This window comes from Bactrocera tryoni, chromosome 5 (genome assembly GCF_016617805.1).
Source record: "Bactrocera tryoni isolate S06 chromosome 5, CSIRO_BtryS06_freeze2, whole genome shotgun sequence".
NCBI lineage: Eukaryota > Metazoa > Arthropoda > Insecta > Diptera > Tephritidae > Bactrocera > Bactrocera tryoni.
Window position 1 is genome coordinate 14308185 of NC_052503.1, and position 72089 is coordinate 14380273.

Here is a 72089-nt window from a genome sequence, read left to right on the forward strand (position 1 = left end):
CTATGTCAACCAAACTCTATAGAGTCATTTTCTTCAGGTATTTCCATATACAGTTCAAAAATGGAAGAAATCGGATAATAACCACGCCCACCTCCCTTACAAAGGTTATGTTGAAAATCACTAAAAGTGCGTTAACCGACCAACAAAAAACGGTCGGAAACACGGTTTAGAAACACTAAATTTTACGGAAGAAATGGCAAAAGGAGGCTGCACCCAGGTTTTTTTTAAAAATTGAAAATGGGCGTGGCGTCGCCCACTTATGGACCAAATATCTCAGGAACTACTCTACCGATTTCAATGAAATTCGGTATATAATATTTTCTTAACACCCTGATGACATGTACGAAATATGGATGAAATCGGTTCACTACCACACCTTCTTCCAATATAACGCTCTTTTGAGTTCCATCTGGTGCCTTCTCTGTATAATACTATATACATTAGGAACCAATGATGATAGCGGAATAAAACTTAACACAAATACGGTATTTGAAAAATATGTAAATGACGGATAATGAAATCTCGACTATCACTTTATCATGCGAGAGTATAAAATGTTCAGTGACACCCGAACTTAGCCCTTCCTTACTTGTTAGACTATGTTTTGATGTTAGTCGGCCTTATCTCAAAAATTATCTGGTCATACATAGTTGGTCTTGCTGTCATGTAGAATATTATATTTTCGAAGATACCCTCTATTTGAAAAATAGCATAATAGGATCTGTTTCAGGTACCTACTTAGATTTGGGAAATATTTCTTAAATAATGTTTCGTACATATATTTCTAAACATAGAAGAATCTTCTTCTCAAAGTTAACTTGACAAGTCGCATAAGTGATTGGTGAGAGAATTTAATTTAAACTTTAAAAATAATTAAAAATTCCATCAGATAAATCAATTTTGAAATCGAAAAAGTAGCTACAAAGTGGAGAAATGCCTTTGTATAGCGACGATACGAAATGTACTAACGGAATAAAGTACTTTTATGGAAAACTTTTCATTTGAGGAAATATTTTCACGAAATCTTGCATGAATTATTGGCTTATGGCAATGATGTAATCTCCGAAGAAATTATTTAGATCGGATAGCTATAACATATTGGGTAGTCAAAAAAGTCTTTTCGTATTTCTAATCAAACTTCAACTTTTTATATTTATACTAATAAATAAATAAACAAATATGTACCATTTTGGTCGACCAGTTTTTGCTATTTTTCCGCAAGAGACATTATTCCATCAATGTAAAACTTTTCTGGTTTCTCGGCGAAAACTGCGACAAGTAGTTTTCACAGGCTCTTCTTGATGTCAACATCACTCCATTAAGGGAGTTCTGCATTGACCAAAATAAATGGTAGTACGATGGTGCAAGTTAGGGCTATATGTTGAATGCATCGAAACTTCCCAGTTTTTGCCGAGTCATCAAAGTTGTGTGTGGTCTAGCATTGTCCTGATGGAAGACGAAGTCCTTTTTGTTGATCAGTTCTTCCCGATTTTTTCGATTGCTTGCTTCAATCTCATCGACCTACTTTTTGTAGCCACCTTTTTTAAATGGTTCAAAACCGTTCGATGATGAATGCTAAGTTCCTTAGCGATATCATGGCTACTTATGTGACGGTCCTGGTCAATCCTATCCATAATTTCATCGACCTTTTCAACGATAGGTCGATCAGAGCGAGATGCATTATTCACATCGACATTTCCAGAACGGAAGCGATTGACCCATAGTTGTGCTACACGAACTGATACTGCATCGTCTCCGTAAACTTCACAAATTTCATTGGTGGCTTGCGTGGCATTCTTTCCTTTTTTATGCGGAAATTTCAAAATATAGCTAATTTCTTCATTATTTTTACTTATTTTTGAACAGCTATACCTTTTTTCAACTTTCCCGATTTTAATTCTTCTGGTTAAATAAAGCTTAAAATTTCATCTTTCCAACATGGTATGACCCAATGGGAATGGTAGCACTAGAAATATACCTGTACGACTGCAAAGACATCTATTGACAAAATACGAAAAGACTTTTTCGACTATCCAATATTACTCGCATGCAAGCTAACTGATAAAAGTTTCTATAAGGAACTTTTTGTATTTATAAAGGGTGTTAAAGCTACTGGGCAACCGAAGTTAATGTTTTTTTTGTTTTATTGTGTTGTGTAAACTGTCTCTTCAAACAATTATTGAGGTGTGAAGTGTGATGAAGTTGAGTTGAAAGGCATTCAAAATTTTATTGCCCACCAACCATTTCTCGTACTTGTTTAAACTACCTCGCTCGAATAAATGAAGTTTACTAGCACTAAATGCCAATTTATTACTTGGAAACACTGTTTTAAATACAAATTCTCATACCAACAAATTGTTGATTATAAATTAAGTGCTTTTTGATGATCAAAAGTGAACTTTCAAAATGAAATGAACAAAATTTCTAATCTGACAAATGGACAACCAAATTATAATGACAAAAATTCTTCGAGCTACACACGAACGAGGCGAAAAACGACGAAATTAAAACGATGACACTCAAAGTGAATAAAGCAAGAAGCGAGCGCTCACCATGACCACACCAAAATACCACACACACTCGCGCACTCATTCCATTCAAACAAAGGCGCCTAGATTGCTATCTAGTTTAAGCGCCACTCAATTACATTTACCGCAATTTGCATTACCACAGAATTCTACCATTTGGTTCACCGCTCAGTTGTTTTTTCCTTTCCTTCGCATAGAATTTACTTTTTGCTTTTTGCCTTTTGTAATTCTCCTATTCCGCGTTGTTAGGAGGAATTCGTGGAATTAATCGTTGTAATGCAATTAAAAATCAATATTCGCTTCGTTAAACCATTACGTGCTTGATTGCATAAAAATTCCGCCACCACACTGCACACTGCAACGCCACGCGCCACCTTCAACACCCACACACACACACTGTCATTTTATTACACTTTACATTCGCGTATTTGGCTTGGCCGTTAAGCGCCTTTGTTGGAATAATTAAATTGAAAAAGAGATAATAAAGAGACAATCACCTTCGTGTTCGTTTGTTGAGTTGAGATGGTGTTGTTTCTGGCGTTGGCGTTGGTGTTGTTGCTGGTGTTGACGTTGGCACTTCGCTTGCCCGCTTGGCGGTTGGTAAATTTAATCAAATTGAATTTTACAGCATTTCACATAGTTAGTGTGAGTTGAGCGGAAAAATCAGTGCCAAAAATAGCTCACGAGAATGCTGACACGTTCACCGGTGTATGCACACACACATACATGCATACATGTCTACGTATATATGCGCCTGATTTAAGCAACAAAGTGCTCAACTTTGGCACTTCATTGCGCCACCATCTGCGCCAGCCCGCGCTTATGCCTCCACCCGCACCGCTTTTGTATTCTTTCATGTTTCATCTATCTGCGCCAGGTAATGCAGGCTTCCTGGGCGCTGGTTATCCTTTGCGTCGGCCAAGCTGTGGGCTACAGTGCACCAGTACACGAGAGGACCATGTGGCAGTTTTAACGCGGCTATGCTTTTGTCACATATTTGCACGTCGCCTCTTAATTAACTTTATGTATACTTGTAGGTGACTGGGTGATCACCACTCGCCTTATGGGTTTGTGTGTGTGGTGTCGGCCTTCTATGCATTTCGTTTGATTTTGATTCAATCAGCCGGAAGCGTAACGTGCAAACAGACCTCAATGTGCCTCGGCCTGACTATGTGTGGGTTTGTGCCTATATTGCGCCAGTTTGCTTTACATTAGGACATTACCTTTTTTATTTTGGGACATGGTTTTTTTGTGCTTCATTAGAGTGAATTGTGAACCAGTGTAAGTTTGGGCGCAGGTGTGTTAAACTTATGTTGATATTTGTTCAAATCAATTCAAAATTAGAGAAAACGTTAACTTCCGAGCCCAGAGCGCTTCACAAGTGTATTTCTTATCTGAGCAATACCTCAGTAAATTGTGGCCTTTTCTAGAGTATACGAGCTCCGACAAGCAAAAAAAGAATGCCGAGCGAAAAAAGGAGAAACAGGCGAGCGCCGAAAAAACAGACGATGGATGCATAGGGTCTTGGCTGTTGCAAGGAATATCACCACGATGACGACACAAAATGCTCATTCTGCAGCAGTGGCGATGAAAATGCCGAGCATATCTTTTTCACCTGCTCGAGAGTAGTGGAGAGAACTACCATCGAACGTACAGCAACCCAAAGGATGACGCCTGGCAAGTTATAAGTCACATGCTACAATCAAAAACAGGTATGGATGAAAATGAAAGGCTGGGCCGCAATAGCGATTCAAGAACTCAGTATAAGAGAATATTCCTGCAGGGAGTTTGTGAAGAGGCACTCTTGCCCAGTAATGCCTAACGGCGGTCCCGCAGGTCCAAATACGATTTAAAGCAGCCATAGTTAAGGGTTTAGTACGTAGGCGTACTGTTCCATAAGTGGAGTAAGGCTAGATAATAATAACTGGGCGTGATCCCGCAAGAGGTGAGTCCTTAGCGGGGAATATATCGTCCATGCTGTCTTTCAGCACCATATTTGGAAGATTCTTCACCCGAAAAAACGAGGTTTTGAGTTTTTAATGCAGCTGTATGCTACATTTGTCCGATCTAAATAATTTCTTTCAAGATTGTACGGATTTTTTAGATAGTAATCCATGCCAAACTTGGAAAAGCTAAGTTGTATACGAGCTTTCTGTAATAGTAGTCCAATCTGAACAATTTCTTCGAAGATTGTACCGTCGCCTCGGGCAATAATCCATGCCACATATTGTGAAGGTATCGCGTCAAAAAACAAAAACTGGTCATGGAAGAACTTGATTTAGGTCGTTCAGTTTGTATGACAGCTATATCCAAGAGTGGTCTGATATAGGCGTTTCCGATCAACCGGACCACCAACTCGCCTTTCAGGTCTAAAAAAAGCAACTTTAAAAATAATAACTTTTTTTGACGTTCTGAGGGTAGGAGACAATAAAAACCAAATGCTTGGGGATCTGATAAAGGCAGCTGATAGGAAAAAGGATAGGAGCAACTGATGAAGTTTGTAATCTCGACCAAGACCGATTAACGGTTGTAGTCCCAAGCAAGAAGAAGAATAAGGGGCGTTTATACTTTTATATAGTTTAATATGTGGTTGCCATCCTACAAATTGAAGTTTTAAACCTCTTCTCAATAGCAGAAGTGAAAGTCGAAACTCCTTCCGTAATAGAATAACCTTTGTTTAATATGACCCCCTTAATTTTGGCTCCTGAATGTTGTGTGTGAGATTGCAGTGTATGTAAATGGTCTAATAGAGTCCTGTCCTCTATTCACCTCCCAATAAGCCGGTACTAATTTTTAACAGGGCATGACCACTAATTAGATATCCAAAGTCTCAATAGCTTCTTTAATTTGTTAAACTTCGTGTAAATTTTTATACGAGTAGACTCAATGTTATTGACGAGGATAGACTCATATTTTTGCGGACAAGCACATGTTTATTCCTTTTGAAAAAGAAAAAGCAAATATTGTCGTCATAAATATCGACATGCAATGGAAATTGGCTATTCATTTCATGTTCGCCAACTTCGAAGAACCCAAGTTGTATGTGTTTACCATAATGCTCAACGAAGTACCGGTACTTAAAAATATATTTGTGATTATATAAAAAGTGTTTTTCAATGAGTCCATACTTTCTTCCGAGCTGTGGAAACAGCAATTACTAGATTTATAGTAATCGGTAATTGGAGCAACTATGGATTGGTTGCGCACCACGCTTTCTATAGTGGATATTGGATATCTACAAAGAAGCCGCATGGTGCGCACCGGAGAAGCAATAGCTGCTATGGAGCAGAATATCGAAGAGGACTCCGCCATCGCGTGCAACACTTTAAGAAAGATTTTGCGGAAGAATATTTATTGGCTTGCGAGGTTACAAAATCCAACTCGTGCAAGAATTGAAGCCGTACGACCATCAAGCGGGACGAAGATTCCGTGAATGGGCCCAAAACGTGATGGCCGCCTTTCTTGATTTTCCCATTTTGGTATACTTACTAGTCGGAGAGATTCATTGGTTATCAAAAATGAAGCCGACCATAGTCGTACCATCAATGGAGAACACTATAAAGCCAAGATTAATGAGTTTTTCGCGCGTGAATTAGAGGATGCTGATGTGGACGACCTTTGGTTCAATTGAGACGGCGCTACATGCCATTCAGCCAACTAAACTGTAAATTACCTCACGTCGTGGCTCTGCGGTGTGGCCTATAAGATCGCGCAATTTAAAACCTTGAACTATTTTTGGGTGGATAAGTGAGATTGTTTGTGTACGCAGATAAGTTCGAGAGGATTGAGGTATTGAAAGATAATATTTGGCGTATTATTGCCGAAATAACGCAAAATAGTTAAAAATTTGGCCTCTAAACTTGAAATTATTCAAGTCAGCCTCGGCGATCACTTGTCCGAAGTCACTTTTAAAACCTAATGATAAATCCTTATTTTTGTAATGAAGCTTCTTGGAGAAAACATTTAATTTTATGCGTTTTTTTTATCGAAAACCACATGGCTAAAAAAACAACTTTCAGATATACATATGTATATGAAGACGTTTGCATCTCATTAAAGAATATTCAAAGCGACATCAGAAGAACTATAAATGCATATACATTATATTATATTCATAAGTTTCCATATTAAACACATTTGCGCTGATAAGTTGGATACATGACTAGGAATTCACATACAAACTCGTGTGTGTCTCGAAGTAAGAAAGAAAAGTGAATTTAAAATTCATACAATTTCTTCTTCTTCTTTTCAACTTGCAGAAAGTAAAACACAAACATGGCGCTCAGGAATTCTTCAACATATTCATTGCATTTCCAACGCTTCATTTGCTTTAACTCATAGAAGAATATCTGTATGTATGTGTATATAGTAATTAAACTTCTACTTTATGCAATTTTTATTTTCTTCTCGGTTTTGGTTTTTAATTAAAATTTATTTTGCGAGTCACATTTTTTATTATTTTTTAGCCTAAATCATCTCATAGTCCATTGCTACATTTTTAACTTTTGCTGCTTATTCATATGCTTTATTTATTTACGAGTTTAAAGTCAAATACCTGGCCTTGAGCTGTAATTTGATTGCCGTAAAAATGGACACGTGTCACAAATTTTGATATAGGACCGCTATTGGAATATTCAAAGTCGAAAATTTTACTTCAGCTTTTGTCTTCAAGATATTCTATGCATGCAGCAATCTGACAGCCATAAATTATTTTCCAATAAAATTGAAATTTGAAAGTCCAAAAATCTATTGAGTGGATACAACTGATATGTTCATATGAATATGTGTGTGCGTGTGAATGTCGCAATCAATTTCCGTTATTTATTCAGTGGGTTTCAATAATTTTTGTCATTTTCAATAAATTCCTGTAGTGCAACGTCGTAAACGTTGACCGAACAATGGCTTTATCGTTTTATAAGCCTTGCTCACAATTCTGAACAATTGAAGAAAAGTTTGATTAACGACAAATGTCTATGCTTTGACAGCATAATTGAAATATTAGTTGCATTAAAACTTTGTCAAATTTTTTTGTGGAATGGGAAAACAGTGAGAAAAATGTATGAGTAAAGTGTTGTTAGCTTTATTATATTTTCTTAAGTTTACATTAATTTTCGTCTTTATCTCTATTTTTAGTTCTATATTTAAAACTCTCTCCCTATCTCTCTCCATCACTTGCTCTCTCATTTCTTCTTCCTATTCTTTTTCCTCTTGTTCTTCTCTTCCTTTTCCTTTTCCTTTTCCTCTTCCTTTTCTTCCTCTTCCTGTATCTCTACTTCTACTTCTACCTCTTCCACCTCCATTTCCACTTCTTCTCTCTCTCTATCTGTATATCTATATCTATATCTATATCTATATCTATATCTATATCTATATCTATATCTATATCTATATCTATATCTATATCTATATCTATATCTATATCTATATCTATATCTATATCTATATCTATATCTATATCTATATCTATGTATATCTATATCTATATCTATATCTATATCTATATCTATATCTATATCTATATCTATATCTATATCTATATCTATATCTATATCTATATCTATATCTATATCTATATCTATATCTATATCTATATCTATATCTATATCTATATCTATATCTATATCTATATCTATATCTATATCTATATCTATATCTATATCTATATCTTATATCTATATCTATATCTATATCTATATCTATATCTATATCTATATCTATATCTATATCTATATCTATATCTATATCTATATCTATATCTATATCTATATCTATATCTATATCTATATCTATATCTATATCTATATCTATATCTATATCTATATCTATATCTACATCTATATCTATATCTATTGGCAACGTTTCTCTCGAAATTTCGTAACGTCGACTCATCAGATGTTGTCATCGTCCATACCTCTGTATCATATACCAGGACGGAAATTATGAGTGACTTATAGAGTTTGGTCTTTGTTCGTCGAGAGATAACTTTGGAGGATGGTGTCATGTGTAGAAGTTCACTCAAAAGAGGAAAGTTCTCTGATCGCTATTCACTTGGGCTCATGACTTCCCGTCTTAGACCAAGTAGCTTTTGGGTAGGCAAAAAACATCCGTTAGAAGGCGAGCTAAAGTGAGAAGGCAAACCATCCCTCATCAGGGTTGCGCGCTGGCTTTGGGACCATTCACGTAAAAAACCCTACCAAAGAAAAGAAGAAAACGGTCTCGGAAAATTATTGACTAGTCACATAAATATTGGATCTCTCTATGGCTTTGATAAGAACGGATTGGTAGCTACAAAAAGGAGTAACTTAGATTCAAAACAATCGATGGCACGACAAGAATTCGTATGTTTGATGGACCCATATTTCCATTCATTCCGGTTTTGTAAAGTTACCTCGAGCTGTTTCACATTCAACTAACAAAGGTAGGACACAGTTAAAACTGAATCGGGCATACTCATATTATTTATCGTATTTAGAAAGTCTCTGCATTCTTATCGCAGGTTAAAGTGATGATATCCGATGAAAAATGAGACCTCTGTGTAAGAAGGAAGAATTAGAGAAGAGCTTGGTATAACTTGGCGGTTTTGGTGGGCTCGGTCAATTGCTTTTGGTCGACCAACGCAAAAAAAAAAAGGAAAAATCGGTCGGTTTCGTACAGAATATAGAAAGATAGAGAAAATGTTTACAACATATTATGATAGGTCCCCGTGTAGGTTGTAAAAGTATAAAATGAATCTGATAGAAACACCTCTCAAAAATCTTCATCTGCTAGGAAGATTCTCCTTGAATTTGTTTGTACCCTCCATTTTCAATGGCGTGAGGTTGATGTGTATGCTTCTTTCTTGTTATTGTTATTATTATTAACACTGTAATGCCGATCTGCTCGACCGTTATTTTAACACTTTGTTATTGCAATTTACGAGCTTTTGGCCGCGTCGGAGATAAGACAACGACACGTTAAATTTTCAGTAACCGTAAGTAGATTATGGGGCCTTTTCTTTTACGTGTACTTCAGCGCCATCAATAAACGCGAACAAAGCGAATTACAACCAACAATTCATATGTCTTTCATAGCAATTGACAATAAAGGCATGCTGGTCGGTGTGTGCGCTTCAATCACTGTGACTCGCGGCGAGCGCACGAAAAATGGCGATTAACATAAAAATTGATTGTTAGCGCTGCGCTATTAATAATAAAAGACCGTTAAGAGAAGAATCGAAGAGCAAATGGCGTCTTGGTTATGGCATTGCCATACACATGCACATATATAGTGCATGCGACCATAAGCGCATTTGTGCAACTTGTGAGCGCCGTTCGCTGCTCGTTGTGGCAATTTTCCGCTGGTAATTCGCCCAAACGCATTAATTACCTTTCGGAAAGCTGCTTGAAAAACAGTAAATGGTCGCGTTCGAAGCGGCGTCAGTTGAGAGGAAGTACTCACAGTTGTTGTTTTTGTTGTTGCATGATGAGCCACTTATGGCGACCACAATATTTCCGCTATAAAAGCGCGCATAAAGCCGCCAAGCAAATTGTGGCAGTCAAGTAAGTGAAGTTGCACGAACAGACGCGCGCTTGTGGCTTGTGTCATAAAAAAGTTGCAAGAAAATTTTGTGCAAAGCCACACACACACATATCACATATTTATATATTTTTTAATAATAAAGTTTTTTGCGCAATTTTATTTTATTTTATTTTTATTTTTTGATTTCCTTGCTGTTTAATTTGTGGCATTGTGGAATTTATTTATGCAACGGCATAATTTATGAAATATATAAAAGAGCAAAGGCAAACGCGAAAACAAAAACAAAAGCGAAGGCAGCGCATAAGAATGCAATGAAAATGGGCATGCCAAATATGCAAAGGACAGCGCCTACAGAGCGGGTGGCGCGGCGCTGGCGGTATGTGCTGACACGTCCGCCGGAATGTTTTAATAACAAAATAAAAATGGCATTGTTAATTTTAATATGGACAACAATATGGTGCAGGCATGAGTGTGTTGCCGCGGCACGCCATAGCAATCAAGCGGTGTATAATAACTACAACAACAAGAGTAATTTGCACGAGCAGCTGGAGATTAATGTTGTAGACGACAATGAGAATGTTGAAGCGATTGTCAACAGCTGGGATGAGGTCCTGGAAGGTATTGTGCCGGCCGATGTGGATGCTGAACGCCGTTCGGAGCAAGGTGAGCAATCGAATGCAATTAATGCAAAGTTAAAAGAGGCGATAGTAGATATTGTCAAAAGCTGAAAGAGTATAGAACACCCTTCATATCTATAGCAAAACTTTTTTCTTGATTTTGAGAGGTATATATGCTACAGTATGTTTAGTATAGCCCGATCTAAAAGATTTGTTCCAAGATTGCAAAACTGTTTTTGCCTTCAATCTTCCCCGAATTTTGTGAAGATAACTCGTCAAATAAATAAGTTGTCTAAATAAGGACTGGATTTTGTTCAGTTAGTTTATATGGCAGCTATAAGTGAGGATGGTCTGAACTAAACAATGTGCTTGAATATTATAACGTTCCTTGAATAACAATCTTTGCCAAATTTCGTAAACATATTTTGTCCAAATAAAAAGTTTTTCCATACAAAGATTAGATTTGTGTGGCAACTATATGTCACTGTAGTGCAATATCGACGATTTTGACAAAGCAGTAGGTTTTTGGGCAGGAAAGTAGGAAAGTTCAAAATCTGAGGAACTAATTCACGTACATATGGGCATTTCCACAAAAAGGTCCACCACGCCTGCAAAATTCAAACAGTTCCTGAAAACTTTTTGTTGATGAATAATAAATCTCTAATGTGTTTATTTTATAAATATAAAGGAATTTTTATTTTCTTCTAATTCTGAGCCGAAATATACAACGAATACAAAAAATTTACAAAAATCTGACTCTTTTGACCAAATATACCAACGTTTTTCCTGTTATATTCCCTAATTCAAAGTAATACTGTGATGTTTTTATAATTTAAAAATCTTCTGCTGATAGTGACATAATGTTCAACAAGCAGACAGACTGAGTGGAGATCGAATAACGGTAGTTTTTAGTGTTTGCTTCTGCTTATATTCATATGTCGCGTCCGTTACCGAAAAACATCATTTTTTGTTCTCATTAGTGAACAAAGTGTTGAAGTGTAAATTGCTTTCAGACTAAAAGCAGATACATCATTTCACTTAAAAAAAGTAATAATTGGCTCTCGGCAAAAGCGATTAATAAAATTTATTGGTGTTTGAAATTCGTCGCGTCCGTTACCGTAAACCTTAAATATGAAATAAAGTCGTAGAAATTGCACAAAATTAAAATTTTATTGATGGCAAAAACGGCAAAAGAAACAAGAAAAGCAATAACAATGAAGTATGGAGAGAAAATGAAAAAAAACGTCGAGAAATGGCAGGAATACAAGAAGAAAGAAGCAAAACGAAAGCAAGAGTACCGAAAAAGATTATCGCAAAAAATGAAAAGTGATAGCAATTTATTAGAAAAGAAGAAAGAAAAGGACAGTGTTAGGCAGCAAGTTTTGCGGCAAAATAAAGAGCATAAATACTGTTGACAATTTGAATTGCGAAATTTACAGCTGTAAACAAGCGATGGGAAAAGCAATTAAAAAAGTTGATGCTGCGCTACCTAAAAACCTGAATAGAAAAATAGCTATCCTCAAATCTTTATGCAATAAATATATTAAGCCAACAGAAACGATGAATGAAAATACAACCAAGTCATCAAAAAGCCAGATGCGCGAAAAATTAATTGAACAATTCTTTTTGCAAGATGGAATCAGCGTTCAAGCTCCTGGGAGAAAGGATACAATGATAATCAATGGGAAAGTAGTCTCAAAACGTTTTATGCTTATGACCTTAACAGAAGCATATCAACTTTTCAAAGCCGAATATACCGAAGAAAAAGTCTGCAAAACTATTTTTATTCGTTCTAAGCCAACTTACATTCAGTTAATCAATAATTTACGACACAATATGTGTGTCTGTAAGTACCATGCAAACTTTATTTTTCTACTAGAAGGCTGTGCAAAGATTATACCGCAGATTCCTGCCAAAGCTGAATTATTTCTTACATCAGTTTGCTGCGACGTTATGAATGAAAATTGCATGGCTAATAATTGTGACAGCTGTGTACGCGATATTAAAGACGATCTAGTGCCAATACAGTTTATTAATAAATTTAATACGCAAATCAAATGGAAACAGTGGAGAAAAGTAGATGATCGCATAACTTTAAACTACACTATTGGTCCATTAATCGACTTAATTCATGATATAGAGATTCAGCTACCAGCTTTTAAAATGCATTGTTTTGTTAAACGACACCAACAAAATTACTTTGAAACGAAAAAAAAAATGTAGCAGCTAATGAAATTGTTATGCAAGTTGATTTTGCTGAAAATTATCGCTTGACATTCCAAAACGAAGTTCAAGATGCCCACTTTAGTTATAGCCAAGTAACAGTGTTTACGTGCGTAGCTTGGGTTCTTGGTGAAACCAAGTCTTTTGCTGTTATCAGTGATAGATTGACCCACAGTAAATTCGACGTTTATTGCTTTATTTCCAAAATTATCAATATATTACAAAACCAGTACAAAGGAGTTACCAGTATTTATATTTTCTCTGATGGAAGCACTTCCCAATTCAAAAATAAATTTATTCTTTCTAGTATTCCAAGACTTGCAGCTGAATTTAATTGCGGAATCTTAGAGTGGAATTTTTTTGCCACTTCACATGGCAAAGGTGCTGTAGACGGAATAGGTGCCGTAGTTAAACGAAAAGTCTGGCAAATCGTTAAAGCAAGAAATATTGTTCTCGGTGATGCTTTATGCTTCTATGAATGTGCTAAGAACAATATTCATGGAGTTAACATTTTGTATATCTCTGGAACACAAATTGATAGTTTTTGTAATCAACTGTCAGAGTTATGGCAAAATATTCCAAATATCAAAGGAGTTAAGAGTTTGCATTGGTTTTCATATTTCGACAGTAAATTTATTGAAGTTGCTCGGACCGCCTATTCATTAAAGAAATTAATTAAAATAGACCATTCTAAAAACTAATAACTTTCTTCTTAATTTTTGAAGTCATTTTTACTATAATGTTACTTGAATTTTTAATTTACGTTATTGTTTTGATTAATTTTCAATAAAAGTGAAGTGTTATAATGAAAAAATTGTATTTCTTTGTTAATGGAAGATTTTGTCGCGTCCGTTATGTCGCGTCCGTATTTCTTCTATACTCAATTAAAAAAAACTAAGAGAAAATTAACATATTTCATAAACCTACGAATAACAGTCATCTGTTCGCATTTATTAATATATATATTTTTATATACATATAAATCCTTAATTTGCTGAATTTTGTATATTTCTGAATGCGCCTCAAAAAAACTTCTATTTTTTGTCGCGTCCGTATCACTTTATAATTGCTTATAACTACGTACTTATTTGTAGTAGAACCTTCCCGTATATATTAAAATCTAGTACTGCGCCAGCCCTTCAAAACAATGTCAATATATATAAATTTTTCCTTTGTCTTCTTTGGTTTGGACGCACTTAAAAGCGTACGAATGTTGCGTCCGTTACCGTGAAAATGCCCATATGTATGTACATATACATATACATAGATACAAACAGACTCACAGTCAAGACTTCAGAGTGCAAAATAAAGTAGAAACCAAAAATAGGTTTATGAAAGCTTGTAATTATTAAGAGTCTTTTATTAAGATTGTGAAAGATAATTGGTTAGCTTATTTTGTACTTTTACAAGAAACTAAGTTTTCCGTAAAGACTACTGTGTCATATATTTCAATTAAGCACTGTGAAAACCAAATAAGATGCTAAGCTCTCTTCTGCCAGCATCCTTAGCTATTTAAAGTGTACTATCTGGTCTGATCCCGAAACAAATTCGGGATCCCGAAATCTTCTTTTCTAAATCCCGAAATGCGAAGACTAAAGGGAAGCTAATTTATTGTTTGTTATTGATGTACGTATTAAATTGATCATTTGGGGTGATCCGAAATTTTGTTTCCGAATATTCCCATTATAAGGGAATTTTTTATAATCGACTTTTCAAGCTATCCACATAGAGGTTATTAATATTTCGTGACTGTATGTACTGATCCCGAAATATTTGACTTTCAAATTTTGTTTTCGAATTTCTATATATTTTTACATTGTGAATATTTAAGATAAAATAATTGTTCTAATGTTATAAACTTATGAAAAAACAAATTGATAATTTTTTTGCTAATCTTTATTCAAGTACTTCGTATGGGCATACGTTTCCAAAAAGCATTGCATGTGTACGTATTTTGGGATTATTCTGATATTTCGGGATTCCCAGTACTAATCCTATATAATTTTTTTCAAAAGATTCAAAGCGTTCTTTCTAATTTTTCGTCGAGCCACAAGTTTTTTTTGGTTTCAACCCTTCGGGGTTTTCCGATATTTCGGGATTGCCTGCACTAGTCACGAAATATTTGAATTTTTTCAAAAGGTTCAAAGCGTACTTTCTGAATTTTCGGGATTTTTCAGATATTGCGGGATTGCCTGCACTAATCGCGAAATATTTGAAATTTTTCAAAATGTTCACGGGATTATTTCTGAATTTTCGTTGAAACACATTTTTTTTAGTTTCAACCTTTTGGTATTGGTTATGGGACCTGATTGTTCTAGGTTTTCGTCGAGATATACATATATGTATATGTATGTATATAGTTCTAACGTTATGAGATTTTGACTTTTGTATTATTGTTATCGGAAGCAAAATTGTAGAAACTTAAGAAGCTTAAATTTTTGCATCCTATGAAATAGGTTCTCATGCTTTTCTTGATAGAGCTTCGTTTTCTTCGAAAATAATTTCTTCAAATCTCTTTAATATTGATCATCGAATCTATTTTCTACATCTTTTTTTTTAACTACGATGATAAATATAACTTTTGCCTTAATTCAGCAAAAATTGTATTTTTGTCTTTCTAAAATAATAATTTTGTTGTACAGTGTTATTCAAACGAGATGCAGCGACAGCGGCCGAAGGTAAGTCAGCAGAGCTAAATGCTACAGCAGGGTATGAGTACACAACGCTGGACGCGGTAATGACAGGTGTGGCCGATACAAAACGCATGATGACCCAACAAACGGTTGAAATACACACTGAAGCAACAACAACAATGTATGATAGCAACAGCATGGCAACAACTATGAATTACAGCGTCGAAATTAATGAGTACGAAAATGTGAAAAATAATGGAAATGAAAATGCAAAGCGACCAAAGGTTGTTGACAGAAAAATTATAGCAGCCACAACAACAACAACATCGTTATTTGCAGCAGCACATGCAGAAAGCGCCACAGAAGGGGCAGCAGCAGCCACACCACAAACTGGAGACCAGCAAAACTTTGCTGAAAACACAGAAGAAGGGGAGGGGGGTGCGCGCGAAACGCAGACGAACGCTTGTGATCCACCGGTGGATGTGACAGCCGCGTTGCAGCAGCAGTTAATTTATGAATTTGCAATTAAATACAAGCACATACCGCGTGTCACGTACTTCACCTGCCGCTGGTTGAGCCCCGCGCCCGGCCGCACTTTCGGCGAACAAATGACGTACTTAAATATGCAGACGCTGGCGATGTTGCAGCGCATGTACGGCGGCAGCAAGGCAGCGGACGAAATGAGGTCAGATGGCGGCGCAGCAAAGGCGAAAAAAGCCAGCTCTGACAAGGTGGTAACAAAGGGCAAAACTGCGCCAGCAAATGCACCGAGCGCAACAAGAGCAATAACAGCAACAACAGCGCGCACGGTAGCCTTATCTAAAGCTGTCGAAACAAATGCACGGACAGTGCGTGGCAACGGAAATACGCGCGGCAAACGTTCGACCACTGCGGCGCTGAATAACGGAAATGTGACGCAGAGCGGAAAAGGAAGCAACCGTGCCAATCGCCGCGCTACCAGTGAAGCCTTCGCCGCTAACGCCACCCTCCTCACCGCCGCACCATGGGACATTTTAATTAAAGTTGTACATATCGATCAATTAATCAATAAACGTCCAACCGCTGCCAATAACAAGAATAGCAAAAACAACAACCAACGCTACAATTGGAATGTGCAACGCACATTTGGCGGTGGATTTGCCGCTGGTGGCGGTTATGGTCGATCAGCTGCAGGTAATGCCGGCGCTCGCAATGCGTACACGAATGCAAATTGGCTGGCACAAGTGTTGCGCGACGATGGCAGCCGACAGGTGGTGGTGCTGAATTTGGCATGCGGTGCAGCGAGTCGTCGGCTGCTCGAAATGGTAAGTCGCATGTGGAAAAATGGTAAAGTGTCATCTGGTCGAAAGGTAAGGTAGAGAGTGTGGTGTGTGTTTTTAAGCCATGTGTACCCACTTGAATAGGGAATTTTTAAATGCGGTTGCGTATACGCAGTGTAGTGCCCAAAATCTCCGATTCTCATGCTCCAAATTTAATATATGTGGATGCATTTTAGTTTCAGCAACCTTTTTAAAGATTAAAGAAGAATTATTTTTAGATATTGTATAAAATCTTTTCGCCCGAAAATCTTTTATATTAGAATTTTCGCAATATGAAATTCTGATTTATTAGACAAATGTTTAGGGATTGACGTTTTTTGGCTTTGCTATTTAACTTTTTATACAAAAAATTTGCACCACTTCATAGTTTCTTATTCTGTGGCACAAAATAAATCCATTGATTTGATACAAATAGCGACAATTACGTACTCTAATAGGTTTAATGTATATATCTCTCAAACCATTCAAGCCAAACTAAGCAAATTTGCTCAAGATAAATCGAATAAGAACGTCGGCCAACAGTGAGAAGATGAACGAAATCGGGTCATAACCCTGCTCACTAACCACTAATAACTAAAAACTCTCCAGAGACATCAAATTTTGCCACAGAGGAATAACACCTAGCCAATATATAATAGCCTTATAAGGCCCAGGATAAAAATTGGACAATGGGCGTGGCACTGTCCTCTTTTAGGTGAAAACAATTCGAAAAATTCGGTACATGCTTTTATTTTCATATTCCTATATGGTAGTGTGAAAATGGGGGAAATCGGATTACAAGCACACCTACTTTACATATAACACAATTTTAAACTCATTTTGATTCTTACATTTTCCAGTATACAATTGTATAACGAGATAAAACTTTGCAGTGAATTTAAAGTATGTCATCTTGCGGTCAAAAATTGTCCAAGTCCAAGCAAAACTTTTGACCCAAAATATCGATTATTGTATGTATGTACAATTGAAATTAAAAGAAAATTATCTCGTGATAATACTACCTCTGTGTATTAAAGATGGATTGAATAGGGTCAATATTTCCTTGAGCTCTTATACACCTAATATACAGATATTTGAACTTTCGGTTGATTTTATACCGCATAAATCAGCCAATATGTTAGTTATCTCTTACTCATAACAATGCATTTTTGTGCCAAAAATGGATAAAACTGGGCGAAAATTTGAGCTGATTATTATCAGGATTTTTGAACACCCGGCTGACTTTAGTACAAATGATTGGTGCTTTAATGTGAGGAACCTTAAAGAAATTCTAAGGGCAGTTTATTAGTCCGTGACATGATATATTAGTAAAAACAGAGTCAATATTACCCACAACTATCTTATACTATTTATAATGATTTTGTGCCGAATATGTCGATCAGTCAGTATTATTTATATATAAAATTGCTTGAAATTATATACTCAAGTGTACATTAGCAATGTCAAAATTAATGCAATCAGTCCGTCCCTTTTTCTGTCCCATGATATTTGATATTTTAATGAAACTAAATGGAAAAATTCCTTACAAATTATTTGGCTTAGCGCAAAATTAGAAATTGGTATCTACCTTTGTTTAAACCTCATACCGCTAACTTGTATAATTACTATTCTCTGGTTGTTGTTTTCCACATAAACTCAATATATTAAATTTAAACTCATCGGTCCACATATCGCACTTGAAGACTTTTTAAATAATTCTCGCTGATGCGAACTAAAATATGGCAATAAAACTAAGTCTAAGTTTATGGCCTTCAATGTGTGTATGTCAAGAAGGTATCAAATTTGAATGTAACTTATTCAAAATTTCATCGAATAATGTATGTTTGAAAGCAACATATTTTCATTTTAATATAAAGTTTTGCCAGCACCTGAAATACCTTCAGGAGGAGCTTTGACTCTTGTAAGATTATAAAATGATCTTTTTCAAGTTCAAAAGTAAAGAACTGGGTAAAATGGTCAAAATGAAAGAATGACGCTTTTGGATGCTTTCTTCAGTCGGTCCAATTGTTAATGTTCAGAATTTGACAGTTGGTTTGATAGGTATGGCTATTCAAAATGAGACATATCATAAATGTACGAAGGCTGCTATATATATTTCTAGCCTAAAAATGAAAATAGGAATATTTATCAACGAAAATGGTTTTATTGTTTTTCAAAATATTCTCCATCAAGATTTATACACTCTTGCATGCGCTCAAACCAATTTTCGAAGCACTTTTTCTGCTCCGATTGAGACACCTCCAAAACATGGTTTTTGAATGCTTCAACAGCATCTTCTGGCGACGAAAATCGCTGACGACGCATTATTTTCTTGATGTGTGGGAATAAAAAGAAGTCGTTGGGTGCCAAGTCGGGGCTGTGCGGCGGATGACCCATCAATTCGACGTTTTGGCCGGTCAAAAAGGCGCTGGTTTGAGCCGATGTGTGAGAGCTCGCATTGTCATGTTCGTTTTTCGAATTTCTCCGAAGATTTTAGGCAAACAAATGGTGGTTTACCACTCAGAATTGACCGTCCTACGTTGCTCAAGCGGAACAGTCGCCACATGACCAGTTTTGCCGAAGAAACAGGCAACCATTTGCTTCGAAGTGCTTCTTCCACGAACAACTTTCGTTGGATTTGGCTCGTCTTGGAAGACCCACACGGTCGATTGCTGTTTTGTTTCGGGCTCATACGCATAGATCCATGATCCGTCACCTGTGACGATCTTATAAACGTCTTTTGAAGCACCGCGAACGTATTTTTGCAGCATTTCTTTACACCAATCCACACGAGCCTTTTTTTGAGCGATTGTCAAATTGTGCGGGATCCAACGAGAACAAACCTTTTTTACAGCCATAGGTGTTCATGCTATATGGAATGTATGCTGGTGGGAGAAATGCATAGGCATCTATCTGAAGGTATGTTACATGACGGTCTTGCATTATCAGTTCACGTACGGCATCGATGTTTTCTGGCACAACGGCTGTTTTTGGACGACCTTCACGGAATTCGTCTTTGAGCGAGCGTCGGCCACGATTGAATTCGTTGTACCAGTTTTTCACAGTGCTATAGGATGGTGCTTCATAGCCATACAAAGATTTTAGTTCATCGATGCACTCTTGTCGTGATAATCCACGTCGAAAGTTGTGAAAAATGATCGCACGAAAATGTTCACGAGTTAATTCCATTTTTTGGCCGAGATGAATTTTTTAATTCCCTGTAAATAAAACAATTCACGATTAAATGACAAAACGTTCTGAGTGATGTTATGCTAAAAAATGTCAAACTTTCCAATGGAAATGTCAGATTGCACCTGGCAACACTTAGTGTTGCCTAGGCCAGAAATATATAGTATATATGTAGCAGCCTCCGTATTCTAAAAGCATCCTTTGCTTCTATCTGAAGGTATGTTACATGACGGTCTTGCATTATCAGTTCACGTACGGCATCGATGTTTTCTGGCACAACGGCTGTTTTTGGACGACCTTCACGGAATTCGTCTTTGAGCGAGCGTCGGCCACGATTGAATTCGTTGTACCAGTTTTTCACAGTGCTATAGGATGGTGCTTCATAGCCATACAAAGATTTTAGTTCATCGATGCACTCTTGTCGTGATAATCCACGTCGAAAGTTGTGAAAAATGATCGCACGAAAATGTTCACGAGTTAATTCCATTTTTTGGCCGAGATGAATTTTTTAATTCCCTGTAAATAAAACAATTCACGATTAAATGACAAAACGTTCTGAGTGATGTTATGCTAAAAAATGTCAAACTTTCCAATGGAAATGTCAGATTGCACCTGACAACACTTAGTGTTGCCTAGGCCAGAAATATATATATGTAGCAGCCTCCGTATTCTAAAAGCATCCTTTGTTTAGATTTTTTAGAAAAACTGATAACTGATTTAGAAAGTAATAGATAGTAGTGAAGTCTATCGAATTATTTCAAATGTTACGCATACGCCATGGCTCGCTTGCGAAGGTAAAAATATGAATTCAGATGTTACGTATACGCCGTGGTGCGTACGTGAATTTAATATTATAAGTTGCATGTAGAAACACCTGTGGGGGTCACTATTTTTTATGACGTTTTTGATAGAAATTTATAACTGTAGTTAGTTTCTATCGTCTTTAAGTCCAAAAATTGATCTTTTCAATACACATTTATCTTAAAGAAAAAATTTTCACTTTTAGTTATAGTTCGTTTTATCATCTACAGAAATTTTGGTTTATCCATCAAAAAATAAAGAATTTTAAGGCGAAATGTAAAGCATAAAATTATTATTTATTTTTTATATATTTTTATTTTTTTTTTGGGATAATCACTACCAAATTATCTTATTTAAATTTTTTTCTAATTTTTTTGTTGCTGTCCGAAAATATTGGTATGTGAAATATTTGAGAGCATAAAGATCCTTAGCTAATAAAATAAATATAGCTAAATAAATATTAGCTAATAAAAATATTAAAAAAATGAAAATAAAAGATCTCCACTTACACTTGAAAACAGCTGCATCAAACGGATTATAACGGCACAGCTATACTGAGTTTTTGAATTAAAATCGTTATTATAATAGTAACATATAGCATCAATAGCATATGTGTTTCACCCCCACATGCTCAAATTTGCACGTTTATGCACGCTTTGTCCATCTGCCGCTTGCCACGCCATGCGATTGCCGCCGAATGTGTTTAAATATCGATATTTGCCTAGATATAGTTACAACTAAATACAGTTTAACAGCGGGCCATTCAACTGTTTTTCGAAAATTCGCTTGCGGTTCTATGCTGAAAGCGCTCGACAGGAATCGCAACTAATGAGTACACGCGTGTGTGTGTTTGCGTGTGTAAAATCGGCCATTCGGCAATTCCATTTATGTTTGTTATGCACTTTGTATTCGATTTGCCGTCAATTTGTTGCTATTTTGTAACTGTTAATGCTTATTACTCCGCACATTTGCAATGTCGACTATTCGAAAATTCATCGCCGCACCAAATACAAATGCGCCCGTATGTGTGTGGGTGTGTGTGTGGTTGCGCCTTTGCAATTCGATGTTAGGTGTAATTATACGGTTTGAGCTTTTAGTTTAAATTGATTGTAAGCCGCCACACATTAGCTATTCAATTCAATTAGCATTAAAGTTCGCAAATACATATACAATTATTAAATTTGTTGTTTGTGTTATGGAAAAGCTGCCGGATATTTGAAAATTAGAGACGCATCAATTGTGGCTTTATTTTCAATTGAAGTGCCTTTTTTAATTGAGGGAACGCATTTTACTTTAGGTAAAGTAAATTTCATTATTGGACTTGAATGTCAGATTTGCGAAGTCATTTTTGTTAAATAAACAAAAAAAAAAAAAACAGTAAGGAAGAAGTACTCTTGCTAATTGCAAGGGTTAAGGCAGGGAATATGAGATCTCGGGCGAGCTTTCCGCCGATTTTATTCATTCTAAGCACAAATATGCACCGTTACAAAAACACGCTCTTTTAGTTTTATTAAGATAACTCACATATTGGCTAATATATGACGCATAAAGAAGTTACATGGGTTTTCTCTGGTAAAAAACAGCCTTTCTTCAACAATTTTTTTTCTCATATAAGGAATGAAATATTTTATTAGACTTTTTATTGTTACTTACATATACTATTAACAAAGAATTCTGATATTTTTGAAAAAAAATATTTTAAACTCGGCCATTTCCGTTGAACGCTCGAAAAGACGATGCGCCCGCGTTTTCAGGATAACTCCTCACAGGATAATCTAAACTGAAAAAATACGCGTTTTAGTTAAAACGTTAACTTATAACTTGGACGAAGGAAAACAAAAAATTGAAAATGGGATTTTTGGATTTTTGACAAAAAATTAAAATTTCAGTGCAAATTTCGCTAATTTTTTTTCAAATAGTTGTAATAGAAAAAATTCCGTCTTCCAAGTCTCTGTGAATTGTATCTCGAACACCTGGGTAAAATTTTATGACGATCGGTGGATTTGTTCTCGAGACATCTTGCCAACCGACATCAAAAACAGGCGTCCTTAGCCTAGGTAGCTTCGAGCGCGGAAGTTCTTAAGGTTGTATCTCCGAAACTATTACTCGGATAAACTTGAAATTTTGGACATGATTCTAGAGGTGTTGTAGAATTTAGCAAGTGAATAAAAAAAATCGATTTTTTAAAACCTGTAAACCCCTGTAACCCTTTAATGCAAAAGTATTTGGGAATATATAGATATATATATAGCTCTAGTTAGGCGCTAAAGCTAACCTACACCAAAGTATTGAGGAATTTGTATTTTAAATATATTTTGAAACAGAGATAACACCTTACGAAAATGAAAAATTGAAATTATTTAAAAATTTATTCGAAGGAAAGGTCAGTAGGTCTTTCATACACATACATACTTTGGTAATAAGCTGCCCAACGAAAAGGAAATTTGTGAAAAACATTTGCAAAGTATAAAAATTTTAAGACAAGCATAACGAGTTCAAGAAAGCCTTTCGGATTTGTATTTCGAAAATATATTATAAAACTCTCTGGATCATATTTCAACACCGAAAGACGTTATTTTCTGTTAGTTCAACTTCTGTTCATCTTTTAAGCTAATTAAGAAGGGTGAATAATTTTGGTACGAATATACTATAAAATATAGCTCGATAAATTCAAATTACTTATGTAATGAGATGAAACTGATCATTTAAGTGGCTTATAGTAAACGAGACATTTTATCAATATCCTCAATATTCTCTGATGCGGCGTGTGTGTGGTTATCTATATAAAAATTCTAGATCTTTGTTTCTATTTCATGAATAAATGAATGTAAACAGTCGCTAGTTAACTTTTAAAGCATTTACTCCCAATGAGAAGCTATAGATGTGCCATAGATTTTAAAAATAGCATATGCAGAACATTATCCGCTCTACTATGAATCTAATTTCGCAAGTGGAAATAAATACTTTCTATTCATAAATACATACTTTCTACTGAAAAACATTGAGCTCCAAAGAAATACTTAGAAAAGGGTGTAAATCGGAGAGTAATAATCGAAACTAAGAGTAGCCAATAAAGTTGTTCTATGTAAAATGCAAATGAAGCTTTGACGATGATACATCAAACGCCAATGGATATTTGGCAGCGAAGGAGCGGTGAATCAGCGCTAACAGCAAAAGCGAAATCACGACTTACAAGCAAATCTATGCAATTATCCATGCTTATTGATGTTTTGTGAGAAAAGACCAAAGAGATGGGAAAAAGAGCGCTCAAAGCGCATGAAAGTAAATGATTTAGCTGGGAATACTTACAAACGACTGCTGCAGATTGTTAGCGTAAATGTGTTTTTGTACAGATTTTGATATCTTTTTTTTTGTATTTAACATGCTTTTGTGAATAGCAGTACATAGAAGTAAATAGAGATAAAAATAAAAAAAGTAAAAGCGAAAATAATACCCTAACCCCTTGTATAAATGCAAATATGTAGTTCCTTCCAACGTGAAGTTGATCAAACAGTTTATATGACAGCTATATATTATACGATTCCGATGTCGAAAATTTTTGCATATATTATGCAATTGTTTTAGAGAATACGCAGAGCCAAATTTTGTGAAGATACCTTGTCAAAAGAAAAAGTTTTCCATACAAGGACTTAATTCCGATCGTTCAGTTTGTATGGCAGCTATATGATAAAGTGGTTCAATATCGGTGGTTCGAACAAATGAGTATCTTGTTTGAGAGAAAAGAGTGTGTACACAATTTCAGATCAATATCTCAAATACTAAGGGGCTAATTCGCGTATATAAAGATCAACGGAAACGTAGACAGACTTGGTTAAATCGACGCGGCTCCGCACGCTGATACTTTAAAAGCGCTCACACATTTCTTGCTGGATCTTACAAACTGCAAGACAAATTTAATATGTCCTGTTCAGGGTATAAGTAACAGGAAAGTGCGCAGAGAGCAGACAAGTTACACTTTTCTTAGCTAATGGCTCACTTTCATCCATTTTTTCTAGCAAAGAAATCAATTTAATTATTTTTTTTTGGAAATTTCTTAAATTTCACTCGTAAACGCGTCGTGACAGGCTTTGCGACTAACGGTACTTTAACAATGCACAAATGCGAGTATGGGCGAGCACCGTAAAATAAATATTCAAAATCTCATTTGAAACGTTGGACTAACTTTTTCACTTTCTCCCTTCCACTTAAATACAAATGAACGCTACATTGTTACGTCAAACAACTCTCACATGTACACACACACACGTACGTGGCTGAACGTACGAATGCCAAGGCATCGAGCAAAGCATTGTTCAATGCAACCTATCATTGGCTGTTGATTGAGGATTATACATTTAATCGGAATGCTGACATCGATGACAACGCTGACAACGATCACAGCGACAACAACAACAACAATAATAAGAATTGCGAGCGAACCAGCGCACAACCGAATAATGAGGCAGTCGACGACGACGACAACAATGCCGACAACCTCACCAATAAGTTTTTCGTGCAAACTCAAACGCAGCAGCTGCAAGCGAACAAGCAGTTGGATGAGGCGGAGGAGGGGCAGAAGCAGCTCAGAGCGACAGCGACATCAACAGTTGCCACACGGAGTACTTCGATTAAGTCGCCGCGCCCAAAAGCTACTCTTACAGCGACGCCGGTGACTGCCAATAATGAGAACACCATGGAGATTATTGAAAAGTATCTGGAAAAAATCAACATCAACATAAATACTGAGTTAATATTGGCAAAGCGGCGCACACGGCGTATACGTGACGGCGCTGCAACCGACGATAACACAAAATGTGCGGGCGGTGGGGTGGCTGATGGAGATGGCGATGGTGACGGAGATGCTGATGGTGATGGAGATGATGGTGTGCTCTCTGGCCGGGGCTGCGGCACGTCTGACAGTGAAAGCGCTACTAATAATACACTTCAAAGGAAGGATTACTACCGGCTCTACGATGTTTGGTAAGTTTCATTTTATGCTTTTTATACGCGTTTTATTTGGGTTGTTGTTGTGTGTGTTCGCGTGCGGCATGCACGGCGACGTCGTAAGATATACTCATTAAAAAGGATATGCCTGCTTGCCGAAGATAAACACACAGACACGCACAGCCATGCAAGAGGTTTAAGGTGAATATGTGTGTGTGTGTAGTCTTACGCTGCGGCGCTCTTATTGAGTATTGGCAACATATGTGCCGTTACAGCGCAGCAGTTTGCCGTTTGCGTGAGCGTTTTGTATTCTTCCCGATGACAATAATCTTTTGTAAACTTCTACGTGAAATGTGCAACGTATGTGTGTGTGTGCGTGTTGTTAAGCGAAAGTTTTTCAATTTGCTGATTGAAATTTTTTACGCGTTGCCAAAGTTTGCTTTTTGACAATAATGGGTATTGGCGGCGTATAGGAAGGAAGGCCTTGAATTTGACGTCGTAGAGTTCTTTTTCATATTTTTTTTTAAATAACTGTAGTTTAACAATGCAAGGAAGCGCTTAAAATATCTTGTTGTATTCATGAAATTATGTGAATTTTTGTGTAGAAATGAGATGATTATCAGAAATATAGAAATACTACTATGAGCAAAAAATAGTAGGACTTTGTACATAATTTTCAAATTCTTAATTTAATTTTCAAAATCTACAGTTGTGAAAACGTTTTTTCAATCCTCGAACAGTCAATTTCCAAAATAATTAATGTCTTCAATTGGCTCAAACGGTTTCCGCAGAGCGTTCGTTTGAGTTTGCCGAATAGTCAGAAGTTACACGAAGCTAAATCAGGTGAATATGGAGGTTGCGGCACGATATTGGCTGAAAATTTGGTGAAAAACTCAGGAAGAATCAATGCAGTATGCGACTGTGCATTATCGTGCTGCAAAAACCAAGTGTTGTCGGCCCATAATTCTGACCCCATTTTAAGAACAGCTTCGCGCAAACAATGTAGAGCGCTCAAAGAGCGCTTGTTGACAGTTTGGCCGGTCGGAAGAAATTCAAAGAACACCATACCTCGATAATCAAATAAAACTGTCAACATAACCTTGATTCCGGACCTGCTTTAACGCGATTTTTTTCGGCTTCCGCTTACCTTGCCATGATATTCAGCCGATTAATCGTCTGTTTTCAGGTCACAAGGAAAGATAAAAGAGGGATAATAAAGCGATCAGAGTGGGAGTCATTCTGCCTGTTTGAACTCCTATGGGCCGCAGGGGTCCTTTGTTGGCCAGTCGGATGGCGTGGCGGCGCAGTGTGCGCACTTGGTGACGGTTGCACAGCTACAGAGGCTAAGGTTTGCTGTAGTGCGTTGGCAGCATGGGGTCACGTAACTCGTGGTCTACTCCCGGTGCGTTTAAGGCCAGAGTAGATCTTAAGATAGCACCATACATTACATGTATTGTGCCCAATCGAGGTAGAGTTTGAATGGCGCCCTTGGCGTAGAATTGGCTGTTTTGGGGATTTTTCACTGCACGGAACCAAAAACTCTTTCCGAGTTATTTTGCCATATTCACAATCTGGGCGAAGGAGTTCAGTTTTGACATTAATATTGCAGTCGAAGGCGTTAAAATTCCAACTGTCAATAATTCTAAGGTTTTAGGTGTGACACTCGACAGCCTCTGCTCCGTTCCTCCTCACACACCATTACGGGATGTCTCGTGTCAAATATCTGCACAATGAGGCCCGCATACTTCTAGTTAGGGAGCATAAAGAGATCCTCTTCAAGCAGTTTATGCTGGGTTATTTTCGTAGAAATCATCCCTACGGTTATCTGCTTGAACCGGTACCGTCACCTAGGAGCATCAAGAAGTCGTCCCCAAACACATCGACGATATAAGACAATACACCGACCAGACTTCGGACGCAAATAACTTCAAGTATGCACTGATTGCCATTCACAGTCAAGCCGTAAATACCTTCATCGATTCTCTCAGTGAATGACGTACTTGGAGTCAAACCACCACTCATTGTAGACGAAGAGCTTGAGTTTCCGCGAGAATCGAGAGTGACCCCTGCGCAACTTCGTTCTGAATACTGTAGCAAGTTAAACTCCTATTTATCCAGAATCGACTTTGACATGTCAAACATATGTCCAGCATGCAACGAGTCCCCCCATGACTCTAACCACCTCTTTGCAACAGCACGTTTCCTGGGCTTACCGGTGACCTCGATGACAACATCTCTGAACCTTACCAAAATAGTTTTGTTCAATGCAATGATGCCGCCAAGTTTCTCGAAATCGGTACAATTTATCAGTGGAAGTGAGAGAGAGAGCATAAAACATCTACATAGATCATAGTTGTTTTCTTTGAATGATCTGAGGAATTTCCGATGTGATCAGTTTAGATAATATAATGATAAAGCAATTTGTCAAAGCGCTGGATGCGGAAAAATATTATTTTAATTAATTAAACCATAAGGCACAAAATTATGATGAAATTGTGCAAAACTTTAACATTTAATTAATTTTTTAAGATTATTTTACACTCTATGAACTAAAAGTGATTGACGAAAAGTATCAAGGTTGATGGAATCGACTGATTGTGGCAGATTAATGCTGATCCTCTAAAAGAGTTTGTCAATTGGTAAATTGTTAAGGAAAAGCTAATCAGAAGAGAAAATCTTACAAAGCCATTGATAGTGTCATAAATTGTGTGCAAAAGTATATCCAAAATCCAGCTTATCTATATATAGGGCAACAAAGCCCCGGTACACCTGTGCTATTTAACAAATTTTCGAATTTTACTTGAAGCCAATAAGACCGAGTTATTTTTTTCACGGAAGTAATTTTCTAATACCGTTACTGGACAATTGTGTCCCTCACAGTAAATAAGAAAATCAAATGAACTTCAACGGCACACAAAATGTTTACCAAAAAGGACGCAAACGTGTTGGTGTACCAGATTTACTTAAATATTGCTGCCAAAAAGGGACCATTCACACACACACAGAAAGAGGAAAAAGGCGGAGAAAATAATAATACGGAAATCTACGGATAAACTACCCGCAAATACAAAACGAGCGTAAAATCGACAGCAAACCTAATATTTGTTTGCCCATGCGCTTAGTTGCACACATACACACACACTTTCATACAAATGTGTATATATTGCAGATGTAGTGTATGTGTAGTGCATATAGTATATATGTATTTAGTATGTGTTTACTCGTATATGCATGTGTGTGTAAGTATATTATTTGCTGTTTCTTTGTTGACCACAATAGGAATCCAGGACTACAATATGGCGGCCAATTGAACATTTCGGAAATTGGATATTTCGCACTCGATGATGGTCTACAAATTGCCCTCTGGTATCGTAGATCGACCACAATTACGAGGCGAATGGACATGAAGATGGCACGCATCCGTTGCTTGATTGTGGTAAGTGGTGTGCTCAATGGCAAATAATACAACAAATAAAAAATATATACATACATACACATGAGTACCCTGGGGGTTTGGAACTTATAGACATAGTAGATAAAACAGAATTTCGCATAATATTTGGACTGCTTTGAAAATCACTAGTAAGCGATTAGTTATAAAATTTTTTATTATTTTTCTAAAGTTTTAACTTATTCGACGAAGAAAGAATTGCTATCCAAAAATTTTATGAAGTTTTGATTATATTTAAATACCTTTTCTGAACTAAAATTGTTCTCAGAATGAATTAGAGATTAGTAGGTGAAAGAGGTCAAAAAACGATTCTTTTACATATGGCTCAAGCTGCTCACGAATTCCGGTCTTAGACCAAGTATCTTCTGTATCTTCTGGGTAGCCGAAAAACATCCGTTTGAAGGCGAGCTAAAGTGAAAAGGTGAAAACGTAAAAAACCTACATAAAAAGCCTATCAATGCAAAGAAGAAAGCACCCTCGGATGAGAGACCCCCCTTTTGACGAAGACCCCTGCAAACGTGTTAAGGATTACGATTTGAAGGCATGCACCTGGAATGTCCGGTCTCGTAATTGGGAAGGTTCCGCTGCACAGCTGGTTGATGTCCTCACTAAAAAATGCCATGGACGGGACAAGGACTGAGACGAGTAGGTAGTTAATAAAAAATCCAGTGAGTGATTCATATTGAGAGAGAGACTCCATCGCCGAATTTTGGATTTCACCCCGTTGGATAAATGCCTAGCCACAATCCGCATTAAAATGAAGTTATTCAACATATGGCTGATCTGCGCCCACGCCCACGCCCTCGGAAGAAAATTCAGCCTCCATGATGAAAAGTCCCCAAATAGGTTGAGGCTGAACGAGTTCGCCGGGGCCCGAAATATGGTTATCGTAAAGCTAGATTTCAGCATAAGAAAATTCATCAAGCTCCCTGACTGTATCCGGATTGAAAAGCCACCAACCAGATCGATCATGTTGTGATAGGCGAAAGACACGTCTCCAGTGTTTTAGATGTGCGTACGCTCCGAGTTCCTTCCATTGACGCGGACCACTATCTTGTTGCAGTAAAAAACGCATGCCAACAACTAAAAGGAAGGTTCGATTTCCGAACGAACCCATTGGTTTTCGGAAAAAAGCAAAAAATAAGCTGACACAATGATCAGTACCATGTTGCAGCGTAGAGAACACAGACAGTCTACCTCGGAGCGTTGAAATAGACCACAATAGGTTCGGGATGGGATAGACACCTGCAGTTGAAGGGGGAAGCTGGACGCATTTGCCAACAGAAAAGAGAGAGACCGATATGCGTGAATCTGAAGAGCTTAAGGAAGACAGGAGTAATGCTCGACTAACAGAAGGTTTTAAGATCGGGGCATACTTTTGTTGAACTCCCAGAGGTGATCCAGTGACTGATGCCAAGATCACACTAAATAATAAATAATTGTGGAGGTAACACTTCTCCAGCCTGCTGAATTGCAAGACAAAGCTTTGAAAATTGATGGAAGAGTGTTCTCAGCTCTTTTCTATTTAAGTTGAGAAAAATAAAACTTAGCCTTAAGACATATTTGATCTAGTCAGATGATCCACAACCGTCTGCCTGCCTCTTCTGTCCAGTTTCTTCCCATTTATAGACAATTTTCTTATTTTTACACTCAAAGAAGTGCGACTAGTCTTATACTATATACAAAGTAATGAGTTCCATTTCAGTTACCGATTATAGACAAACAAATTCGCATATTCTTCCGTTCACACTTCCACAATAATGACTGCAGGGCAAAAATTTAGTGAAGATGTGTTACTTAATGGGAATAAAGAGCGCAAACAGTGTGGAACCGGAATAAACCGAAGTGCCCTGCTGTAAAAAAAAGAAAGAGTCATGTAAAGAAGTAAACTATTGAACAATAGCAAATAAACAAACAAGCAAACAAATAAAAGTTGAGCAGCGCAAATTTGAAAACGCTTAGTTGATTGCGACAGAGGGCGATGTGATTGTGTGATTAGAATGGAAATGCGAGAAAAAGAGCATGGAACTCATATTTGCTTTCAGCTAAGCGTCTGCTAACTTGACACTATTTACATACAAATATTCATACATATATGTTTGTGTTTATAGGGAGTGCGCACATGTGGGCCATAGCACGGTGCTGGTCCTTGTTTGTTTGGTGTCACAATGTCTTTTGATTTCCCAAGTGGAAGTGCGTTTATCTCCTGTGCTTTGCATTGTCCTGCGGCAAAGACCTTTCAAATGGTCGCATATACATATGCACAGCTGTATCTGTGTACATTTATTTGTATTTATGTGTGTGTGAAATTAGAGTTTGTGTCATTTTCGTAGAGTCATACAACTTCACAATAAGTGTAATTTTTATTTTAAAAAAATTTAACAAATTGTCAGCTGAGACCGACCAGGTAACAAGTAATATGAACAGTATTGATTTTTTAAGCAATAAAAATATTTTTTTTTTACAGTAACAAAATATTTTTCAAAGGAACTCATTGAGGAACATTACTAGCGTCATTATGGTGTACTGTGTTGTTTCTCTCATGAAGATTGGAAATCTCATCGGCTCGCACACTACAGCTGAACAAAGAGAGCACTTATCCTTAGGAACACAATAAATAGTTTAACTTTCTAATTATAAGTGATTTCATATATAGCATATTTTGGGAAATTTTGTGATCTTCCTAAGTGGGCTCCATTTTCATTAGATTGGAAGCAAATCGGTTCAAAGCTTTAGCATTGGAACTTTGGACATATCGTTGTCTCTGTAAGCGCCGGTCAACAACCAGTACTTGTGCGGCTGAGAGAGTCTTCAGAGTCAGAGTGAACCGTAAGAGGTTTCTTGAACTGCTAACTCTGTCCAATAGTCTCACACGCGGTGCTGTTAAATATTGGATAGTCGAAAAAGACTTTTCGTATTTTGTCAATAAATGTCATTGCAGTCATATATCCCCAGTGCTACCAATCAAATTGTGTAACACCATATAGACTTGGAAAGGTGAGGCTTCATTGAACAAAAAAAAATTAACTTCGGGGAAATTGAGAAAAAGTTACAGCTGTTGTGAGTGAAAATAATGAAGAAATGATGAGAATGATGCACCTCGCTCTGGTCTACAAATCGTTGAAAAAGTCGATGAAATTAGAAAAATTAGAAAAGATTGACTAGGACCGTCACATAGCCGCCATGACATCGTTAAGAAACTTAAAATTCATCATTAAACGGTTTTGAACCATCTAAAACAGGCTGGCTGCAAAAAGAAGCTCGACCACATGAATTGTCTGTGGTAAATTTAATAGACCTAGTTAACATCTGAAACGAAATGAAATCGAATAATTTCTGAAGCGAATGGTAACAGGAGATGAAAAGTGGATCAAATACGACAATAAAGTGCGAAAAAGGCTGTGGTCCAAGCGTGATGAAGATCAAAAAATGGTCGGAAGTAATGGTGAGTGTTTGGTGGGATTGGAAAGGAATTATCCACTGTGAGCTGCTCCAACCTGGTCGAATGATTGATTCTACATTTTACTCTCAACAACTGATGAAATTGAAGAAAGCAAACGAAAAAAAAGGCCAGAACTGATCAACAGAATGGCCTACGACTGCCATCAGGACAATGCTAGACCACACACAACTTTGATGACTCGGAAAAATTAGGAGAGCTTGTCTGGGAAGTTTTGATGCATCCAACATATAGCCCTGACCTGCACCATCGTACTACCATTTGTTTTGGTCAATGCAGAACTCCCTTAAAGGAGTAAAGTTGGCTTCAAGAGAAGCCTTTGAAAATTACTTGCCGCAGTTTTTGGCCGAGAAATAAGAAAAATTTTATATGATGGTGATCTCTAGCGGAAAAATGGCATGAAGTGGTCAGTCAAAATAGTACATATTTGGTTTATTAAAGTTCATTATAAACATAAAAGAAATAAGTTGAAGTGTGATTAGAAATACGAAAATACTGCCCAATATTTTGTCGGACGCCTTTTGGCAAAGCTGAATGGAGAAAGACTAGATCGAATAATCTTGGTACTCTTTCTTCTACTGTCTAGCTTTTACCAGAGTGAGATTGAAAAATCATACACCTAGACACACCTTTGGCGAACCTGGTGAAATAGCTGAGATTGTTGTTAAACGCTCAAGTGAGATCTAGCGCTGTCTTCGTCCTGAGTACCAAAGCCAAAAGAATTTTCGTTAAATTTACATTATTTTGTTAACTTTTCTGACACCGGAGAATTTACTATACATTTTAGAATACTAAATAATCTACTTGTGTTATATATTTCGACAAGTTTTTCTGGGTATCGACATATTATTCCAGTTAGTTAAACAGATTGGCAGCACTGAAAGGATCTAAGATACTGAATTTTGATTGAGTATCTTAGATTTGTTACCCACTCCTAATTGTAGGCATTGATTTTAGTAACTAACTAACCGTTGCCTACATTTGTGCTGCAAATGTGTAATATGACCACTAAGGCAGCTATAATATGATTCAAATGTAATTTGGTGCATGTAATGAAAAGTGTTTACATTATCCACATAAAATGCAAATTAATAATTATTTTTAATGAAAAAGTGAGCTTCCCATATAATTTATGCTTTTATTTTTATAGGTGGAGCTTTTAGAACAGATTATATTTATATATATAACTATATTTCGTACATTGGCACGTCTATATATGAGAAATTTATTAGCACTTTAAGTCTTCAGCTTGCAATTGTACAAAATAATACCCTTGTGACGATCTAAATACTTTGCAATTACACGAACATTACTTTTTCATGTCAAAATGTAGAATTTCTAAGTACTTTTACCGAAAGAAGTGCGTTTTTCGGTCACGCTGAATGATTATTCCCAAGACGTTACTCATTTTCAGTTTTTTTTCAGCTCGTCTTAACTTTTTTTCAAAGTTTCTAATGGAAATATATTTTTAAAAGTACTTACTTTACCATATTCTCTAAACATGTTTATTTTGCTGTTATTGTTGCTGCCGAATTTTAGCAATTTCACCACTTTCTGTGTATTTATTTTGCAGGTAACGAACAAAAATCACACGAATACTCTGGAGCATTATCTAACCGCACACTACGACACGCATCTGGATTCAATGAATCGCTTCAATTTTGCACTACTCTCGAACGTAAGGGACTTGTTCAATTTCAGGTTCGTTATGCAATGCATTTTTTCCTCGATACTTTTGCCGTTTGTGTGTTGCAATGAAAAAAGCAACTTTTTAGAAGGGATTGTTTTATTTTTCATTTTTACCTCATTCAAAGACTTCTCATTTTCATCGACACATCTAAGAGAGTGCTTTACAAATATATGTATATATGTGTATACAAATGTATGTGTGTGTATACATACATATGTACATATATATTTGTTATAAATAGCTCCCTCTTTGAATTGCCGTCCTCCCCCTTATTCCTGAGTGTTTTGATTGATTGTGTGTGGCGCTGATTAAAGTGGGTGTGGCAACAAATTGAAAATGGCAAAATATGTACGAATTACTCTGACATGCTTCGTCACTTTCGGAACTAAACACTTATTTATTCCTCTTTCACTTTTTTTTGACAGCCACTCACATTCGCATAAGCGGCGAGCTTGGATACAACTCTTTTGCTGTTGCCAACAATTTGTCGATAGTCATGTGTAAATTAAGATTTCCCCAGTGTTAGGTATTAGAAGGGAGGAGGAAATGAAAGCAAAATGCCTTTTCATTTCCAAATATATTTTATACTCACATATACATAGACATTGATACTTTTTGCGTAGGTGATTGAGTTATATTTGAGTTTGGATATGAAAATTAGAACAAAATTAGCTGGAATGATCAATAATCGAGTCAATTAGAAATGAAATTGTAAGTTTTTTCTGTGAGAGAATTTTATTATAAACTCCAAATTTAGAAATAAATTAGTTATCTGAGTTCGATTGGATATGCTTTAGTGAATAGCGAATGGAATGCATTGACACAACTTTTTTATATTCGAATGAATTTTGTTCTTCACATGTCAATTAGTAGGAGTTTTCATGTGAGTCATGCACCCGTGACGGTAACATTGAAAAAGTTCAATGATCTCGACATCTCCTATGAGCGACTGCACTATTTTGGTTAATTTTTTCGGTATGCAGCATATCATTATTATACTCGCACCAACAGACCTGATGTTTTCTACAAAAACGATGTCGTAAAAGAGGTGCTTTTCAACATAGCTCAGGACTCTGAATTCAATAAACGAATAATATTTATATATTGGTGATGAAGGTTTACAGAAATGATATAAAACTGTCGACCAGCCTAGCGAAATGCGCTCCAAACATGAGCCGAAAAACCAGCTCAACGTTGTTTACAAACCAAGGTGATGTTCGTCGTTTTGTTGGATTAACGTGTTGATTTTTACAAGGGTTTCGTTTTATAGTCTAAGAGATCAGTTAGGAAGTCCACTTTACCATTTTGAGGCGTCTACGTAAATTCATTCGTTCTAAATGACCGGATCTGTGAACAGATTTTTCTGGGGTTTTCAGCTACTACACAACCACGGATAAGTCAATTTTGGGTTACTATGGTTTCTGTTTTCGAAACTGATCGTGAAAAACTACGCACTAAAGAAAAAAAATATAGATTTCCTTGCGAAGTTTTTAGTTCTAGTTGGTAATACGTACATATTTCGTTTTGTAAATGAAATATACAATATGTTAGTGATAGTGGTAGCCTAAACCTAGGTTGCTGTCAGAGTGGAAGCGATAAGGGGTTACATAGATTTACGGGTTTCAAAAAATGGAATTTTTTTTATTGTTTTGTTAAATTCTACAACACCTCTAGAATAATGTCCTAAACTTTCAAGTTAATCCGAGTAATTGTTTCGGAGATACAGCCTTAAGAACTTGTGCGCTCGAGGCTACCTAGGCTAAGTGCGCCGTCTTAGAACGCGTTTTTCTCGAAACAGTGTTTTTGAAGTCGGTTGGCAAGATTTCTCGAGAACTATTCAACCGATCTTCATGAAATTTTACATATATACAATTCTTAAAGACTTGGCGAAGGATTTTTTCAATTACAACTATTTGAAAAAATAATATCACGACATTTTCATTGGAATTTTAATTTTTATGTTAAAATGTCTGTTAAAAATCCAATTTTCAGTTTTTTTTATTCGTTCAAGTTCTAAGCTAAGGTTTTGACTAAAACACGTATTTTTTCATCTTAGAAGATTCTTTTTCTGAGGGATCACCGCAAATGGCGTCGCAATGGCCGAGTTGAGAAAATTTTTTTTCAAAAATTTCAAAATTTCCTTGTGAAATGTTTCGGTTTTTATCTCAGAAAAAATGTTTGAAAACAGGCTGTTTTTTACCTTAGGAAAAGCACTTCAAATTTAATGGGGAATGTTTATTATCATTCGAAAGAACATTCTTTGGCATTTAGTTTTGAAGATTATCTCTTTCAAATGTTGGCCATGGCTATGTCTTAAATGGTCCATCCGATCCAATCCAATTTTCGATGACTCGTTCGATCATTTGGACTGGTAACTGGCGCATGACACTCGTGATGTTTTGCTTCAAGGCCTGAATCGATGGGGGACTGTTTGCATAGATTTTACACTTTTTATAGTTATCCACACAGGAAAAAATCTAACGATGTGATATTACATGATCTTGGTGGCCAATCGACCGGCCCAAGTGTGGTAATTTTACTTGTTTACATACCCATTGAGCCAGAAATGGGCGTCATCGCTGAGCGAAATTTGGTTCGAAAACGTCAGATCTTCTTGGAACTTTTCAAGGGCTCGTAGAGTGAAACGATGTCACTTGGGAAGGTCGAGCGGATTCAGTTCTTGCAAAAGCTGTATTTTGTACGCTTTTAATTTAAGATCACGACGTAAAATGCTCCGAGTCGTTCCATACGTCAGTCTGAGTTGCTCCGAACAGCGCCAAATCGATTCTCCACGGTTTTCGTGTAGACTTTCAGCTTTCGTGTAGACTTTCAAAAAGCCGGTAATGTTGATCATAAGTTGAGCGAAGTGCGCGAAACACATTCTTTACCTGAGTTTTTGTAATATAGTTGAACGATTTGTAAACATTGTTCAGACGTTCCGTATTTCCATGATGAATCGTCAAACAATACTGAATGAAAATAATATGGCAGCTTGACATGGCTCATGCGTGATCCCAAAAAAAGGATTTTGAAAAAAGTACATCTATTTGGATCACCGGTTTGCTAAAATATAGCTTTTAGAAGTGGGGCAATCCTATAGCATCGTTTCTCGCTACCACTGGGACATCATCAGCCTTAGCCTCCACAATACTGAAATACAAATATCAATAATACGATACTTACTCTCCCTCTCTTCCATGTTATCATTGAATTATATCCAACCACAGTTCTAAACTTATGAGACAGTCAAAAGAGAATAAATCATGAGTACATTTTTTGCAAATAAAAGTGAGGTCATGAAAAAGTTACATAAATCATATTTGTTTGTTGTTTTTTGTTTTATTTTGGGAACAAATTTAATCATGTAAAATTCAATTAACACAAAAAATTTCAATTTCTCACACATACATATGTACATGCATATGCATACTTTTTGCTTACCGTCAAACATTTTTTTTGCAGTTTCGTGATGTCGAAGACTGCCAGCTGGGGCTACCTGAAGAATGGCAAATTCGACGGCATGATAGGAGCGCTGGTACGCAAACAAGCGGATATTGGTGGCTCGCCGATTTTCTTTCGCATCGAACGTGCCAAAGTGATTGATTACACGACGAGAACTTGGGTGGCCAGGTGAGCGCGAGGGGAAAGCACACCAAACACACATACTATACAAACAAGCTGATAAATAAACAGAAAAAATTGCTGGCTGAGCGAAAGTGATAAATGGTAGAAAGAGCGTGGGGGGCAAGTAACAAAAAGCCAGTGGGTGTCGGGAAGTCAAAGCAGACAGTTTGTTTTTGGTGTGGTCGACGACGGTTATTATTCACAGAGCTGTTGCTTTTTCTGAGTGTTGTCGCTTTTTCTGATAGTTGTTGCTTTTTCTGTGGGTTGTTGCTTTTTCTGTGTAATGTTGCTTTTTCTGAGTGTTGTTGCTTTTTCTGTGGGTTGTTGCTTTATCTGAGTGTTGTTGCAGCGCAGTTATTCAGCATGGGTGCTGGTGGTGTGAGACGAAAAAAGTGACTTACACTAATTCCTAGCAGTTGGAGAGCACAAGCGGTCAACCGCTCAACAGTCACGTGGTGCGCCGCGCTAAAGCTCTTAGGCGTGATTGGAGTGTTGGCTATTGCTGTTGTTGTTATTTGCATTTTTCGACTTTTTTCAACTTTTTTTCTCACGTTTAGCACAACAATAATAGTTGTTATTGCATTTATTGCTTGTGGTTCTTTAGCAAATTTTAAAAAGCAATTTGTCGAAAGCTTTGCACATGAAAGCGCGGCCCAGCTCGGCTCGTTTCGTTTCGGTACAGCACAGTTGAGTGATGGCAGCGCGTTTGACGTGAAGGCCATGCCGCCAACATGAATTGCTTTAAGTGATACGGCATGAAGGTGGGGCGCGAGCTTCGCTTATTTCCTAAATGCTTTTATTGTTGTTATTATTGTTGCCTCACCTGTCACCTTTGTTGCTCGCGCCGCACTTGTTGGCGTTATTGTTGCGGTTTATTTAATTTCGCATATTGTAAGCTGTCAATGGCATGAAAAATGATATCAGCACGACCGACACGAGACCCGACGCCGTTTAACACTAAACTTTTTTGTCATTCACTTTACATTACCGTTATTTGTGTATTGTCGCCAATTGTTGCTTTTGTTTGCAATGCTGTTGTTGTTTGTTGTGGTTTTTGTTGTGCCCCGGTGTTATTATTGCCAAGATAAATGTTTGTAAGTTTAGCCTTTGCGGTTGACACGCATAAATCTTGTGGACAAAATATCGCCAACAAAAAGTCGCACAACGTGGCAACGTGCATATGAACATATCTTGAGCCCCGAACAATGACATTCGTTTGTTGCCTTTATTTATAACAACAATAAATATTTATATGTGTATTAGTTAGTCATTGACAGTTGAGTGCTGAGTGTGAGTGAATACCTGTACATTGGTGGCTAATTTTGTCGTACGATTTCTGTTAGGCTAACACAGTATGTCTGTAGAACAGTAGTCGTTGTAAAAGAAATTTTTCTAAGATGTTGCGCTTGAGCTTTATGGTTTCAGTGAAATATTTGCTGCACAGTCTTGAAAGAGACTAATTAAAAATTTCTAGAAAAGTATGAAGCATTCTGTAATATTATGTTATATGTAGTATCACGTTCCGATCCACGCTTATTCACAATATTTAAGCTCTTAAGTAATTTACCTTATTAATCTTCTAGATTTAATCATTTGTTAATCTCGTCACCAAGGAGATTTGAAGTGAATCTAGTCGAAATATCACTGTGCGACTCTGATTTGGCGCCATCTGTTTCACTGATGTAGACACTTCTTTTCTTTATTGCTGTAGATACCGCTTACTCACTTAAAGCCGAGTTTACAACAGCGCGCCCGTCGTTCTTCCTTTATGCTGTTTGACGCCAATTGGAGATTCCAAGCATAAGCAGATCCTTCTCCACCTGGTGTTTCCAACGAATACTTTCAGGGGCAGTGCGTTTTCGTCCATTCGAGCGACATGACCAGCCAGCGTACCCGCTGTCTCTTAATTCGCTGACCTATGTATGTCAATGGCGTCGTACAGCTCACCGTTCCATCGACTGCGGTATTCGACGTTGTTTAAGGCGCAAAGGACTATAAACCTTCCGTAGAACTTTTTATCGAAAACTCGTAACGTCGACACATTAGATGTTGTCATCGTCCAAGCCTCTGTAGCATATAGCAGGACGGGAATAATCAGTGACTTATATGGTCTTTATTTGTCTGGAGACGCCTTAACTTCTCAATTGCCTACTTAGACCGAAGTAGCACCTGTTGGTAAGAGTTATTCTGCGTTGGATCTCGAGGCTGACATTGTTGTTCCTTTTAATACTGGTTCCAAGATAGACGAAATTAACTACGACTCCGTTATGACGTCGTTATGACTGTCAACAGTGACGTGGGTGCCTATCCGCGAGTGCGACGACTGTTTGTTTGATGACAGGAAATATTTCGTCTTGCTCTCGTTTCCACCAACCTAACCGCGCGGGTGTTGAGGCCAATGATATGGTGTTATGCTTCCACTGCCATTGAGCAGGTTGGAGAAGCGTTCCCTTCAAAATTTCAGTACAATCGGGGCAACAGTCACTAGATCATCTCTGGGGGTTCTACAGGACTATATTCCTTCTTCAAACCTACTGTTAGTCGCTGCATCGTCTCGTAGAATTATTAAACATTACCCCTGTCGGCCAGCTTGTCAGATGCATTTCGGCATCTTTTGTTCTTTGCCTGAGGGTTAATTCCATTAGATGTGTGTATATATAAGTGCCTACTTTAGTACCCTTTTTCTTTTGTTTAGTCAAACTTTCTGCGAATTGCAACCTTATATGACCACTAACAATAATTTATTATAAGCAGAGGTATGGGCGAACCCTAGTAAGGAACCAGTTGCTCCAACTCTTGGTTCCAGAACTCTGAAGAGATCGCTTTTAACGAAAATTAAGAAAACTTTCTACTAAAATATTTTTCAATTAATATGATCTTTTTTAGGGATAACGATGGGATAAGTACATGATTATAAATCTTCTACTATTCAACCGTCAACCAGACCTTCGAGCGTTTCGATTACAAAGCAGGCTCTGGCGATTATGGGCGTTATAGTCCTTTTAGCCAACAACCTACCAAGTGGTCGATGGGAAGATTGTAATCGGGATTTACGAACTCGAACGATCTTTCGTGGCATATAAAAGAGCAAAGAAATTTAAAATGCCCGAGATGTCTGGATGTTACATGTGCAGCACGCCTAAACTCACACGGAACTGTAGTGCCAAAAGATGATGATGAACGTTTTGTGCTTCAAATGGTATTTCCTTAGATATCTTTCCGTGATGAACAATATTCGTCAAAACGAAATGATGTGTGAGTGCTTATCGAAAGGCCATTTCTAAAAATAATCTTGCGACCGAGAAACCAGTATTATTGGTACGACTTCGGTAGCCGCAGTTTTTAATTAGTACCTAATTATACTCTGCAGTCAGAAACTCTATAAAATATATATCTATGTATATTTAGAATATTAAAATATTGATAAACTTATTTAAAAAAACACTTGCCTGGTCTCATATATGTCAGAATAAACACAGAGGAAATTCATTCCCATATAATATCTAAAATATGCGAATAATACATTTTCTTTTCTGATATATCGAATCGTCGTCGATCAATTAACCCAGTGGAAACAAATGATAATTTTCTTGTAAAAGCTAAGCTGTAACTTTCTTCAGACCACCATTGTAGATTTGTCGTATCACTTCGTTTGGTGTCTACAGTCTTTCCACACTCCGCCGATTAAATACTCATTTCTCTTGTTAAGCGGTGCAAATTTATGCGCTGCTCAATTTTTGCGTCGCGCTTTCGCGCCGCTTCTTATCGCCGTGCGGTGATTTGTTGCACGCGTGCTTGTTGCTGCTGTTGTACTTACGCTCATTGCAACCGAGTTCAATTTTATTTGCGTTCTTTGATTTGTTGTAGTCATCCTTTTTGCTCGCCACTTCACCTCCAGCTGTGCTAACGACAATTTAATGCTGCCGCTGCCGATGCCGCCTCGCTGCTTGCGTCGCTAGCGCTTAGAGACCGGGTTGCTGTCGCTGCGGCTCCCTTGAGTGTGGAAAGGTCACGCCAACAGCTGACTTGACAGCAACTTAAGTGGCAATGAGACGCTGACTTAAGAGCGTTTGGAGCGTGTTGTTGCGTGTAGTTGTTGTTGCAGGCAGATGGCAAAGGACATGGCGTTGGACAAGCAATTTGTTTTTAGTCGCCGCCGTCCGCTCACTGCTCCATGCCACGTACACGCCGAAGATTGACACATTAATTGAAACTAAATCCTGTCGGGGACATGTTTGCTGATTTAATTTCTTTGTATAAAATAAGATTTATGTTTGTGGCTTTTCACCTGCTGCGCTGTTGGTTTATTTTGTGGGCGTGTCAGTTGATGAGGGCACATTGCTGAAAGCTCACGACATACGTATGTATGTGTGGATTTGTATGCTTGTCTAATAGTTTTGTTTATTATTGTAATGTCTTTTTTATTCGTAGGCCTTGCTTCATATTTCGTCATCCGCCGAGCACCAAAAAGGATCGTATAGTGTTTCTGCAACCCTTTTCAAATATGGTCTGGATTTTATTGGGATTATGTGGCATATTCACCATCTGCTTACTGTGGCTACTGACATCGGTGGAGCGTCGCTTGGAGGCGGTCGGTGTGGTAAAGCAGTTGGGTAGGTTTAATTAGTTATGGCGAAGAAGAATCGTCATACAATTAGAACTAAAAGCTTTAAAAATTTAATTTGTTCGAAACGATAACCTAAATATTTTTTGGTGTTGCCGTTAAAAGATTTACAGAAACTTCATTTATTCATTGGTTAACAAGGGATCGTAGTACTCTTTGGAAGTGAGAGGCCATGAGCTTTTATATGGATATGAAAAAGCTTGCGGAGAGCGTTGATGGAGAGATGCGTGGTTGGGAACTATCCATTATCTCCAGTTTTAGGCTAACTGAAACATGAAAGCAGGAAACCGAAAGCCTTGTTCTCGCTGACGGTGCGCCAGAGACGCCTCAGGCATAATTAATGATTTTGGTTTGGAAGTCTGGGTTCAGCGGAATTGATGGAAACTGCCAGGTACCTCCAGTTTTAAGCTTCCTTATCACTCCAGCGACTTCCAAGCGAAAGTGGCTGCCACAAATGTTGCAGTAGATCCACTGCTATGGAATGTAACCTCGTTCAGAGTGGTGTCTACTCACATCGAAAGCATAAAAGCTTTAGCCTTGTCCTAGTTGACGGTGAGCTCGAGACTGTTGATGGCATCTATAGACTCCTTATCTCTGTCATAATTTATGATTTTGTTTTGGATGCCTGGGTACAACGGAATTAATGGAAACTGCCAGGTTGATGAGTCTGCTAAGTCAGTTACATTAGTCTTACTAGCTCCAGCATGGAAATGGGTCAGAGCTCCGTTGGCTTCTTATGGTTCATTTATGGATTATTGGGTCTCAAGCCAGATCGGTAAGTGTTGGCCAACCACTCCAATCTGTGCAATCGTAAGGTTCAACTGACTCAGGGTAGGCCATAAGAGGTCTAGCGAAAAGTTCACCCTCAGAAAAGTGTTAAATGGACCTTCACTAGTTCAAGTATACAAAATAAAAGCTAAAACATCTGTTTGAAGCTTTAAGGGAAAAAATTTTGCAAAGATATAAGAAGTTTGTTGTTAGTCTAATCATATCTATAAATCTTGTCCTATAAATCTTTGAAAAATGAACTAAAGCTTGGAAAAACGAAGATTGTAGACGTTTTGATTTCTCAGGGCGAACTTTTTACTCGAATTTGTATCTATGGATCCGAATAAAATAGTAGCCTGTTGAAAGAGCTGACAGAAGAAAACGCTGCTTTTCTCTCATTAAACATTTTCACCACCTCTGACATTTATATAGAATACAGGCACTTCAGCATTCAGACCTTGTTCAGCTAAACAAATTGGTAGCTGAGTTTCAAGTATTTTGAGTATCCTCAAAAGTCTGCCGCACTGACGACACTTATTTGCAAGACTATCAGTTAAATACTACGTACTTCATCAAAAGCCCTGAACTCCAACTTTTCCGCTATTTAGTGGAAAAAATCGAGCTCGCTCATGTCATTAACAACTTCCAGTTCCCATCAACCAAAACTAATCGATTCACCACAACAAAGTTGCGCATTAAATGCCATTAAATTATCGGTTATTACAAATTCCGATGATAAAATTTTCCGCACGACGAACGCGATTTTGACTTTTACTATTTGTCGTCGCTCAGACAAAAGTTTGGCATTTTCTTTTCACTTTAGTAATTTTTATAACCTCTGACGATGGCAATTTCATGAAACACCATTTAGAAGGTAGACGAAGGCATGCCGAAGAGCAAGAATGCCGATAGACAGTGCGAACTTTGTGAAAGTATAAATCAAAACTTTCAATTTCCAAGCAAACCAAAGGGCCAAAAATTGCAGCAAAACGCCGTTAGGATGCATTGCAAGGCACACGGGACGATAAACGCCGCAATATCGAAGTGCATTGGCACTGTGGTAGTCACATACAATGGTTACTATTGATAACGGAGTGTACGAGAGTGGTCCGATAATACAATTAGAAAGAAAACTTATCAAATTTCTGTGGTTAAGATTTTCATTATGGAGTTTGCCGGGAAGGTTTGGTTGATTGGTTGAAAAGGGAGGCGAAGGCATGGTCCACAATAATTCTAGATATTGAGATCGGACGACTATAGCATATACAGCTGTGTTCATTGAAATAGCAGTGCAAGAGAAGCGAAAATATATAACGGTTTTTTTGCATATTCCTTTTTGTTAGTTGATCGCTTGCACATTTTTTTTGTAAAATGGAATACACAGAATAGAAAAAAGTAAAATCCCAGTTAAATTTTATGTGTTTGGTGCTCTTTTTTGATATTTTTGCGAATATCCACAACTTTTTGACTGTTCACTGAAATAGCAGTTTTTAACTTTTCTCAACAAAAAGTGCCGATAAAATTTTAAATTTGTGAATAATGAGTTCGATTAAGTTTACTATTTAATTTTAAATGACAATACACTATAACGGTAAAAAAATTTAGATTTTAGTGGGTAGAAGACCTCACTTCTCCAAGGAAGATAGGCTTTTGATTGTTGAGCTTAGAAAGGAGGGGAAAACATATAAAGAAATACAAAATCGTTTTTAATGTTCTGCCAAGATGGTATACAATGTCATAAATTATGAATTTAAGCCCGCAAAACGTGGTGCCCTACGCAAATCAGCAAAAACAATCCTTTTGCATCCTCTAGGGAAATAGAAGCGGAGCTTAAGTTGGGAATCAGCGACGTAACCATTCGACGACGATTGATGAATGAAAATTTTAATGCGTGAAGCTCACGAAAGGTGCCTTTACTTAGTCAAAGACTTATCAAATCCCGGTTGGAGTTCGCCAAAAGCCATTGAAACTGGCCAATATAAAAATAGCGCAATATCCTTTGGACAGATGCGTCCAAAATGGTCTTGTTTTGTTGAGCAAGCTCTAGACAGTATATCCGTCAACCACCAAACACGTAGTATATTCCAAATTACACGGTCAAAAGAGTAATGCACGGTGGCTTTAAAATTTTGATATGGGCCTGTTTTTCCTATAGCGGTGTGGGCCCAATACATATGATCAATGCGATGATGGATCAAAATGTGTACGTGGAGATATTATGGAATGTTATGCTGCCATATGCCATTTGGAATATTCCTTAAAAATGGACATTCCTGCCGGATAACGATCCAAAACACACCAGCAAATTGGCTAAAAGTTGGCTCAGCCAAGAAGAAATCGATTTGATGTCATGGCCATCTCAATCCCCGGATGTCAACCCCATAGAAAACATATGGGGAGACGTCAAACGCTTTGTTTCAAATCAATCCCCGTCTTCTAAGCCGCAGCTTTGGCAGGTTGTTCAAGAGGCATGGGCCCATATTCCTCTTAAGCGTTGCCAGGACTTGGTCGGCTCCATGCCACATAGGCGCGAGGCTGTAATAGCTAATAAAGGATACACAACAAAGTATTAGGACAATACAAAATGTTATTTAGTATAATTAAGTGAATTAACGAGTTGTGTTGATTTTTTTAAATATTTTTTGTTAACACTGCTATTTCACTGAACAGCACAAATTAGGGCTTTTATTTTATTATTCAATCATACTTAAAATATATAGATTAAATTAACACAAAAAAATTTCTAAGTCATGTAAAAATAAATAATTTATCACTTCTAAAACAGTTTTTATCTCATATTGGTCTTTATAATAGAATTTGTCCATCCAAAACACACAGGTCATCTGCACTGATATTTCAATGAACACAGCTGTAGCTACCATACAAACTGACCTATCTAAATGAAGTCCTTGTATGAAAAACTTTTTTATTTCACAAGTTATCTTCACTAAATTCAACATTTTTCGTTGCTCAAGTCAATGCTATATGCTCTGCACAGATTGCTCAGATCGAACCCAGATCAAATATGTTATATGTCATACAAACTGACTTTATAGTGAGTGACTTAAACATACCCTGGGAATAACATAATTTAGCATATATTTACATTTCTATAATGATTATATTAATTTTTCTTTGCTATTTTTTATGTTACATAGAAACCTAAGAGCAACTTTGGGTATAAATGCACTAAAACGAGCAAAATAAAAACGAAAGTATGCTTGCTTGCATGCAGCCAGTTTCAGTATGTACATTGTATATATACACTGGAGCGTGTGTATGTGTGCTATGTTATTGCAAGTGAAATGTGAGGCGCGCAAAAGAGAATGAATCTAATATTCCTTTGTAATTATTGTAACACACACCAGGCATTGCGGTTTGCTAGATAATTGCTAAAGTAAATATGCAAAGCACACATACAAGCACACCCACCAACACATACACATACTCATCACACATTCACCCAAGCATGCATATCATGTTGCTTTAGGTTTTTAAATATAGTACGCACATACACTCTGCTCTACATTTATACTCCTATACTTTGCATGCGCATGTTACTCATACGCCCTGTTGCGCTGCACTGCTCTGTGGCCGCAAGGGACGTGTGCATTTCGAAGTGCTATTATTAAGGTTTATTATTATTTTAGTTAAATTAGCAAGCCTTTTGCACACCAAATTCATTGCAAGTGTTTTTTCTCTGCCCTCCCTTCCCTCAATTTCTCTGCTTTTTCTATGCTTTTTTGCTGCTATTTTTTTTTGTCATTTTGGATTTCATTTCATTTGGACGGCATATTAATTTATATGCGTCGCTTTTTTCCCAAATTTTTATCAAATTAATATTCTTGTTTGTTTCTGCGTTCTTGTTTTTAGAGTTCGCTTTCCATGTTGATGTGGCAACGGCGTATAAAATCATCGCCGACACATTTAGCGAGAAGGAAATTTGCGAACTAACGGAAATACAACTGTTTCCGCCGCAGAAAATGGTCAGCATCGTGCAGAAGGGTTCACCATTGCGCAAAGTTATTACATATGGGTAAGTGAGCATTGTTTTGAGTGTATATGCTATATGTATTTATGCTCGAATGACTCTGCGTGGCTGTTGCGTGAGTAATATTATTTTTCATATAATTTTGGAAATGATCTACATGTTTGCGGTTTGCAGTGTTTTTAGATTGTTTGTGAAATTTTTGAAATCATTAAAATCATAAAAATATATTATAAAATATAACGCTAAAAGTATTGAACTCAGTATAAAGTAGGGTAGAGAAGCCGTAAGCCATAGTGGCTTTATATTCTGCACTCGATTTTTCGAAGATATATTTTCAGTGTGAAAAATGCCTCAAGAACTGAGGGAGCATGGCTAAATCGACTCAGCTATCATCAATATCAATTCAAAATTCTTTATTCCCGTGAAAGCACATTCGATGAGGTTGGATTTAAAATATTTTGCATGGCCACCACGAGCACTCTTGCAGAAGTATAGACGTTGAACACAATTTTTGTCGGTTTTCAAGTATAAATCAGCTGATACTGCTGCAATTTCATCTTCGATATTCGTACAAATTTCGTCAATCGTCACTGGCTTGTTAGCACAGAAAGGAAATAGTCTAACGTCGTCGAAACCGATGACAAAGGTGCCCAATTGTCTGGGCCAATTCGTAAGATAACACGTTCACCAAACTTGGTTTTCAGTAAAACGATTGTGACATTCGCTGTGTGGCTTGTGGCACCATCCTGTTGAAACCACATATTGTCCAAGTCCATATTATTCAATTCGGGCCAAAAATATTTGGTTAACATTTAGCGGTAGCGATTCCCATTCACAGTAACGTGCCGGTCTTGATCATTACGGAAGAAGCACATTAGGCCGTGCTTCTTCCGATGGCCCATAAACCACATCAAACCGTAATTTTTACGGGATGCAATGAAGTGCGTGTGGATTGCTGCCTGACCAGTAACGCATATTTTGATTATTGAAAAAGCCATTCAGCCAGAAATGAGCCTCATCGCCGAAGATGATTTTTTGATGAAAATCCGGATAATTTTAAAGTTTTTGCTCAGCCCAATTCATGAACATACAACGATTCTGGTAGTCAAGCGGCTTCAGTTCTTGCGTCAATTTGATCTTGTAAGGATGTGGGCCAAGATCTTTTCGCAAAATTTGCCAAAACGACGTCACAGAGATGCGCCATTATAACCACTGACTCCGAATTTCAATAATTTCGACTCGTTGTTTGATGATGAAATAGCAAGCCCTATTGAAGAGAAATATCGAAGGAGCGGGAAAAATATGGCGTCATTTGCTGCCCCTATTCTACATTGAAAAACCCGTTACTAACTCTATAGGGTTTTCGTTACAGGGTACGAAAATAGAATATCGTGAACAAACCCTCTTTAAAATAAAATATTTTAATTTAAATTTTTTTTGTAATATTTAAAACTTTACCTTTTGCAGTCCAGCCGTTAAATGTCTCTTAAGCTCGAGCATTGGGAGTCATTGCAGCATTTCATGACCCACTGCGCACGCTCGCATTCCACTGAATTCAATTTAACAATATTTTGTAGGCGAGAGTTTAAGGGTAGCTGCTATATGATGACCCATACCATATTACTAAGATCGTTTTTGTTAGAAGTGGTACCCTTTATGGTCTACCATACAACAACACTATCCCAAAGTAACTTTGTGGTATGATCCTTGCTTCTCGTGTTCCAAGACCGGATGTATTCCTCTGGAACCTCCATTGATTCAAACAACTCAGTTGAATGGTCTAGGTCAGCTTAGGGGAATTGTGTTCCTAACTGAGCCCGAGAGAACCAACTCATCTGCCTCATCGCTTCTTTATTTACGATATGACTGGGTACTCAAAAAATAATATGCGAATTTCCTGCTGACAGTCGAGTTATTGGCTGTTTGCATATCCTAACCCAGTAAGACTTAGTATTAGCGCTCTAGCATTAATATCCGCTTTTCTGTCAACTAGAAAGTTTATGGACTTGCTGGTTAGAGCATAAGCCTACTTGCCACCCTCTGTAATACCAATACTTTTGGTGTGAAAAACTGAATTGAAGTCAGTTAGTTTGAAGATATCTTCTGTGTACGGTTTACTAAAGAAGTCGCGCGCTATTTTCTTATTTCAACCTTTGATCGGTCAATGAATTTGTAAATTTCGCCGATTGCAACTGTCGATCACACAACGAGTCGTTTATCAGTAGTCATAGTGATGTTATATTTTGACTCGACTTGGAAGTGAATATATTGAATAGACATATTAAATGAAATCTAAACATTTCCAATTTTTCGGTTGGACCATGATATAAAGGCATTTGTCGAAGGCTTGAGGCTTAAATGTATGCTTTCTAAAGTTCTTTGTGCTAAGAAGCTTTGAACAAAAGTATGTATATCTGCATGTATATTGCCACTATTTTCACATAAATATTGTTTGAATATTTTTTAAATATCTCCGCTCAAATCAATTCAAAGTTATTCTCATAAAACGAACCTCTTTGTGAAACACTTTTCTTATCAACTCCCTGAAGTATGCTACATTTTTATACTTTTATTCTACTGAAAGTTATTGGACATTGAATTTACATAGCTTAAGTTTTCCCCGAACAGCACACATTTGTTCGCTTCACCAGTTCCCTTTAATATTTCTTTTTTGCCATCTCCTTTTACCATCATTTTTCTGCAGAAAGAAAGTACACACTCCTGCGTTGTAATATCCAAAGAAACAATAAAATTGAGTTAAAAGTTAAAAGTGCTGCGGTCATGGCACATCCTTTCACAAGCAAAACACACACACACATACATATGTACAACACGCACTTGCAAGCAGTTTGTCACTTTCAAAAGTATTTGCTGTCAGACCACTGATAGCAATAAACAGCACACCGATGACTGCAAGCCATGCACCAAATATGCAACTTGTTGTGACGCATAAAGCAACAACAACATCACCAACAAACATAGCAACAACAGCAGAATAATTGCAAAAATTATGAGGAGACAATATTGTGTGTGTTGGCAACACTGTGTGCTGTTTTGAAATATGTCCGCCAAGCCAAGCGAGGTGCAGTGTGCAATAAATAAGAAAAATTTGCTGAACTTTGCAGAAAGTAAAGAGAAATGGTCAGCAGGTAAATGCAAAATGCTCAGTGTTGTTTGTTCTGACTGTGTGTGTGTGTTTAAAATGGTGTGAGTGTGTGGCAGTTGTGAATGGTGTGGTTGCAAGTGTGCGCAGCTACTAAGTGCTGCATTTGCTAATGTATGCATATGTATTTATTTATTCGCATTTTATGCAGCAGCCCAGTCATATCTACGTGGCATACTTCTAGGGGCTTATAACTCTTGATAGCGATGTCAAGTTACAGCAAAGCGCCGGAAGGCCAAATTTTGTTTTTGAATTATAGGGACTTCAGGCAGCAACAAATTTTATAATTGAGCACAATTCTAAATATAATTTCACCTTTTTCTAAAATATGTATAGCTTATTCTTTCATTTAACTCTCCATGTTTATCTGTTCGCAATGAATTATTTCTTTCCAGTAGAAGTTAAGTATGTCAGTGCCTTCAAACTAACTCCAAAATAATTGCTGCACAATCTATCTTATTGCAATACGAATTTTGGTTGCTTGGTTATCAAACTTCAAGTTTTAGTTTCCGAAACTCAGGTCAAAAATATTTTCCTTTACTTCTCTAAGCAGTCAAGTGTTTATTAAAGGTTAAAATCTCTCATATATCCTGCCACAAATCCTCCGAAATTTGTTTGTAATTTCTAACACTAGAAAATTTAGGGAACAACTGTCGGTTTGTGTGTGTGTGCGTGCGATAAGATTTATTACATTTGCTCATTGAAAAACTGGATAATTGTTCTGCCCGAGTGGGATACGTGTACATGTGTTAGTTATACGTGATGTTATAGCATTATGTATGCTTGGGTGCTTGTATATTTGTATTTGTGTGAAGGCAGTTTTATGGAAGATATGTCATGTTCTTGACAAGGGAATGCAAAAGAATTAATACGTTGTGAGGATGGAATATGAGGAGCATTTAAGTAAACTTACACACATGTTTACGGTAGATTTATTCATACCAACGTATAAGCTAAAAATGCATACATACATACATATGTATGTATGATGGCAAATATAAGAATGTAGTAAAAAGTACATATGTACGTATATGTTTACATATGTACATATTTATATAGCTATTAAGCAAATGAACATATGAATATTAAATATTTAAGTTAAGTTTAGTCAAATCAAACTAAGTTAAGTTAATTTCAGTTCAGTTGAGTTGAGTTAAGTTAAGTTCAGCTTAGTTCAGATAAGTTAAGTTAAGTTAAGTTAAGTTAATTTAAGTTAGGTTAGGTTAGGTTAAGTTAGTTAAGTTAAGTTAAGTTAAGTTAAGTTAAGTTAAGTTAAGTTAAGTTAAGTTAAGTTAAGTTAAGTTAAGTTAAGTTAAGTTAAGTTAAGTTAAGTTAAGTTAAGTTAAGTTAAGTTAAGTTAAGTTAAGTTAAGTTAAGTTAGGTTAGGTTAAGTTAAGTTTAAGTTTCTGTAAATTAGGGTGCTTTAAGTTGAATTAAGCTACATTAAGTTTAAGTTAAGTTACGTAACGATTGAGTTAAGTTTCGGTAAAGTTTAAGTTAAGTTTAAGTTGTCTTGCGTTAAGTTTTAATTTTCAGTTAAGTTTAAGCTAGGTTCCGTTTAATTTTAAGTTAAGTGTAAGTTTATTTTAAGTTAATTTCATGTTGTGTGTAAGTTAGGTTTAAGTTCCTTTAAGTGTAAATTATGTTAAGTTGAATTTAAGTTGTCATAAGTTGTGTTAAGTATCGGGTGATTTTTTTGAGGTTAGGATTTTCATGCATTAGTATTTGACAGATCACGTGGGATTTCAGACATGGTGTCAAAGAGAAAGATGCTCAGTATGCTTTGACATTTCATCATGAATAGACTTACTAACGAGCAACGCTTGCAAATCATTGAATTTTATTACCAAAATCAGTGTTCGGTTCGAAATGTGTTTCGCGCTTTACGTCCGATTTATGGTCTACATAATCGACCAAGTGAGCAAACAATTAATGCGATTGTGACCAAGTTTCGCACTCAGTTTACTTTATTGGACATTAAACCAACCACACGAATGCGTACAGTGCGTACAGAAGAGAATATTGCGTCTGTTTCTGAGAGTGTGGCTGAAGACCGTGAAATGTCGATTCGTCGCCGTTCGCAGCAATTGGGTTTGTGTTATTCGACCACATGGAAGATTTTTACGCAAAGATCTTGGTGTAAAACCGTATAAAATACAGCTCGTGCAAGAACTGAAGCCGAACGATCTGCCACAACGCGACACAGCTCGCGATTCTATGGCCATTTTGAGGGAAAACTTCGGAGAACAATTCATCTCAAGAAATGGACCCGTAAGTTGGCCACCAAGATCATGCGATTTAACGCCTTTAGACTATTTTTTGTGGGGCTACGTCAAGTCTAAAGTCTACAGAAATAAGCCAGCAACTATTCCAGCTTTGGAAGACAACATTTCCGAAGAAATTCGGGCTATTCCGGCCGAAATGCTCGAAAAAGTTGCCCAAAATTGGACTTTCCGAATGGACCACCTAAGACGCAGCCGCGGTCAACATTTAAATGAAATTATCTTCAAAAAGTAAATGTCATGAACCAATCTAACGTTTCAAATAAAGAACCGATGAGATTTTGCAAATTTTATGCGTTTTTTTTTTAAAAAAAAGTTATCAAGCTCTTAAAAAATCACCCGATATATGCGAAGTACTATACTTTTTCGAAACTCGAAAACCGATTTTAGTTCCCAATGGGGCTATATTTATATATTTTACATAATAGTCATATGCCTACATACAAGTACTTAAACGTTTGAGTAAACAACCTACATCCACAATATATTCATAAGCAGTTGCCTCATATGGCAGCAGTCCGAAGTGAAATTAGTATGAGTGAGCAAGTGAGCATACCTGCCTGTGAATTCCCCAATGAAATATGAATCTGAATGAAAATTAATGCAAGTTTGATTGTCATAAGCACATGCATTACACAACACACACACACACCACTCAATTTGGCGTTAGAAATGCGAGCAGCTGTGTAACATGATGTTTGAAATTTAGGTGAGCGCATATGCGCCACTTGGGCTGATTGTAGTGGGAGTTGCGTGTCGAAAAAGTAGAAAAAATCGGATAACTTTATATGGCCTGAAAAAGTTTACTGCAATATGTTTAATAAAATTTTATTATTAAAATTGAATTTATTAAATTTTTTTTAGATTGTTTTTGTTTTTTTTTTTTTATTTTCAAGTTTGCGGCGTGTTACCGAATCGGGTCTAATGGATTACCAGCGCAAAGTTTGGCACTCACCAAAACCGCGCTGTGTTAAACAAATACATACGGACGATTTGAGGGTGAGTCAAATTGGGGAGGTGATAGATAAATCAAGTTGAATAAATAAAAAGTTGGCGGAGACAAGTATTTGACAAATTACAAAGAAATTAGAAAGAAATGTAGAAAAGGTAAGGTTTTTTACTATATCTCTGACTTCTCCACGCAGTCCCCATTCCAAATCAAAATTATTTTCCATACAACTCTTGTTGCTTAACGATTTCTATTGATGCTGAATATTGTTCGGTAACCTGCAATAAACCTCTAACTGCCGTCTTCCTCGTTTTCACAATAAATAGAGTTGAATTAAAATCAATTATGTTAAGTTAGTTAAGTTAAGTTAAGTTAAGTTAAGTTAAGTTAAATTAAATTGCGTTATGTCACGATTAAGTTAAGTTTTGGTAAACTTAAAGTTAAGCTTAAGTTGTTTTGAATTAAGTTTAAATTAAGTTTAAGTTAAGTTTATGTTAGGTGTAGGCTAATATCCGTTAAGTTAAAGTTCCGTTTAGCTACAATTTAAGTTAAGTTACGATAAGATAAGTGTGAGCTGCCTTAAGTTAAGTTTAAAATACGTTAATTTAAGCTGAGTTAAGTTAAAATCAAGTTACCTTACGATTAAGTTAAGTTTGGGTAAATATTAAGTTAGGGAAACTTAAGTTAGGTTAATTTAAGTTCAAGTTACGTTAAATTAAATTGAGTCAAGTTACGCTAATTTTAAGTTAACTTTCATTACGATTAAGTTAAGTTTCGGTAAAGTTTAAGTTAAGTTTAAGTTGTCTTGCGTTAAGTTTAAATTAAGTTTAAGATAAGTTTAAGCTGGGATACGTTTAATTTTAAGTTAAGTATAAGCTTATTTTAGTTAAGTTCAAGTTGAGTGTAAGGTAAGTTTAAGTTCCCTTAAGTGTAAATTATGTTAAGTTAAGCTTAAGTTGTCTTAAGTTTAGTTAAATATATGCGAAGTATTATACTTTTCATTGCTGTAACAATTGTAAGTTCTTAATTGAAATTTTTTGTCCAAAACTAGCGAGTTTCCATTAATACTCAGAGTATCAGAGAGAACCGACTACATTTCTTTCGGGACAGTAGTCTTACAAATCCTCTTAATGTCTTTAGTGGCTGAAAATGTGGTCCACTTAAGGATCGAATTCCCGGTTAAGATGGAGATTGCTCGCATTATTGCATATATGGTGCTAAACTTCTGTATGTGACACCCTGTATATGCCTAAATTGAAATTGATACTTTTCACTAAAAGAGTAGAAAAAATCGACTTAAGTTACTATAAACACACTGTCTAAGTAAGGACATATTTGAATATAAGCGCAAAATTATGCCACTAAATATTTTCCATACTTGCTACTCATAATATCTCTACTCCTTGTTCTTCTTTCATATGCGCGCACACACACACACACACACTTTACCATGGGCAGGTCGACTTGCAAACCTTCGCATCAGCACTTTTGGTTCTTATCTTCGGCTGTGCAGTTAGTTTACTGGCACTCAGCATCGAGATTATACAACATAAATTATGGCAACGCTACCGAGCGCTGGAGGAGGACGACGAGGACGAAGAGACTGTGGAGCAAAATTGAGGCTGCGGAGTTGTGGCCACTGCTAGCTGCCAGCCTGTCTGCCCCAACAGTGACAACCCACACGGGTGATACTTTGCGGCGCCGCACACGCTCTAAGTACACTACCTGAGCCAATGACACTTAAACGAGATACTAAACGCCAGCACACGGCTTACACGGCGTAGGAAGACACAGCTAAACACCTTCACACCACACACATTTGCATAGCGCACAACTGGCGCTTACTCGACTGGGTGTGCGTGTGTTGTGTGCAACATTATCTGAGCGACAGTCGTTGTTGCTACTGCAACATGTCAGTGGTGTAGGTTGTCACGTTGCTGTGGCCATATTAACCACACACACATACCCACAACCATATGCACTCGTACTTGGTTCTAAACGGCTGCCTCGACAGCTGATGCACACATACATACACACACCTACACGTTAGTTAATGCATTTACACCGTTGCCGTCACCGACACCGGCACTGCTGCTGACACTAATGCATGCACCGGCTTTGGCAGCTACACCGGTAGCACCGGCGCCGACACTGACTGAGTTACCGTCACGGTCGCTGACATTGACGTGTTGGACACTGAGACAATATGGTTAATTGCATATTTTTAGCTACACAAAATGTTGGCGCACAACAGCAGCCAACGGTAATTCAATCTGCTTGGCGTATTAAATTTTCTAGCTCTTAATAAGCCGACTCATATTTTGAGTGGAAAATGAATAAATTTGTCACTTGTGTTTCATAACGAAAAAAAAATTGTATTTAATTTTTGACTGTTTGGAAGCCGGATTATCTGCAGAGAGGTAATGCCAAGGAAAAAATATCTTTTATGAATCAGTTGAATTGGTTAGCTTATATTGTAGCTGCATGTCGTAACCATCTGCTAATCTGAAAAACTTGTACGAAGATTTAAGCGTTGCTTTCGATAATAATTGCTCAATTGAAAATTCCACGGCGTGATACTTTTGAATTATAACTGGTGATCAAAGTAGAGATACGTTTTTCGACATAATTTTTTTGACAGATCACGCATTAGTCAAGCTGTCATGTTATTTTTGTTCAGTATTGTTTGGAATTTCATCATGGAAAGACTTTCCTATGAACAACGTTTAAAAATCGTTCAACTTTATTACGAAAATTCACGTTCTGTAAAGTGTCCCGCGCTTCGCTCAACTTATGGTCAACATAATCGTCCTACTGAGTGTACTATTCGCAACACCATAACCTATCTTGAGATCCAGCATGACCAGAGTTCAGCACGCAGTGAAAAAAATATAGCAGCTGAGACGGATGGAAGGACTTGGCACATTTTATATAGAGATCTTAAATTAAAAGCGTACAACTCGCTCGACCTTCTCAAGCGACATCGCTTCGCTCTATGAAAAATTCCTAGAAGATTCGACGTATTCGAGCCAAATTTTGTTCGGTGATGAGGCCCAATTCTGACTCAATGGGTATGTAATCAAGCAAAATTGCCGCATTGATTGAATATTAAGTTAGGTGTGGTTTGTGGGCCAGTACAATCATTGGTCGACATAAAGCATAACTATTTTTCTGCTCTATGCTAATTTTGGGCCAAATTTATCATAATTAATGCATAGTGTTGCCAAATTTCCGTACTTAGCATGTGAGGTCTTATGTCCTACTTGTACAAGTATTTTTTTTTTAATTAAGGGAGAATACGTGATCACATTCGGATTTACTGCTAAAAATTGTTCCTGTTACTCCAGATTAATCTTGATACTTTGGCCCATAAAGAGATTCTTCTCTTTATTTCGATCTTGTGCTAGCCTCTCGATTTTGTTCCACCTTTTTTTGCCCTTAGATAGTTCGGAGTCCAAATATCTTTTCCAGGTTAGAGCATATTGGCCTTTCTGTTGGCTGCCTTTTGGACTCAATTCTATAGCGTTCCGGATAATTGTGTCTGGCTCTCGTCTCAAAACACGCCTGATTTCTTTTGAAAATTTCGTTTCACCAGGGTGTTTGGATGGATAAGTCCGCGTTATTAAGGATGTCGGGCCAGAAATATGGCCAATATGTGTGTAAAAACTTACAGCTTTTGGATGTCAGATGCTCTGGATTACATGTTTCGCAACTATATAGAAGTCCGAACAAGAGTGGAAATCAGAAGTGGTTAAGTAGGCTGACAACCTGTCAATGTTAAACCCATCTCATCGACGAAATTACAATAAAGAAGGTTGGATTATCCTACAGCATATATAATATATTCTTTATTTTAGGTTAAAATTTATTGCAGGTGGTCCAACCCTCATGTATACTACACATTCTAATGATCTTCGATTGTTTGGTTGACTTGATGTCATATAAATCAGTCAATGTCGAGGCTATCTTTTAATATCTGAATTGAAAGAAGATAGTGTGGTGTCTTCAAATATTGAATAACATTGGTAGATTGCATAAAATAGACGAATTGCTGAAGGAGTGAGGTATATAACAATATTGTTACGAGTTCAAAAAAGGATGCTTGTCGATAGAAGAAGGGTTATTTTTTACTTTAGTAAGATCTCATATCGTTTATCTTGTATTCGGGAGACGCGGCATATCTTGCAAACATTAAGCAATGATTTCGAAACTCAGAGACTAACTGCAAAGGTCATCGTTCCATAGAATTATTGTGGGGATTGCTGACTGACCACTATGGTTGACCAACTGGCTTGACTTGGAGCTCCTTTTATAAAAATGGGAGAGAGAGTGTTAGAGAGAGGGTATATGCAGCAGAAAGATTGTGAGAATAATTCATAAAATTTTGTGAGCCAAACTCAGTCAAACATTTTCAATATAAGAATGCGATCTTTAACTAAATTGTTGACAGTTGCTTCAATTCTAACACAACAGAAGAGCAGAAATTTTGGATTTTAGCGAAGTACAAACTTAAAATTTAATTCTTGAGGAAAAAATTTAATTAGTTGCTCTACATATAATGTATATTGTCAAGGCTTAAAGGCAAATATGCTTTTATATGTCACCATAACTTGCAAGCAGAAAATCATTATCGATACATTTTGTACTTTGCTGCAAAGAGGATTGCAACATTTGCATGTGTGTACTTGCAAAAGAAATAACGGAAAGTAAGCAGGTGTTGCCGACATCTGTCGCTTGTGTGTGTGTGCGTAAACGTGTTGTGACATAAGTTTAAACACATGTTCGGAGAAATTGCATGGACTTGCAGGTGACAAGAGGCTTCCGAGGCTACCGTATAGAGGTCAACAAGTCCAATTCACTGGGGCATATGCGTATGCAATGTGTTGACAATTTAAAATGTGAATTAAATTTAAATATTTAAAAATGCAATTACCACATACAAATTAACATGTCAGCACATTTGCTTGCCACGCAGCGCACAAACGAACAGACGAACTACAAAATGATGCAAGGAGCAGCCAATATCAACGTGCAAACAAATATAAACATGTGTAAATAGAGACATATAATATGAAATTATTCAGACACAGTTGTATACACACACACTACTGCATGTGTCTGTGTGTGGCTGTGAAGTAAACGAGATGGGAGTTTGTGTTGCTGCAAGCAAATGCCAAGCAGTAAATTGTGTGAGCTCTGAACTATTGCGGAACTCATTACTTTTGATTGAGTTTCGAATAATTCGCGATGGGATGAACCGATTTGAAGCTTTCACATGACTTTTCTAGATATAATGGGTGTTAATGACAAAGTGATTAAAAGTTTTGATAGTAATTTCGATTTTTTAAACTATATATGTATATATATTATTTTGCATAAAACGACTTCTTATGGGAAGCGGAAATTTTTTTAAAAAATCCATATTTTGACTAGCCCTAAAATATTTAACTGCATTCATCTATTATAAAATTACCTTTTTTTGATTTTCGTATTCGGAATAATTTTACACCGAAATATCTTCCTAACCGTCAGCCAGCTTTTTTCGGAGGTCCTCGCGGAATTCCTCTACGGAATCGAGGGAATCCAAAAATTTTCAAAATATTAAACAATAATAGAACAATTCCGTGAATGTAAATGATTTATATTTATTTATTAAAGAAATTGATAATTATTTATATTTATTTATTATATAAATTAAGAATTATTTATATTTATTTATTAAATAAATTTTCTCCTGGAAAAAACATTACAAACGCATACCTTCTTACCTGTAATTCGATATTATCCCATAAGGAAATTTACTGTTCTTCACAAGCGGAATTAAATACCGACTGATTCATTTTGTCTCCACTTTACAATTAGTTACAAGGTATTTGGTACTGAAATAGTTACTTCCATGCAGGTTTTTAGCCGTATGCGAGATTCGGATCAAATCAGTCACTAAAACTAGTTCATATTTATTTGCAAGGTAAGTAGTTCGGAATTAGTTATATTTGTTGATTAAGTTAAGAGCTTTTTCCACGCTCAATTGTAAAATAACTAACCTACATTATTTACTTTTGACACTAGTTCACAGCTACTTGCAGGGTATGTAGTTCAATACTAGTTATTGATATTGTTAAAAATTACTTTTGCTTTATACTGAATCAAATACTAAAATACTAACTGATCCACATTATGTATTTTTGACACTAGTTTACAGCTAGTTACATGGTAAGTATTTCAATACTAGTTATTTCTTTTGATAAAGTTTACTTTTGTTTCAAACTGAATCAAATACTAAAATACTAACTCATCCACATTATGTACTTTTGACACTAGTTCACAGCTAGTTACAAGGTAAGTAGTTCAAGACTAGTTATTGATATTGCTAAAAATTACTTTTGCTTTAAACTGAATCAAATACTACCTGTTCAACACTAAGTAATTTTGACACTAGTTCATAACTAGTTGCAAGGTATGTAGTTCAAGATTTTTATTGTTAAAGCTCACTTTTATTTTAAATTGAATTAAATACTAACTGACACCTATTATGTACTTTTTACTTCAGCCCAAATATAGTAACTACCAGTAGTAACTAGTTATACATGTTCATCCAATTTACTATTCGAATATTAAATGACCCACATTAGCTACTTTTAGCACTTGACCACAGCTAGTAACAAATTATGTAGTTTTAAAGTGGTTACATCTGTTGATCAGTTTTACTGTTTATTTCCAAACCAAATCGCGCACTAACTGGCCCAAATTGCGTCTAGTGTCAAAGTCTAGTGTCAAATACACTTGCTTACGAAGAATGCATTACGAAACTAGTTTCCTCAGCAACTACATTCATACTTTTGTTACACTTGTTCAATGTCTGCCTTGTTTGTAGTATTTAGCTTTTCTCTTGGCCTTCTCTATTGCCACAGCTTTTGCATATTTTTGTTGTTTTCGCTACAACCTATGACTCGGCTCCTGCAGCTGCTGCTGCTGCTGTCAGTGCAGATTGTTTGCTATGCTATTTTAATTTTCATTGCATTCATTGCTGTCACAAAAGCCTGAGCAATGCTGTGCTCCGTTCCGTTGGCCGAGCGGCTCCAGTGCCACGAATATGAGCTGTAAGCGAAGCAAAACAAGCTCGCTCTTAAATACACACATACACATACATACATATATATGTACATATATAGTGAAGTGAAGCCGAGCAACAATGAAAAAATTAAAATGGTAAATGGAATTTTATGTCCAGTGTGATTGCGAAATTGTTTTTTGCATAACAAAAAATGCAGTTGCTCTGTTGCTTTGATACACGCATACCACCGCTCATATATATGTATATATGTATATACATATTTACATGTTTTGTGCCAAGAGTAATAATAACTGTGAGTCGTGCAAAACCTTTGGGGATCTAGGCTGGTTTACTCTTAGCAATTTATGCCTTGTGTTGGGATTCTTCTCGTTAGAATTTTACTGTTACTAAAAAGAATTTGTACCGTAATTAATATTATTTTCTTTGTTTCAGTGTTAAAAGTTTTAAAAAGCAGCTAATCATTTCGAAGTAATTGCTTCCGTGTTGCTCGGACTGGGGTAATCTAATTCTTTGAAGAAAATTTTCGAGCAAGGCTTTTGTTTTTGGCTTGTCCAGCAACTATTTTTCTCATTTTACGGTTAACTAGATCTCTCAGATCTTATGGTAGAAATCCAAGGTGTATTTCTCCTATAAAAATTGTGAAATAAAAGTGATAGCAAAGTTGAATGAATTTTTAGGTAATGCTTGTAGTTCAGCTATGTACAACACTCATGGAGAGTGACTAGGGTAGTTTTTATACTGAAAGCAGGTAGGAATAACCCAACCTGGTCAAAAGAGTTTAGGTCTGCTCATGGCTTATTAGGATGCCAGGTTTTTTAAAAATGTTTAATAATCGACTTTTTTCTAATCTTATCATAAGCGTATTTAGCTGGCGAAAAGCACTTCTCAGATAAAGCAGAATATAAAAGGTTTAGTGGCTTGTCTTCAAATATAATTTATGGGTCTAAATTTAATATGAAATATATAGTATATCGAAAAATCTCGAATAAATTAATGATAATTGAAACTTCAACCGAATATTTTGTTACGCTGTGTCTCATGTGGGACGGTGTGGTTGTACCGACCTGCTACACTAACCTTCAAGAGATTTTTAGCAAATTTTAGGCGGAGAATGGTCCAGTGAGAAGAAATAAAATGAAAAGGAAATTGTGTTAATATAGTTAGAAAGTTTCCACTAAAGTAAAATATGCATTGTTTTGTTCGACAGGCTAATTTATTCAAAATCTCATTCTCATAGAAACCCACGGCTCTTTTGGTGAAAAACTGGAACAGTCGTTTCACACAAACTTCTTTTGAGGCGAATTTTTCACCAGCAAAATCATTTGCAAAAGGCAGGAACAGGTAGCAATTACTTGTTTTCAGGTCCGTACTATAAGATGGTTGCATACTATAAGGTGGATGCTTAAGAAGCTTAGAATGCAGCTCGAGTGAGTTATTATGGCTCTGTGTGACATGGCGCTGTCCTAACGGAACTTAATTTCTCTCCCGCTACTTAAAGCTGGCCGCTTTTGGGCGATTGCTTCCTTCAGATGGTATCATACTATATACATAGGTAGGATATGGTTGACAGTTCGAACTGGGTCGTAGATGAGCAGCTCATTGCAGATGACTCTTCTTCAATTCCATTAACCACATAGTAAAATCTTACCGCGATTCGACCAGGCTTGACGTTGTTACTTTTCATAAACGGTATACATTTATTTCTAAAATAGATCGATTTTGTTGCAATTCAGCGGCGATTCGAAGATGGAAATTTGTTCCTTGAAGACACATCCATTTGGTTTCTTTTCTTGCTTTTTTTTCCAAAGAACTTTTTGTTGCAATATTTAGATTCTGGGTAATCGAAGTCGTTTTCTACAAGACGCACGATTTTCATTTGTTTATCAATATTTTCGACAATTGGCCTTCCAGGCTACGTTTTCTGACACGTTTTTAAGTACGAATTTAATTTTTTTAATGTGATGGGTATAGCATACCTTTAAAATGCGTTTAGTGTAGCTATTTTTTTTAAAACATAGTAGATTACTTTTCACTACTTAGATCTTTATTAGGCTTAAAATCAAATATATAGCCCAATTATGGTCCGAATTGGTCCAAACAGTAAATTTTTGAGAGTGGATAAACACTTATCCAAAGGTCAAATCAGATTATGGTAGCAGACCTTTAACTTGATTATTATACCCAGAGCAAGATAAATTGAGTTCACCACTAAGTTTGTAATATCTAAAATATTACAGTTTTTGAGATATCGATCTAAAAAGTCTTAAACGTATTTTCTCCCAAAGAAGCTGTCCCTTTGCCGCAACGTCTGATATAGAATTATTATAGGATGTAGTTGCAATACAAACTGACCTATTAAAATCAGTTTTTGTATGGAAAAAATTTCAGGTTTTGGAGGATATTAAATGTAGTTCACATTTTTGTTTTCGTTTTGATAATTTTCAAATGAAATTAGTTTGATTTATCCTCTCATCTTCGCTTCCTAGTGGAATTAGTGTTTTAATCCTTACATATTGGCACAAAAAATAATCCGGAAATTGAAGTTAAATTGCCCAGGTAAATGATATTTGAAAAGTATTTTGCTAAGTTGGTAGGACCATCCTTAATTACTATGCCAAATATGAGCGCGATCTGCCAATCAGTTTGTTAACAGCAGCTGCTTCAGTCGGTGCACCTCAGTAGTGCTTTGCAATTTTTATAATGCATAAAAATATCTATAAAATATTTTGTATCAAATTTAGTATTTCTAACCGAATTTTGTGTGCGTTATCATTTTGAAAAAGGCTTACGGTGATTTAGTTTAATCAAAAACACAAGCTTACGAGTGGTAAAAGGCCTCCATATCTCGTTCTGGACAACCTTCAACCTCTTCAACTGATGCAAATATTAAAAAAGTGAAGGATATGGTGCTGGAAAATCGTCAGGCAGGTATTAGAGAGTTGACCAGAAAGCTCGATATCTCTCGCGTGTCCATTTAAATGATTTTGGTAGATACTTTGGGTATGAAACACGTTCTTGTTCGACCATCGATCAAACATCATTTTTCTCAGATTTGGATTCTTGTGATTTTTCTGGTTCCCCAAACTGAAATTGCCGCTCCGTTGAAGCCGTTTTCAGTCGATCGAAGAGATAAAACAAAATTCGCTGAAGAAGCTGAAGGTGATCCCATAAAGTGCTTATGAAAAGTATTCTGAGAACGGGAAAAATCTTTGGCATAAATGTATTGCATTTGCTGGGGGTTATTTTGAAGGCGACAAAATAAATATTGATGAATAAATTAATATTAAATATTTTGCGTTTTATTTACAATTTTCGGTTACTTTTTTGCCACAATGTAGTTCATGCCTTTTTTTTCAAATTACGTAAGAGCCAAATCCACAATGCTTTGCACAATACCACTTTGAAGTATTTAGTTTGCTCAATAGAATGTAATTAATATGACAAAGAACGCCGAAATGCTTATTTAATTCTCTGACTGTGTGATTAAGAGAAATTGTACAGTTACACGCGTGATTAGTTATCAAATGTAGCCATATAAATGATGTGCCATCATTTCTTACAATACAAACTGATTTCGCATTGTGCTGCATTAGTGAAACGAAATGATTTATTGAGCAATGTGTGCTAAGCTTATTAAAATGTTACTCATACGCCACGTGCAACAGCAGCAACATCTCAACACAAGAGCAGATAGTACCATCAAAGCGTTTCAGGAAACGGTAAGAGTTAAAGAAGCTGTTCAAACGGGTGAACAATCGCATTTTGATGGAACAATAGCAACAGTGGCTGCCAAAAGTCATGCACACATATGCGAATACATAATCCTTCACGGGTAGCTGCGGTGCTCGTGCGGTGGCAGCACTACACGCTGACCACTCAACATTCAAATGATAAATCCGATAGTTAAACGAATTTATTGCTCGTGATTTTCTCATTAATTTGATTTATCACGTTGACTCTGTGCATTCATTTTTTCACAAACAACATTTTTCTCAATTCTTTAGCATTTTTTTGTCTTTTTCTCCCATGAAACCACACATGTGTGTTGTTGCATATGTTGAAAGCCTTGAATGCATGTGTGTGTGTGTGTGCTGACTTTCGGTTACAACTCAATTCCCTCATCGGTGGCGCATGCAGGCGGCAACAATGAAGAATGACTTGTACCCATTGAGTGGGCGTTGGACTGAATGTTGGAGGTGTGTGTGTGTGTGGCGGCATATTACACATACATGGACTTCTTCAAACGCGTGCATGTCAATTTTCGTGTGCCTTCATATAGGCACTCAATGTGTTCAACCGACCACAAGGCCACTAAAGGCAGTTTTCCAGCCATTAAGCACACATGCAAAACTTTTGCTTTATGTTTTCTTTATACGCCTGTTTATTCGAGTTTGTATGCATGTGTGTGGCTGTACATTTGGCCCAACTCAATTTGATTGTGTCCGTTGACCGTACGCCTGGTTGAATTAAAATGCATATTACGCTTCATAAAAGGGACACATAATAAATTTTCGAAAGTCAAACGACATAAAAATGAATTGATGCTATCGAAGTTTGACCACAGAATGGTCAACAACAAACTGCAAAGTGAGGAAGGAGTGCCAGTGAAAAGATAAGCTCTTCTTATATGAGTAATTCTCATGAGATAAATAAAAAGCGTGTAGATTTTAATAAGCATAAGTGAAAGAATGAAAAGTTAAAAAATTAAATATTTTATTCGAATTTTTTATTGTTACAAACATACACTATTAACCAAGAAATTCTGAATTTCTTTCTCGAGCGTTCAACAATGTCTCTACGGAATTCTTTAAACGGATTAGAGTAAAATATAATGACCAGAGGAGTCTATAGAGGTACTTCGCTACGCTGCTAAGAAACTTGAACGGCAAAACCCCTAAGATATTGTCATATGCGGGCAACATTGCCATCTTAATAACGGGTAGGTGCTTATAGACCACTTTCAATGCAGTCCAGAATTGGGCAAAGGGTTGAACCCGGAGAAAATGGATCGGTTTGTGTTCACAAGAAAGCACAAAAAAGACTGAGAAAGGCAAACAATGCTTTATATCCGTGTAAGCAGATGCTCGGCACAACCTAGAGGCTGCGTCTTTCTCTCATGTACTGGTCGTACACAGCTACTGAAATCCACTTACCGGAATCCAATAAAAAGGGTTCATTGGCTCGCTGCGCTGTGCATACGTGAGTTTTAAGAGTAACTCCATAGGCGGTTCTTTAACTGGTACTAAAATATCTTCGATGAAAACTGCGCCGCAAAATCGGCGGGAAGACTACTACTACAGGAGAATTTATATATAGAACCTTCGATCATAGCTCAGTGAATAATGGCGGTTGCGAAAACACTGACTACATGATCTTACATTTCGACTGGAAAAGAAGGTTCAAAGTAAACATAGAAAAATATGGTTGGCTTAAAGATATGCTAGCTACGGGCAGAACTCTAAACATCAATACTGATGGCTCGAAAATGGACGATGGAGTTGGTGTGGACCACTGCAGTGTATTTCAAGCTGAGGTTCTATATTTGCTATCGCGAAATCCGCAGAGCTGCCCATTAATGCACATGCAGGCAATTCCAGAGTCAACATATACGTTGACAAGTAAGCAACAATCAAGGCAGTAACGTCGTATTGCATATCGGCCAGTTTTGTGAGCAGGGCAGAGGTAAAAAATGTTAACAGAAGAAAGTAAACTCACTTCTATTGGGTGTCAGGACATAATACATCGAGGGCAATGCAATAGTGGACGATATTGCCAAGAATGGTGTAAGGCTAACATCTGAAAACGTGAACAACATCGACCTGAAGCATGGTAAAGAAAATCAAAATCTAATAGAAGTTAAGACTAGTTTAAGGTATTAATTATTAGATAGAAAATAATAATTCTAAAATCTGTCACATTTTTGAAATTGCCTCAAGCGCAAAGAATGACATGCCATATAATGGAATATACTTAATTCCATCAAAATCAAAATGGCAGGTTATGTTTATTTTCATTTTCATATTTGCTTCTGCTCTATTATATAATATATAATCTCAAGGAAGTAAATAGAAGAAGATGCGCAGTCTTGCAGCAGCAGCTTGTGCTCTATCTGCCTGACTATCTGCGTTACGGTTATGATAGTATTAATGCTTGTGAAAAAATCCAAATCAAAGTCAAAAGCAGTCGCAGCTGCAACATTATGTTGCACAAGACGCAGCCGAAACAAAAGCAACAAAAACTAAATTAAGCTGGCTGCTTGGTAGAAAAGCTAAAGGACTGACGAGTTAAGCAGGCGGAAAGTGAGTCAGCCTGGCAAAGACAGCTGTTGCAAAGCATAAAGCGTCTGCAAGAGAGACAGCGCGGCAGCAGCAACAACAACAAAAGTAGTGGCATCAGCAGCTGTGAGCGCCATGCTGAGCGCTCGCTGGACCGTGCACGCTCAACAAGCTGAAGAAACGCTTTAAATTGTATTAAAATAATAAAATTATTTCCGCTTCGAAAGTCATGCAGCGGGGTGAAAGGGTGCAGTAGCAACGCTTTGAGTATTTCTTTTATTTATTTATTTTTTTTTTTTGATTTCATAGACGTTGCATATAGTGCAGTGTAACGAAGAGTATTTGAAGCCAACAACCGGAAAAAATTATGAAATTTCGGCCAAACATACATATTTACATGACAAAATGAGCAAAATTTGCGAAAGTGCGCGTTCACTTCAAAGTCAATGTGCAAGAATGAGTGGGTGAGTGAGGCATACCAAGTGGCGCTGTAGCAGTTGAAAGATGAGGTGAGGGGAAGAAAGTAGTTGCAATGTTAAAATATGCATAAATTCCCGCATATGTACATACTATGTATCTATATAGTACCGCATATAACGGTATTTGTGCTAAACAGTTACTTTTCGTTTTTAAGTGCTACTAACATTAAATGGTACTTTTTTCGTTGCTGCTTTAATGAGAAAAAGTGCAATGGCTTCATTACACTCGCGCTCATTTGCAAAGACATGCATTAGGGTGGTAAAATTTTTTTTCTCATTTTATACTTCCAAAAAATAAGGAAAAGTACTGCGGAACGGGAGTATATCATTTGCAAAGATACGCATTAGGGTGGTCAAAAAAAAACTTTTTTTTATTAGATTTTTCATTTTATACTCCCAAAAATGAGAAAAAGTGCAAAGGCTTCATTACACTCGCGCTCATTTGCAAATACATGTATTAGGGTGGTTAAAATTTTTTTTTTTTTGTTTGTTGTTTACTTAATACTCGGAAAAATTTTTTAGTAGACAACTCCAAAAAACATTATTAGGGTGGCTAAAAAAAAATCAATATATTAATTTTTACACATAAAAATCCTCTCTAATATGTGCTCCTAATATTAATATCCTCCGATTTTCAGTTCCTTATCCTTATTTTTTAGAAAAAATATCTCGTCTTTTATATTTGCTTCAAAAAGTATCTCAAAAAATTTTTCCCAAATATTAAACTATGTACTACATACCTACTACTAAGATTTGACGGAGTTTTTTTATTTTGCTTTAATAAGCAAAGTTGCTGAGAATTCATTACAGTCATATGCAAACAAATACTACATTAGGGCGGTAAAAAACAAATATTTTTTTCTTAAATTTTTCACTAATACCTTGAAAACTCCAAGGATGCAATACATTAGGGTGGGTAAAAAAAAATCAATTATTTTTTTACACTTCAAAGAAATCTTTTCCATAGGAAAGTCTTCTTCAGTATATAATTCTCTCTTAATTATTTGGAAAAAATGTTTATATTTCAGAATTTTTTTTTCGAAAGAAATATCTCGTCCCTTTGTACGAAGTCGAACTCTCTACAAAACCGGTCTCCAACAATTTTTTCATAAACCTCCCAGTCCAAAAGCTACCAAAGAAATTTGGAAATAAAGTGAAAAAATTAATAATTTTGAACCACCTTATCATACATGCAAACCTCATACGTGTAACCCCGCCAAAACTGTTATCACTCCGCGCAGCACTTACCTCAAATGAGTGACAACGTACGCGTAACGGGAAAACTGCAAAGGAAATATCGCCAATGGTTATGCAACGCGCTGTTGCAACACATCAACTTTAGCTGAACTTTGACTTCATTACTGCATTTGCCAGGCACTCAGCGTAATGAAATTTCTTAGCCACTCAGCGCGCTGCTCACATATGCATATACTAATACAAATGCAACTACTAGTGCGGTGCGAAGTGAATGGCAGCTGGTGGCAAGTATTTAAAAAATAGTTTTGTTGCAACAAAAATAAAAAGTGCGTTGAACAGCTTTCACTAGCTCATAAGTTAACCTGCTAAAAAGTTATGACACATTGCGCGCACACACACACGTATACATATATAAAACATAAACGCATACACACATACATATGCACATATTAAGACACTAACACAGAAAATTCGATTTCCCACGCGTTTCTTGAAAACTTTATATGCTCATTTACTCGCGAGATGAGTTCATCACTCACACACGCACACACGCACACACCCCAACACACAACTACTTAAGCTGCTTGTCATCATAAAGTCAGGAATTTTTCCCTGCGTTATTTCACATCATTTGTCAACATTCTAAATTTTTAAACTGCAATATGTCAACCAAAAAGAAAAGCTAAAATTTTTTATGAGCACTCACATTAATAGTGTTGGAAAATAATGTCATCATTCGAAATCATCATTCTTATTAGTGAGTGAATTGACTTTTTTTAAACATTTCCATTCGTAGCATTTGCAAATGGCAGTCATCAATCAAGTTAATTAATTTCTTGTAGAATGGGTAATGACATTATCTGTATAAGGTAAAATGAGATGCTGCTTAGTTAAGATCTCTTAAATATAGAAAAAACTAAGGAACGAGAAAAAAGTGTGTATGTTATTATAAAGATGCTATTCTAAGAATTCCTAATAAAATTTTTTAAGAAAAAGTCATATTTTTTGAGTTACACGCGATTTCCGATGTTGCTTTCCTGCTACAGTGATTCCAGTTTTCTCCTAGGATGAAACCTTAAAAGCTGATTTCCCATTTTATGGAGAACTATACACAGAACACAACAGACACACGTAGTACAACACTACCCAAAACTGTTTGATGCCGAAAGTAATGCCGATAAACCACTGCGACAACATTGTCGTCACGCCATTCTACCAACACTAAGTGAAAACAGCTTAAGGCGGCTTAAGGACAACAAAGCCGTAGAGGTCTTTGGGTTACCGGCTGAGATGTTTAAGGCCGACGCTAAGGAGCTGGAAAGCCGCATGTTTCAGTTCCTAAGCATGATTTGGACGAACGAGTACTTGACAACTGATTGGAATATGAGTGTACTCTACGCTATTCACCCTTCTTAACATTGTATATAAGGGTTTTTCGACAGTATTGTGAGCAAGACTTAAGCCCTTTGTAAATAAATTGTTTAAGCATGATCAGTGTGGCTTTAGGCCTATCAAATCCACCATAGACAAGATTTCCACAAATACGTCAAGTCTTGGAGAAGCCCCATGACAAACAGATCGACACCCAGCACCTTTTTGTCGATTTCAAAGTCGTTTTGGACAGCACTGGTTGGAGCTGTCTATTGGAGGTCTTGTCTAAATTTTGTATCCTTGCGCAGCTCTTTGAGTTATGCAACGTGCCGTTCAGTACAGCCATCAGCACCATTTGAATCTGGAAGGTCCTCTCATAGCCTTTCGATACCAGACGAGATTTAGACATGGTGATCCACTCGGGTGCGGCTTTTTCAATGTAATGCTGGAAAAATTCATATGTGCCGCTAATATTAACCGTAGTGGAACTGTCTACTATGAAAGTGCAATGCTATTGGTGTACGCAGATGTTATTGACATCGTAGGCCTTAACAACAGAGCCCTCAGCTCAACCTTTTCAAGCCTAGAAATAGAACTGAAAAAGGTTGATAGTGCGGTAGACGAGGGAGCCACAAAGTACCTGGAAGCCGCATACAAATATTTATCACGTCTTGGGAACTATGTCTCTGTTGGCAGCTATAGATTTGAAAAAGTTAGCAACTTTGTTAATCTCGAAACTAACATAAATTTAACCAGTAATCGAAGTTGGGAGATCAAGCGTAGAATAAATTTTGTTTGTCAGGTGCTATTTTGGGATTGGTAGGCAACTGAGAAACAGATCCCTCTCTTGCCGAACAAAAATTATGCTGTATAAGTATATCATTATTCCCGTCCGATTATACGACGCACAAACATCGATGATGACGACCCGAAATGATTAAGCACTTGAATCATTCGAAACAACTGCTCTTCGTAAGATCTTTGGTACCGTCCGCATAGGTGATGAATGTCGAACAAGTTGGAACCGCGAATTGTAAGAGCTCTATTGCAACAAAGGAAGTAAGGAACGGAGAGGCCGAGTGCATAGCTATCTGCACTTGGCATGAACAAATGGCGTAACTTACCAAGGGGTAGATAAAATTGGCGACATTTTCTGAGCCTCACCCCGACAGATCATCCGTTGTTTTCAAAATGCTTCTTAGAAAGACTGTCTAGGTAAAAACTTATACTCAGTGACATAAGTAAAAAAAATAAATAAAAATTTTATATTTCAAAAAAATCAAGTTTTAGACAAGTTTTAGTTCACATATGTGAGTGAAGTTCTCTGAGCGCCATTCACCTGGGAATGACCACAAACAATTCTTTTACATATGGCTCAAGCAGCTCACGCCTTGGAGTCTTAGATCAAGTATCTTTTGGCTAGCCAAAAAACATCCCTTTAATGGCGAGCTAAAGTGAGTAGGCGAATCAGCCCCTCCCCAGGGTTGTGCGCTGCGTTTGGGAGCCGCCATGTAAAAAGTACCTCCAATGAAAAGGACACAACAGCCTCGAATGCGAAATCCCCCTTTTGGTAAACTGACGTTGAGCAATACCATAAGCTCCGATGTCGGGAAGAATATCTCCGAGCCGTTTGATATCAAACGAGTTAAGTGACAGTGGTTATGCTGGCTAGTTCATGTCGTCCGAATGGATGAAAACACTCTAGCTCTAAAATTGTTCGACGCAGTACCCGCCTGCGGAAGCAGAGAAAGAGCAAATTCTCTACTAAGCTGGAAAGACCAGGTGCAAAGGGACCTGTCTACATTTGGGATCTTCAATTGGCGTCAAACAGCGAAAAGGAAAAAAGACTATAACCGCTACCCCAACAAAGTAGAAGTAGAGCAAAACGAAAAATATTTTTGACATATATTAGTACAAATTTTAATTATCTAATTTTCTA

At 36.8% G+C, this 72089-nt stretch overlaps 1 protein-coding gene across 1 annotated transcript; it reads left to right on the forward strand.

The window, feature by feature from the left end:
- Positions 1 to 10188: 10188 nt before the first annotated feature.
- LOC120776981 lies at positions 10189 to 56113 on the forward strand. Its single transcript, XM_040108080.1, is given in 12 exon segments — positions 10189 to 10320; positions 10323 to 10709; positions 15529 to 16823; positions 25102 to 25787; positions 29031 to 29187; positions 34236 to 34363; positions 37815 to 37982; positions 42408 to 42602; positions 44018 to 44166; positions 47242 to 47404; positions 53701 to 53803; positions 55212 to 56113. Coding segments are annotated over 12 exon segments (3627 nt in total). The 5' UTR covers positions 10189 to 10286; the 3' UTR covers positions 55374 to 56113.
- The last annotated feature ends 15976 nt before the right edge of the window (positions 56114 to 72089 follow it).